At 45.5% G+C, this 71436-nt stretch overlaps 5 protein-coding genes across 6 annotated transcripts in view; 4 read left to right on the forward strand and 1 right to left on the reverse strand.

The window, feature by feature from the left end:
* Positions 1-8472: 8472 nt before the first annotated feature.
* Positions 8473-45803, reverse strand: abcc4 (ATP binding cassette subfamily C member 4 (PEL blood group)). The gene is made up of 31 exons (XM_080018536.1): positions 45682-45803; positions 44528-44638; positions 44186-44306; positions 43420-43644; positions 43243-43332; positions 42110-42273; positions 41863-41988; positions 41512-41761; positions 41052-41159; positions 40867-40956; positions 40515-40706; positions 40343-40437; positions 40108-40194; positions 39898-39994; positions 38892-39113; positions 38222-38353; positions 38061-38098; positions 37103-37197; positions 36445-36591; positions 30273-30352; positions 23966-24116; positions 23244-23363; positions 22887-22997; positions 22663-22763; positions 20336-20527; positions 17811-17966; positions 14777-14866; positions 14145-14317; positions 13442-13547; positions 11644-11778; positions 8473-9739 (listed from the first exon to the last, which is right to left on the reverse strand). The coding sequence occupies exons 1-31, from the start codon at positions 45741-45743 to the stop codon at positions 9644-9646; spliced, it is 3963 nt and encodes a 1320-aa protein (XP_079874662.1). The 5' UTR covers positions 45744-45803; the 3' UTR covers positions 8473-9643.
* Positions 45804-47391: 1588 nt separating this feature from the next.
* LOC307243824 (claudin-10-like) lies at positions 47392-52315 on the forward strand (the record flags this gene model as incomplete). The annotated part of the gene is made up of 5 exons (XM_080018785.1): positions 47392-47605; positions 51024-51185; positions 51547-51628; positions 51737-51845; positions 52169-52315. 5 exons carry the CDS (start codon positions 47392-47394, stop codon positions 52313-52315), a joined length of 714 nt encoding a protein of 237 aa, XP_079874911.1.
* A 1125-nt stretch (positions 52316-53440) lies between these two features.
* Positions 53441-55383, forward strand: LOC307244303 (claudin-10-like; the record flags this gene model as incomplete). Its single annotated transcript, XM_080019448.1, has 5 exons — positions 53441-53672; positions 54199-54360; positions 54470-54557; positions 54768-54875; positions 55179-55383. 5 exons carry the CDS (start codon positions 53441-53443, stop codon positions 55372-55374), a joined length of 786 nt encoding a protein of 261 aa, XP_079875574.1. The 3' UTR covers positions 55375-55383.
* Positions 55384-56442: 1059 nt separating this feature from the next.
* On the forward strand, positions 56443-57609 carry LOC307243883 (claudin-10-like; the record flags this gene model as incomplete). Its single annotated transcript, XM_080018853.1, has 5 exons — positions 56443-56674; positions 56754-56915; positions 57002-57083; positions 57207-57314; positions 57411-57609. The coding sequence occupies 5 exons, from the start codon at positions 56443-56445 to the stop codon at positions 57607-57609; spliced, it is 783 nt and encodes a 260-aa protein (XP_079874979.1).
* Positions 57610-59963: 2354 nt separating this feature from the next.
* The window catches only part of dnajc3a (DnaJ (Hsp40) homolog, subfamily C, member 3a), a 15501-nt gene continuing 4028 nt past the window's right edge, over positions 59964-71436 (forward strand). Inside the window, exons 1-9 of one of the 2 annotated variants that reach the window (XM_080019289.1) lie at positions 59964-60143; positions 61102-61212; positions 61312-61436; positions 61735-61809; positions 66964-67116; positions 67260-67441; positions 68494-68613; positions 70221-70326; positions 70413-70533. In XM_080019289.1, coding sequence (XP_079875415.1) covers positions 60065-60143; positions 61102-61212; positions 61312-61436; positions 61735-61809; positions 66964-67116; positions 67260-67441; positions 68494-68613; positions 70221-70326; positions 70413-70533 — 1072 coding nt within the window. In that variant the 5' untranslated portion in view covers positions 59964-60064. The remainder of the gene's footprint in view (positions 60144-61101; positions 61213-61311; positions 61437-61734; positions 61810-66963; positions 67117-67259; positions 67442-68493; positions 68614-70220; positions 70327-70412; positions 70534-71436) is intronic. The other variant, XM_080019290.1, reaches the window with a different exon arrangement.

Here is a 71436-nt window from a genome sequence, read left to right on the forward strand (position 1 = left end):
CCCTTCAGGTATCACTTGCAATCTTTTTCTCGTTCTATATACATTGTTCAACTTTAATGGGTATCTAATTTGCACTATCAGCTTACAGGGGCAGTAAGTAATAATTTGCATGACTGCCCTAAGCAAATGTGCTTCCATAAGCAGCCTTATAGTATAGACACTGGGATGGATTAACCTCCATATTGGCTATGCCCTGGTGATCAATGCTTTTTTAGAAATGAGGAGAACAGATAGTTTTGCCGTGGAAACTCACCCCCCCTCACCCCCCCCCCCCCCCCCCCTAGATTCACCACAAAAAAAAAAACCCTGTACCTTATACTGTAGATTCTGTTTTGGATAAGGTCCCAGGCCCCCCCATTGGAAAAACAGTCCAATGACACCTGCATCTGACGTGTTCCCGTATCCACGGTAAATACCGAAGATTAACCACGTAGTATTGTGGAGATTAAAAGTTAAAGGCGCCAAGCAGAACAAACCCATAATTTGAATTTGTGCCTGAATTGTTCAGCCCCGGGCTCTAATAGACGGAGAGCCACCTCTTTGTTCGCTGTTAAATTCTGCCGCCCCCCCCCCCCCCCCCCCCCACGCCGATCCCACGCGAGGAAGAGCGTCTGCCCCCCACCCCCATATTTAGTCTCGGCCGCGCCCCTATCGGTCCATCTGACTCTGCAGGTTTAGGAGGTTCACCCCCGCACCCCGCCCCCGCCCCACCCCCCCGTCTTTCTTTCTAAGCCGGCGATGAAGAGTGAAGGTCAGCGGGATTTGGGCGAAACGCGGCGGCTCTTACGCGGCGGAGTGCAGCCGGCGCCGATAACCCCCTCCCCGTTTTGCCGCGTGACCGCGACCGAGACACACGCGGCGATCCCAGCGAAAACACGCCTCAGAACCGCTTCGCCCTCCCGCCGCTCCCTTCCTCTTCCCTCTCTGGATCTTCCGGAGGGGGTGAAAGTCTCCCCCCCCCCTCACGCCGGAGCCCCATCCCGGTATTTCCAACCAGCGCCACGGCGCGGGGAATAGAGTCGCCGGGGATGGATGCGGGAGGCTCCTCTCTCCATCCTGCCGGCTTGCGTCAGGCATGTGTGTCACGCCTGTTAGTTTAGTAGACAGCTAATTGCCGTGGTGGGTGGTTGGAATGCTCTCCGAAAAAACACCATCTTAGAAACATGTCATAATTGTTAATCAAACGAGGCGATGCAAACGCCGTGCGACAGGCTGTGACCGGCGCCGCCAGAATATGAAATAATGTTAACTTTAGAAATGTTCTTGGCGCGGGAATCCGGCGTAATAAAGGCTATAAAGACAACCCACTGTTTATCTATTTATTTATTTTGTTCTAGCTATTTCTGTTCGGGGGCCAAGGAGACAAAAGGTGTTTGATAGAACACAAATCCTGCCTGTAACAGCGGTAACGCCAGAACGTTCTTTGTGTCGGGTTTCAGAGGAACTTAAACCCCCCCCCCCCCCCCCTTTTTTTTTTCAGTAATAACGATGTTACGCGAAAACAACCCACAAAGAGACGTAAGCCCGGGACCCCGCGTCGACGGAGCGACCTCATTTATATTCCGAGGGAGTGATTTGAGATTTTGCAAAACAAAATCAAACAAACACCCGACAGCGGCGGGGGGGGGCGCGGGCTCTTTAAAAACCACGCAATTCAAACTTGCATACGGGGTGAAAAGCTCGTCCATAAAGATTGATTAAAGTTCTAAAGATTTTATATCAGGACGGGGGGGGGGCTCTGATTAAAGCTGTCTGCAGAAGGCGACGATGCCCCTCTTTTGCATCCGTGCCGTAATCTCGCTCTCGCGCGGCGGGGAGCGACGCCGGCTAACGCGGAAATAATATCAATGCAAACTGTATTAATAACTACGCTTTTACAAGCCGAGGAAATGTCACTTAATCAATGGAAACAAATCATGTAAACGCTGCAGTGATTATGTGCAGGAGAGTGAATATTAATGCCCGGGTCCGAATCAATGGCGGGGGTTGCATACATTGCCTCGGCCGCTTTTTTATTTTTTTATTTTTTTTAGCGGCGTTTCTTTCTTCTGCGTTTCGCAGGGAACTGCATCCCGGCGTGATCGATACCCTGCTAAATAGAGATATGATACGAATCCCGCTGTTTACTGTCACTCGGGAACAAGGGTAACAGAACGCAAGTTGATCGCATTGTGGCGGCAACTATTAAAGTGCGCGGATGTTCAAATTTCAATTAACTTTGGTTTTGCATGCGCCGCTAATAATTAAGAGGGTTTGCAGGACACAAAGGAGAAGACGGCTTCATTGTCTCAGATTATTCTCATGAAAGCTGCATTAGTATGTGGAGGCACGGCGGCTAATTAACCGGCACGGGAGGTAAGACGAGTTGGGGGAGGGGGGGGGGGGGGTAGGGGGAGCCTTTGATTTGTGGGAGGTAATGGCAACTGGGCAGGGGGAAGAGATTCTTCATTTCATTATTTGATAAGAAGAAAAACCTTAATGGAAATATCAGCCAGGGGCAAAACAAGTCAACAGCACTTGTTTAGTTAAAAAAAAAAAAAAAGGAAAGAAAAGAAAATTAAGAGGAAGAAGAACAACCTTCTCCGAGGAGTATCGTTGCAGGCGATGGATTACCATGTGACTGTGGAGTTCATTAAATAAACAGTGAGACCCTCCTGGCGGGCTAATGGGGGTCAAATCAGTTATCAACACCGAGCGGGCGGGGGGGGGGGGGGGGGTTTTGCGGGGTTTGCGGGCGCCCCCAAAACAAAGCGCGCTCCGTCTACCGCTGCAGATCGGCGATTTTTATTGGTGATTATCGGTGGGGGGTTTTTTCCGGTTGCGGGGCGCTGCAGCCGGGATCCGCCCTTTCGTCGGGGGAAATCCAGCGACGGTGGGCGTCCCGATCCCCTTTCGGCAGCGCTCCGGGGGGGTCAGACACACCAAAATACGAACAATGACGCGCCGGAATATCAGTTACACCCCTCACCTGTAATCGCCGCCCGGCATTAGAAGATCCTTTTCTGGGGTTGAGGTCCGCGTACGTGACAGTGAATGCTTTTGAGGCGAGCATAATGCCGCCTGCGCCGCGGAGATCTGCCGCCTTTGTGCGAGCCCGCGCGGAGTGAATGGCGCGGCCGTATCGCTTTCACTCTGGAGGTGACGCTTAGAACAAAGCTATAAACAGATAGCGATGGGGACGCGGCCCGCCACCGCCGCTGTCGGTTCTCCAGGGTGGGTTTTTTTTTCTTTGTTCAAAACATTTCAACTGCGGCCAACTTTCTCCAAAAGGAGGAAAAAAAAACCCAACTGATTTGTGTTTATCTTCCTGTTTTTTTTTTTTTGTTTTTTTTTTTCAAAATTGACTCAACTTGAGACGTGAATCGCGTGTGAGCCGGGGGATGAACTGTTCAGCAACTGGCCGTCAAACCTGAGAGTCGCAGTGCAGGAGTTCAGTCGCTCCGGGGACTCGGCGGAAGTTGCCGGAGACATAATTTCCGTTTCAAGACATTTCATTTTTAACGTTTATCTTACAACAGATTTAAAGGTTTTATTCTTCGCCGGTGATTTGGTTTGTCAGATTACCCGCCCGGCTGTCTGTCTGAATTATCCTTTCATTTTCACCCGACGCTCTGGAGAATAAAGACTACAGAGTTACAAACACGTGGAACACACCTCGCCAACAGATGTGCGGGAGATAGTGTCGGTGCCAGTCAGATCTCCCGGAGAATAAACGGCGGGCGGCGTTCTGTAGATTTGAATGGAAGGATATTCAGCTGCGAGTCAAGCTCTTTTGTTTCTGGAAACTGTTACTGAAAAGTTGATGCTCATTTGCGTTTCTTTGAGAGGTGGTGCTGATCTGATTGGCTGGTACCAGAAAATAATCCAATCGTATTTGTACTTCCCCCCCCCCCCTCTGATATCCAATCCGATCTGATTTATACACAGTATAGATATATGTTTTATGTCGGTTCGATGCCGCTACTGAGTATCAGATTGGTACCATCTCCAAAATTGACGTCAATGTTGTGACATAATGTACTTAAGGGAAGTGAAATAGGCCACGTGATAACAACAGTATATCTTTTAATTTTAAATGATCAAGTTTTGTTGGTTGAGTATTTCTTCCAAGAAGGTAGTACACTGTTTGTTCGAGTGAAGTACATGAATGAAAAAAGCAAATTTAAAGCAGTTGTTAAAAATAAATGATATATCTGTGTGTATCCAGTATACTGTATATAAACGGTATATATGTAATTTATTGGAAAGTAAAGAGTGGTATTGTCCCATCTCCGGTTTCTATTGAGACTGCTCCACCTCGTGTGATCCTATCGCATGAAAAAAATGTCGCGCTGTCAGATATTTGGCATCGGAAGAAGTAAAACACGAAGAGGCTTGTCGTCTCCCAGGGATGGGAAGTCATTTGAGTAATTATAGAGCGAGATGAAGCAATGGTCCAGTTGGTTTGTCTGCTCTGTTCCACTTTATCAGGCATCTCCAGCTTTGTCCGCGGGGAGTTAACTTTTAGGCCGTTGTTTACTGGCATGCATCTGAAGCCACATAGGCAAGATAATGTATCCCAGGCCACAAAAGCGGGCAAATCACTGCGCGTTAAGACCGGACACACAATAGGTAACAATGGCTTGCATAAACACTATTTAGAACTATTCACATGGCATTGAAGAGATGGGCGTCGACTCACTTTTGCTGCAAAGCCGGCTCATTGTGTGGAGGTGAAAAGAAGTCTAACGAACAGGAAGCCTTATTTGAGAGCGCTGACAGTAACCATACAACGGCTGCATTGTGAGCTTGCCACCAACCCTGTGGGTCTCTACATTAGGGAAAATGATGAGAAAGTAACCCCAAAAGACACAGTGGGCCCTTGGACCCACGTAAATGCAGCCAGACAATGGCTGTGGGGGACAGGGGGGGACAGGCTGTCCCCACCTTTACTCCGAGCTGCACGTTTACATGCACAGAACATCAGCCGCTCTCATGGCCAAGGATAAAAGCCCCCCCGGCCAGATGGAACTTTGAAGTGCATTTGGGTGAGTTTACCGCCAAAGAGTGCAATTTCTAGTGTACCCGCAGTTAAAATACACGTCATACATTTTAAATGGTATGAAGCTCTTCTGGGGGGAAAAAGTTTGTGAAGTCCTGAGCCTGGTGTGAAAATCCCCCCCTTCACCATGCACCCCTTCATTACACACACACACACACACACACACACACACACACACACACACACACACACACACACACACACACACACACACACACACACACACACACACACACACACACACACACACACACACACACACACTGTGGCCCCTGCCTCAAGCTTCATCAATCTTCCACAAAGGGATGACATCACCAATAAGCATTCCCCTTTATAGCGTCAAGCAATAAGCCTTATTTACTGATGAGATAAGCCCACGGCCATTGTCTCGCACTCAACTTTGGTGCTTTCTCTCGCAGCTGAAGAATCAAACGGCATTTTCCTAATGTGACCGAGCGTGGGGCCGAGGGTTTTAGGGGCCTAAAGGTTTAGGGACCAGGGGGTTCCCTATTCGGTGGCCCATCAAAGACCCACGGTTCAAAATGGCAGCAGCAGGTACACGGTCTCAGCTCCAGTGTCTTCATGCAACATTTGTTTGTCTGGTGCATTTTAAGAGAGAGTGAGGTTCATGTAGTGGGGGATTTTTCTGCTCTCCACCTCCGAATAATTTAACGAAGGCTCTTTCGCTGGCCGAGTTTAACGTGCGCAGCCATCAATTACATCTGTAAAGCTTTAATTACTGTTTGTTAGCAGTATCGGCCGTCCAGTCTGTAAGGGTCAGTCTCCAAACTGCTGATGCACTGTGATACAGCGTGGCAGATTAAACCTTAAATGTGTGTTTGGGTCATGACTCGTGCGTGTGCGTGTGCGTGCGTTTCTAGAACTCTTCTTGCAGTCTCAGTCGCTGCTGCTTATTAGCAGCGAGAAATACCAGTTTCTAGTAATGAATCCTTTAGAAAGTCGTAAACAAACCACCCGGTTCTTCTCCTTTTCCCCAGGTCCCACAGTGTCTGTCAGGAGGTAAAAAAATGTATTAAATAAAATCTCAGTCGGGCAAGATTGTTGTGACAATCATAAAATACACAGTGTCAACAAATTCCAAATTGAGATGGAAAAAAAAAAGAAAAAAAAGCCCCCCTATTTTTAACAATATAGAAACCAAATCACACAGTGCATCCAGTGTGGGGAGACGGCGCTATTTGTTGTGGAGCTCCACGCAGGGACTCACGTCAGGCCTTGGGAACTTGTCAGATATTGGGTTTGCAGTCACTTTAGAAAGGCTGAGCGCGGCGTCTCTCGGGACCCCCCCCGCATGTCAGCAGCCAGGAACAAAGCTGCCACAGTCAATTCTCCTAATTTCACTGCAGCCTGTCGAAATCCCGTTCTCCTTTTCTCCTTCTCTTCAACAAGTACTTTATGCCGGGATCAGTCAGGTCTGAGTTGCCCACACACACAAAAAAAAAAAAAAAACAGAAAAAAACGGGAGGCTCTGGCTCCGTCTCCGTCTTTCAGCGCCGGGGTTTGACACTCGCCGGCTCCCTGTCATTCACACACCCGCGCCACGCAATTTGTAGGCATTTGTCAAACAGCGGAATCCGACACAAAGGAAAACGCAAGCGCGACAAGAAGTTTAAAAAAAAAAAAAAAAACATCTGCGTCTTCACCCCCACCCAAAAATAAAATGCCGGTGTATCTTACTTCATTATTAGGGCCCACAACTAAACAAATACTTTTCACTTTTTGAGACGTTTACTTGTCACATTGTTGCCTCCGCTGAGAACAATACCTTTCGGACCAAATGCATGGTATCCTGACATCGGCAGGCGTCGTATCACTTGTCTTTAAGTGCGGAAGGGTTCGCCGCCATTGCAATTCATCCGTCATTTCATTCACCGCCTTCTTCATTGTGCTGACTCTCATTTTGTATTTTATTTCTTTGGGATTACCTTCATTGTGCAGCCATCCAGGTCTCCCTCTCCCTCTCTCTATTGCTCAGACATCTATTTATTAAAGCCACATCAGCACTACGTACACCGCATTGCTATATGAACACACCTATTGAGATAGGCCTTAAAATGGCCCTATTATGAGCGGCGTAAGGGAGGTATCAGGTTAATAATACTTATTGTGAAAAACTTTGTTGTCGCCATTCTTGCACCGGCTGTTATCGAGGGGGAAGCAGAGAGAATATATGCTGACTCTGATGTAGATAGGGCCCTAAGTATTGCCATTGTGGCGCGGTGCAGCACCCTGATAGGCTGTCGGGCTGCTGTCGATGCTGTGTCAGGTGCATTAGCACCTCGGAGACCACGCGGCGCTCCAGCTGCTCTGCGCCGGGTCTCGCCGGGCTCTGGCCGACAGCCCGACGCACGGCACAAAGTAATCACAGATCACAGCGTTTAATCACTGAAACAAGCACTCCAGAGGACCCCACTGTCAATATCCCACTCTCTCATTATCTGTTTGGATTGCACATCCACACTGTCAGATAAACAGAGTGGAAAATTAAGATTAAAAATATGGTAATTTCATTTCAGGCAGCCGGCTCACTCTCACTGGCCCATTATGCTATTGATTACCTCTGAATTCAATTTCTCTTTTCAATGTAAACTTTAATCTATTCGCAACCCAACAATTCGACTCCCCGGGGGCTATTTGAGAGTAAGTAACCATTTAATACGACGCTGGCTGAAGATTCACTGGCTTTAATGAATTGTGTAAATCACTCAGCATTAAAAGGAGCTGATGGCCCCCAGTTCACGACCCAAATCTGAGCTCCAGTTAAATACTGTCATTTCTACCCTGCTAAATGTTCACTGACAGCGCCGCTGAATGGGGATCACTGGCTCTAATTGTCGTCTGTTTGAAGCGGTGCGGAGCAGCTCTGCTCCTAATTGAACTGTTGACGACAGCATTATGTTATAATTACTTATTGTCATTCTACAAATTGTACTTCAAACATAATATTTCGAATATGAGGTTGCGGGGTTGAATAAACAACCAAACTGTTTTCACAAGACCAATTTTTAAATCCCTTCCCTGCCAGCTGGTGCTATTGAGGCTTTTGCCCTTAGAAATGAACAATATATAGACTTGTAATTTAGAGTGATTTAACCAGAGGCAAGAAAGAAGGCAATTTGAAGAACTCAATATAAGCAGGAGCCAGGGTGAAGGGTACACTTCTATAATATATATACACAACATAATGCTGGAATATCTAAGCGATCATTGTTAGTGATTTATTCATTCAGCTTAAAAATGTTAAATGTAAAATTTCCTATTGCACCTTAAAAAATAAATTGAAACAATAATTTACGTACTACATACATAATAACATACTCAAAAAGACACAGAAAACAAAGGTATTCACATACCTTGAAACTATATATACAATCACATATGCTTAAACTCCATTTTCTTAACATGAAGATTTAAAGTGATAATAATTCTGGTGTTCTCCAAAAACGATCAGTGCCACGTTTAGCAAATCTTTTTTTTTTTTTTTTCAAATATAAAACAGCTCTTTGGAGACTTTCTTTTCACAGCATACGTTGCATCTTTGTTGCTACGCTTTCCTATTGTCCGGTTCTTATTATAAATGAATAGACCGAGCCCCGAGGTACAGACGTTTTTACAGACGTTACAATCGAGTGCAAGAAGATCACGCAGCTTCTGAAGCCATCAATGGATACAGTGCAATTACAAAAAGATCAATAGTCTGATCAAGGCACTATAATTTGTTGAAAACGTCAGTGTCTAATTAAAGTTTTTCCTCAACTTCAGGCGTCTTCTTGAGCCAAGATAGCATGTAGTCAATTTAATCAATCAATTTATTGTACCAGGATGAACACATCCAGTGTCTCAAATCTCTCAAGTGTCAGTGCAGGATCGAAGCTCCCCCAATAAAGGTATAACACACTTAAAAAAAAACAGCAGATTGTGGGTTAAAGTGGCAATCCATAAGAGTGTTTGTGTTGGCTGGATTACACTACAGATCCCAGAATTGCATTCACAAAATTGCAACGTTTTTATTTTTTTTCAACATCCAGGTTTTCCCTCCTCTTTGCTCGAAAGACGGTGAAATTCTTTCCTCCAAAGTACGCCTTCTTCTCATCGATGGAGAAGTTTTTTTTCTTGGTCAGTTGAGGTGGTTGAGATATGACAGGGAGCTGTTCTTTTTTTGTGAATATTCCGCCATACTGACTATGTAGTGTTGAGTATGCTAGTCTGGTTTATCAAAATCATCCGATCTCTATATTCTTGGGTTCGGTGGGGGGACCCTGCCACCCCACAATGGAAACAACATATAGAGGAGCACATGTATAACAAACACACATATTGAATGGCAGTTTCTTATAAAGTGCCGGCAAACATGGGATTTTATTTTCAACAAAATAAAAGCACACTTACAGATTACCACTTTAATCCATACAGTGCGATGCCAAAGACAGACCGCTACACCAAGTCTGCAGGGTGTCCAAAAGAGGTTTCTTTATAAACGAGCCACAATATATTGGGTCACCTCCGATGGCGAAGGGATTTGGATCAACAACGAAGGTACTACAAAGTCACAGTGCAGGTCATACCGACTCTCCAAAAGCATCACAGAGACGTCTCGAAGAAGACCGCGCCCTTCCCGGCCCGGCGCACGTCCGTCACTCCGTTAGGCAGACGGGGACGTCTTTTGTCGGCGTGGACCTGGGAGGGTGTGAGTGAAAGGGGGTGTGACAGATAATACACAAACACAGGAACCATCTCAACTCAGATCTGTTTTCCAGGTCTGATTTATGAGTCACCCTGATCCGGGATGAAGGATTTGTCGCCCAGCGGGAGCGTGCTAAAGTGGCTTATTTGCCGTTGAAACCACTGTAAAATTTGCTGAGGGAACGTTTCGAGATAATCAGGCAAAATTATCTACGGGGACGCATTTTCTCTGGCAAGTCGGGCTTTTAACCCGGCATAATGTGATGCAATTTGCGATCGGCCTCAAAAGGATCTAAAATGTTTGAAACATCTGTGAGACCCTTGTTTTCCACGTACAAAGCGGCAACGTCGAGCCAACTGTTTTATTAGTCTAAAATCTAATCTGACTATAAAGGGAGGAATCTCTAGTCTGTGTGTATGTCCTCCGATTATCTCGACAACCGTTCATCCGAACTACTTCACACTTTGCGGGTGTGTCACTGGGGACACGAGGACGTGCAGTGTCGGACTTGGCGCAATTTGGACACGCGACACGTGTCATATTGATGAACTTTTAATAAACAACGAACGACAAGGCAGCGGGGGGGCGGGGCTTCAGGGCTCTGCGACTGAATCACAAAAACTGTCTTTCAGGTGTAGGACTTTAACCGGCAGTTTCATCTTCCACAGGACTGAATCGTTGACATTTTGTTCAACTGTGGCATTGAAATGTGTCAGAAAGTCTTCCATTTTCGAACGGGCGTGCCAAGGACTGAATCATTGACATTTTTTTAGCCCTGTGCCGTTCAAATGTCTTAGAAAGTCTTAAAATTATGACCGGGCATGCGGTCGTCAATTCAAATGGGGGAACAAGTTGCCCCACAACATTAGATAGACTCCCAGTGCTAGAATTCCTCATTTAGCGTGGACAATGGAGCCAGGGGTTGGTATCAGATGATTTAATGTATTTAAACCTTGACTGACAACTATAGAAACTTCACACTCAGCCGCTGGAGCGCCTCAGTATTTAATAAGTGGTGCCAGACAGTTATGGATGTTGCAGTAATCTGATCTGAGGACAGCCAACCTACAATAAAGAAAGGAAACGTAAGGGCTTTGGACAATGTCACTTGCAATCCGCCAGTGTGCAGGGTAAGACGATACCAAATAATACCACAGTGTGCCGAGTCTTTGAAATCAGTATTTTGCCCATTTCACTCTCCGGCTGAGGAGATACAGTTTTACAGATAAATTTGTGCGGGGGACAGAGAGAAAATGAAATGATGCCTACTTTTTCTTATTTCACAAAGACCTGTTTGAAGTTGCAATACGGTATCTGTAGTCCCAGACAGATGCACATAAAAATGGAATTGAACAATGAATAGCCGCCCCTTATCTGCAGAGTGTCTGAAGGGGAAATACATCACAAATGAATTTCACAGGGAAAAAATATGGACATTCTCTACTGCAGTAATCCCCACAGAAAGTTACCCCCAATCGCGATGGAGTTAAACCCAATATTTGAAAATAGATATAGTGCAAAGAAAGCTGCTTTTCGGGAATCATCTCCAAAATGATCTCAAAATTACACTTTGGGAAAAAAAAGATTATACGGGGGACTTCCTTGATAGCATCGAGAGGATGTGAATCTACAAAGAGACAATTTCTCTTGTGAAATTAATGTTACGGCGCTGGCGAACACTCCCAAGTACGCACTTTAAATTAAAATGGTAATCAAGCTTCTTTGCATTGTCAGAGCTATGCACATTTTTTTTCCCCCGTCCCTCCACTGTATCATTTTCGGAGGTGTGCGACGCACTCTGCAGTTTAGAGGGAGAGTCTGGGATTAGCGTGCCAAGGCCCGGATAAGTTCCCTGACAGCTCACCGCTCGGGACCCGGCACTCGAGGGGGTGTTTACCTGTTTGGCGGCGTGGTGCAGGGAGGCAGCCTCGGCGCTGCCTGTCTGCTGGACCATCTGGTAGAAAGCTCCATCCTGGTTCTGGAGCAACGCGTGTGGCTCATCAAACTCCCGGATCCTGCCGCCGTCCAGAACCTGTAATCACGCGCACACGCAGAGGGCTTTGGGCGTGTTCGCCGCCATGTGTATACTTTACTCGTTGAAAACTAGCGTTTCAGCTTGTTTGGCTGCTGAGTGATGCACATGCACACGGGTAAGGTGGGAGGGTAGTTCTCCACACCTCGGAACCATCCATTTTTTATGTGACTCATCCGACAACAAACAAACCGGGTGCTGCTTCTGCTCGGTGGGGCCGGGGACAATGAGCGTAACCTGTCTGCAGTGTGGAAGTCTAGCCCGCTGACACCGGCAGACTGTGATCTGTCATGTAGCTATGCATTTATCCCGCCGTTTCGGCAGCTCAAGGGTGGTCCTCGGTGAAAGCCCACAATCACACACTAGTATGCACTCTAGAAAATGACTACTATTTCTCCGTCGTTGCATACCATGTCAACCGCACAAAAGAGTAGTGCCGATTAAGGAGTAAGGACTGCCATTATATTACAGACAAATTTAAACAAAGGAAGATCTCTTCACAATGAGTGGCGGGTGCTTTGTAAAAGAAACTTGTGGCTCATTACAACGAGTCTCCGGCATGAAAGGGTGAATTCAGCGGCTGCTGTCATAATCCACAGTTGCATTAGTGTGGACAGCCGGCTGTGGAGTTTCTCATTTCGAGAACTATGTCATTAAAAAACGGTGGCACAATTAACTGTGGCACAGCTTAAGATTTAGACAAGGCAATTCAGGTGAGTCCTGTGTCAGTTCTCCCAGACAGCTTGGCAATCTGGGGGCGTTTGACACGGGTTTAGGTGTGGAACGGTCCCTGCTGTGTGATATTTGGCCTTTCTCTGCAGCCATAGCGGTGACCAAACGGCCATCAGGTCATGGCCTGTCCTCGTGGACAGCAAACAAATGTTGCCATAAATTGAACTAATTGGCACCTCTGTGGGCAGCAGCAGAGAGGGGCCAAACATCAAGTGGCATGGGATGGGGGGGGCATTAAAAAGAAAAAAAGCAGGGAATTTGGTAACATTTGATTTGGATAGTCCAAAGTTAACTCCCAACTCAGTTTCAACTGAATATAAGGTAAGCCTTTGAGTGGATACTTAAGTCAGCTGTACTCAAATGCCTAACAGGTATTAAGTGGTGTGCAAATCGGGGATTCCCTAAATCTTTGGCATTTGGATGGATGTTGCTTTTGTAACTGTGCTTCCATATGCTAACCCTTACTCTGAGCATACCCAAGCCTATACCTAAACCTAACCATTTCTAAATATTATACCTTCTAAGTCTTATCATCTTTAACCAAACACCAACAGAAACCTTTTAGAAACCTTATTTTTAACCTTTTAGAAAGGTTAAAAATACAGGATATTTATGGGGGGGGACAAAACGGTGGGACAGCGCGAAAGAAGGGTGAAATACAGGAGAGTTGACATCTATGGTCGATGCTAAGTTTATAAATCACATTAACTGGAGTATGGAGTATGAACTTTAGACTATCCATCTAAAGTGTAACCAGAGAACCAGGAGAAATTTAAAAAGGTGGTTAGCCACACCTATGAGGCATTTGCCACACTCTCATACCACCAACGATTGAACTGGTAAATACTGTATATTGTGTACATTTTGTTTGCTTATCTCGTCTACTATATATTTTACTTGAAGTAACATTTAGTTCTGCGTTCCTTCTTACCAGTATTCTATCACAGTCGATGATAGTGTTGAGCCTGTGAGCGATGGTCAGGACGGTACAATCACAAAACTTGTCCCGGATAGTCTGCTGGATGAGGCCGTCGGTTCTAAAGCAACAGGGGAACACAACACCTTAGAAGAAACACAAACTCTCTTCCTATAACCCCTTGGGCAGAGATTTTTAGTTGACACTAAACAATGGCTAATCCCCACTAAGGTATGTGCAGCTGTATGGACATTTGTTCCAGAGGACCAAAAGACACTGATTTCACCAAGGTGGAGGTGCAGCGTGTGAAAGAATACACACAAAGGCATAGTACGAGATTTAAAATATGTTATATATGTAATGGTAATATATCTATTAATATTCATTTACCATGCTGAGTAAACTATACCGACTGAGAGATACTGAGAATGGGAAGTCGCTGAATGACTGGGCCAATGTTGATCAGTTTTAAAATGCACTCGTAACTTATAATATTTTAAATGCTGACGGCTTTACTGGGCAAGCAGCCTATTACAAAAAAAAAAGTATGTATTGCACTAATATTAGATATTCTTAATAAAATGTTTAAGGCTACAATCAACTCACAGTCCCAATTAGAACGTTACTACTTTACATCAAGATGAAGATATGAAACCAAGGTGAGATATGACACGGGCAGGTCACCGCAACAGTAACATCACACAATCTAGTGGACGACCTTGGGTCCACGTTGGCCGTGGCCTCGTCAATGATGAGGATGCGGTTCTTCCGGAGGACGGCCCTGGCCAGACACACCAGCTGCCTCTGGCCCATGCTAAAGTTGGAGCCTGCCTCGGCCAGCACCGTCTCCAACTTATTGGGCAGCTCCTCCACCGCACCCCTCAGCTGCACCTGCAGAGAGAGAGAGCGGAGCCCCAACCCTTCATTACTCCTGCATAAAGGCCTCCTGTGGGGATGTCTTTAAAGAGCCATCCAAACACACCCATTAACCGCATCGTACAATGCAGGGCCAGGTCCACTGGTGACCTTGGCCAGTGCTTCCTTGAGGCCAGCCTCTAGCTTTAATCCAGGCCACCAAACCCATTCAGAGCCAGGACCAGGAGCTGGAGCCCTTCACTGTGGGGAGAGCCTTCATCCCTGTTGGCCTGACTGCCCAAACACATCTCCCCCAGTACTTTCAATGGCTCCCAGTTACAAGCCGCACATTGAGCTGGGCCCCACGGCCCTAATGGGATTTCCCCCCATGACTTGTGGCGAGCAGGGAGGCTGAATGGCAGCATTGTGCAGAGGGACAGAGGGATCCCCCCCTGGGCCGGCAAGGGGGAATCATTCAGAGCCATGCTGAAGTACCTCTTGGAGTGCATTCCACAGGTCCTCGTCTGTGTGCTGGCTGAAAGGGTCCAGATTCTTCCTCATGGTGCCCGTGAAGAGAACCGGGTCCTGGGGATGGATGGATATAGAAAGAGAAGGCCGTGGCCGGTAAAGATAATGACGAGGGGGAAGATGTTTGAAAGGGTTAAGACAGGCTTTATAGAGCACTGCTAGGCTATGTGTGAGGGTGAGGTGCTCACAAAAGGTTCGCTACACTCAGGAGACCCATTCACTGCCCGAGCCCACTATGCTTCAATAAGTTGATCTTTTTACTTGAAAAACGAGGCCTTGTGCAACGGTGTTGGTTGGAAAGAAAAAAAAAAAAAAAAAAAAAAAAAAAACTGTGCGGAGGTCGTCTAAATTTGGAATGTGAATATGTAACACAAAACATGCCATTTGGTTACTGGTTCTTTACAAAGCACATTCATGTTTGCATTGAAAGCATGTTCAAATGTCTGCCAAAAGTCACAGCTGTAGCCAGTCAAATACAGCAGTCAAGAGGGGTTATCCAATCAGTTCACTGCCTTTATGAAAGGATAGTCTCAGATCTTAGGCAGCAAGGATCCCATGGATATGTATTTATGGCGAGCCACACACCTGTATCAAGGTGTAGCCATGCAGCCATCTTTACCGGAGTAAATAAAGCTCCTTATTACGGAGGAGTGGAAACGCTGTAGTGGCACTGTTCCAGCATGCCCTTCTGTTTGCCGTTAACCTGATAAACTAGAGCGGGTTTGCATTTTCTCACGTTAGGTAATATATTTAGTCATACATATAAGCATATGAAACACTTCCGCAGGAAAGCCTTCCGTGCTGGCCATAAACAGAACATTTACAACCCTAAGAGAACAATATAACTTCAGATAAGAATTTCATAGCATCGTTTTCGTGTCGTTTTATCAATGGGCAAATAGGGCATGGCTCTCTCCTTGCGAAAACTCACCGAATTTATGGCACTTTAATGGGTATAATGATAATTTGCAATAACATTGACAAGTGCGGACGGGCCTGTGCGGGTAATAGAGATAAAGCAAGACAATCCACATCCACAACTCGCGGGGATCCATTGTCTCCTTAATACAATTCGGGTTATGTGATAAATCATGCTTAGCCAAGACACTAATCTGACCTCAGATCAAGATAAGAACGCTGCCCTGTCAACTGTGAGATTAGACCAGGAACAACAGTAATGTACACAGTGACTGTAAAAAGATTGGGTGCCCTGTCTTTAGAGAAATGCACACCGTGTAAAAAATGACTCACTGTCTGTGCCGTGACCGCCCGTAAGTCCATAACAGCACCGCAGCACTAAAATACAACGCTGTGCGATGACCTGCACTTTGCAAAACCTTTAAATACACATTCCTCGGCCGACCTTCACACGAGCCCTGAAACAGGAGTAATGGTAACTATAACCATAATTTTCCAACAAATTACAAAGGCAAAAGAATTAAGCTTTCGGGAGTTCATTCTCATTTCCTCCGCCTTAGCAAATGTTCCAGCTCTTTACCCCGTATGAGCTTTCCCCCTATGTCACCAGAAGACTGCCTTGTCATTAAGCCAGCGGAAGTCCCAATTCAAACTAGTTTTGTGACACATTTTAATTGAGGATTCAATGTTAGGTGGGGAAAAACCGCTTTCAAGCACGGCTTTCCATAGACCGATTATGTGCTTCAACAAGTCTAAGCCCTCTGTTTGCCACAGAATTCATATTTTGTACTAAGAAGTCATCCCTGAGATTTCAATAGAATCTGAAATGGATCCTTTTTAATGCCACATGCTAATACAGGTTTATCATAATAAAATCTTTGGGTGGGAGGCAAGAAAGAAAAAAAACGGAATCCCCTCAGTGAAAATGTATAGAATACATATTGGAATCCGAATATTCCACACCACAAGTTAAAGCAACAAGCATCTTATGTCAAGATGTTTTCCATTTGAAAGGATAACTGAATATTACCTTAACTCTGGGATGACGAGAGAATAAAAAAAACGCGGCTTTTTCAGATTCACAAAATCCAATAGACATCTCTCTTCCTGCAAGGAAGCTTTTAAAAAAAAACAAAAAAACAGCAAAGATAGTAATAATGGCACCTCACCTTCGTCTCAATACCCGACCCCGTGTCATACAGCTGCTAAAGTGGTTTAAGTTACACTAACTTTTAACCTGTCAGCCCCCACCCCCCCAGAGAAAGAAGGAGTAAACAAAATCCCATCAAACATCACATCCACATCCATCTCAAACTAGTTTTGGAAAAGAAGTGGAAACTTTATCTCAAGTGGTGGCGATGCCAGAAACCAATCAAAGACACATATAAAAGCATTAATGAACCTGTTTCTGGGCATCTTGGCTGCGCCCTACAAAGTGTTTTGAGACTTGGGCGAGTGACGGTGTACAGAGGGACTGTGCGAGCTGGATGGGGAGGGTGGGGGGCGGGGGGGACGTCTCCTAAGCAGCTTTCCCATGTTTGGGGGGTAGAGGGCTAATCCTCTGTCAGGGATGGGGAGCTGCTCTCTTCACAGCGCAGGCCGTGGGAGTCTTCTCCCCTCCCTCTACTCACCCGCAGGCTGGCATTTTCTTAATGCCGTATCACTTTCAACAAGCGGAAATAAAGTTAAACTGTCTCAAGGCATCCGTTTGTCTCACTTTCAGAAATCCCCTGACTGACGACTGTAATTCTCCTCATCCGTTTTAGCTTTTTAAAAAGACAGGCGTAGGGGAAAAAAAAAAAAGACAGCTCCGGCGCGGAGGTTTCTGTTACTAGTGTTCGTCTGACGTGTCGACTGTGCGGCGCGACTCCGGCAAAGGCGCGAGGTGTCAGCGCGGGGCTCGAACCGGGAGGAGACGCAGCGCGGCGCTCGAAAGTAGCGTCGGCTTTATTTACCACTGCGTGCGTCTGCAACACGAAATGTTTTCTTTGTTTTATCAGGCTCCACCACCTAGCGACTGCGTACGGTTTCACCCCAAGGTGCAGCCGTTGCTACGACGTCGTGGGCCGCACAAAAAGGATACCTGCGGGATAATGGACATTTTCTGACGAAGGGTGTGGAGGCCGATCTCGGACGTCAGAATCCCATCGATTGTTATTCTTCCCTCCGGCTCAGCCAGTCGGAACAAGGCAGAGATGAGGGAACTTTTCCCGGCGCCGGTGCGTCCCACGATGCCAACCTGTGGTGGAGAGACGACACTTTTATTTTTTTGGACATTCCAAGTTCTGTGACAGGCACTCAGATATAACCCAGATATAGCAGGGCCGACTGTGGAGGTTCCCCCGTCGTGGTGGGCGGGGTGGCTGCGGTGTCATTAAGACTAATTGTAATCGAAGCGTGTTAGTTGCAGACTCTGATTGGCAGCAATATAGATTAATAGATAGATTACACAACAAAGTAGTTTCAATAAAACTGTAATTATTAGTCTCCACAAATTAATTCCTCAAGCTTTACAGTGCAGCGCTATCCGATGGGTTGGAGAAACAGGGAAATCGGCCCGAATGTATGAAATGCCTCATCATGCAACATGTACAGTATTCAGTCATTTTCAAAACTAAATCCAATAATGTAACACAGACTGCCTTTCCCTTTTCCTAAACTCCTCACATCGTTCCCGTCTTCCTGCCGTGTTTCCCCCTGTGCTATATCCGTATTCCTACATTTAGACACAAAAAAAAACAAACCCCGATTCACTTTGTCACTTCACCCTGGATCCTGACTTGGGTGCGAAACTCGTACAAGGTCTCCGCCGTGAAAGGTTGAAGGCGCTCTTCACCGGCTCCACCTGACGCGGACGCGGCCCTTCCTTGAGGTCGCGGCTTTCGCCCTCGCTCTAGTTTCGCTTGGGATTCAGCGGCGGAGTCGTGCTCTTTCCCCAACGGCGAGAAAAAGACCCCCCCCCCCCCCCCCCCCCGCTTGTTAACGAGGGCGCCGGCGAGCGCGGTGACATTAGAAAAGGAGATGCGCACATCTAAAGGTTTTGCGCGGCGGAATTAGATGCTATCATAATATATGCAACGCGTTCCCGGGCAGCGGCTGCTTCCGCTTATCGACGTTGTTAGACATGGATCAATCGCGCTTGCTTCGAGTCCGGGTTGGGGAAAAAAAAAAAAAAAAAAAAAGACAAAACTGCAAAAGGTTGATTGGAAATAACACGTTGCCCTCTCGAGTCAGACAACGAACACAAAGGGGAGTCTGACTTCAATTTGAGAAGCACATTGTACGATCGCTGTTCATCTATATTGAAATGCGCGAGCAGCGGCTCTGCATTATTCATCCTGGTTATGAAGATCTCCAGCTTCGTTCATGTGTTTTGTACCTGGGCCAAGGCCGAGGGTAAGTGACTATGGTCTAGTGCTACAGCAACACAAACTACAGGATTTAGATAAACAATAGATTCATCATCGTGTCATAAATACTTGGTAATCACACTGATTTCAGCGGTTTGATTAAAATCTACTTCTACAGTACTTGACAATCAATTCACTTTGTGTTAATCATTTTCCATCAACGACTGTCAGCGGAGAACTATTCTTTTAAAGTGGAAATCCATAAGATCGTCCGTGTCGGGTGGATCACGCGACATGTCCCAGACTTCCACTCCATTCTGACGTTTCACCATTATTGTCAACGTTCGTTCATGTCGAAAGTTTACTGAACACAAGTAGCTGGTGACGGGCGGGTGTGAATGAGAACACACTGGGAACCTTGACCCACACACACCAAGAGACACACTGGGTCTATGGAGCTTTACTGGTTGCGGGGTTAATTATCAACCATACATTTTATTTATTTATTTGGAGGATCGCCTCCAGATTGTCATCAAATTAACAAGCTGAGGAAATGGAGCAACTGTGTGCTGGTGTACTTTTCAACATTTATCTAAAAGGTGTTTCTGCAATGTTAGTTAATATTAATATTTGCATACCTGCTAGGCGGTAGGTGCGGGTTTCGTTGCCCTGTGTACGGGTCTCATGGGGGGCGGCGGGAGGGGGTGTCAGGATCAACAAAGCCTCTCAGCCTCCAGCCCACCTGCCCCACCCGCCCCACGCCGCCCACCACAATCACCACAGAGCGCGGTGAGGATTCCTCCTGTGGGCTGTCAGTGCCAGGGCCTCTCCACTTATCAACCCATCCATTGTGAAATCAGCCGCCCTGGCCAACCGTAGCCATGCAAAATACACCCCCTGCATTAAACACAATTTCAATCATCCTCAACCATCTCCCTCCGTCTGCCTGCCTCTCGCCCCCCCCCGCCTCCCCGCCTCCCCTCTGTCTCTCTTTTATAGTGAATAAACAGTTGTCACCGTCAGGTAAGTCAGAATGCAAATGGGAACAAATGGATCCACTTGAACAGTCTTAATTACATGATATGTATTCCATGAATCACAAATGCTATAGTCCCGGAGATTCGGCAGCACAATATGGTGTCCCTTAAATAATTGATGTGAAAAAATAATGCCACATAAGAAAGAACAGCACCGCACCCCACCACGCGGGCTGCATATCAAACAGTCAGACAAAAAAACGGCAGAAATATGGAGGCACCTTTTCCCTGGGTCTGAAGGTGGCGGCCAGGTTCTTCAGGATTAGGGGCTCGTCAGCGCTGTAGGAGAAACTGACGCGGTCGAAGGTGATGCCGCCGTTCGCCGGCCAATCGGGCGGAGGTTGTTTGGCCGTTTCCCAGGGTGCTTCACTCTCCAGCTCCGTGTATTCCACAACCCTCTCCACTGATGTCATCTACAAAAATAAAAAAAAACACTTTCGTCAAGATCACTGTAAATGTCGTAAAAAGATGTCAAATTTATATTTGTGGGATCATATATAAATTAAGGGGACATTTATTAGGAGTTCGGTGAAAGCACATAACATATTCAACAACCGCTTATTTTTATAATCTACACTAAGTTTATTTATGTTTTCCGATGGAAACACTGTTGTCTCCACCTTTGCATTAATTAAAGGGGTATTGGAAAATTTCAACAACAAACGCTCATGCAAAATAGGAACCAAGGTAGAAGTCCAGTAGGGCCGAGCTCGGGAAGCGACCAACGACGTGCATCGCGACCTAAGTTGCTTTGGCCGCTGTGTTGGTCGCTTGGCTGGCTGCTTTTGGTCGCTATGTTGGTCACTTGCCTGGCTGCTTTTGGTCGCTATGTTGGTCACTTGCCTGGCTGCTTTTAGTCGCTGTGTTGGTGGCTTGGCTGGCTGCTTTTGGTCGCTGTGCTGGCTGTGGCTGTGGTTGAGTCACAGCCAGCCATGGCTGTGGCTACGGCTGGCGTGGCAGCGGAGTCAATGGTCATCATAACATCCTATAATTATCATAACCTGTACTAAATCGTACTCAAATGTGGAAATGAAAGAGAGCGATTCCATCAATAAATAATAATAAACTATAATAGCCAAAATCAAACACATCTGAACATAAAAGGTTATCAGGACCTCTTAGTTGAGGGGCAGCCTCACTACCGCTTACGCCATGCCACCATGTTGATACATACAGTGATACTAAGACCTAGTATATCAAAAAGATGCTTTTTCCGCCTACAATAGGCTATGTTCTGGGTGAGAAGACACCACTGTGTCTACTCAGACAAATCAAATATAACACAACCCAGCATTCCAAATCAACAACACAAGCGTTATGAATATTAAAATAATACTAGGTTTCGCCAGAGCCCAGGGCTTTCTGGTAATTTAACTGTCGCAAACACTTGAGCGTGGGCATAACATATTTTAGAGATGCAAATTCACTGATTAAGCACCACCCACAGACTTTGAGTGACCCTAACCACGGCCAACACAGCGACCAAAAGCAGCCAGCCAAGTGACCAAAAGCAGCCAGCCAAGCGACCAAGAACAGCCAACCAAGCGACCAAGAGCAGCCAGCCAAGCGACCAAAGCGCCGTACGTCACGACGCACGCTCACGGAGCTCGACCTTCCTCACCACGTCTGTTCCTCACTGATGTCATTTTTCCAAATTATACAAAACTGCGGCGTTATGTCTTCCAACGTCCTACTGTTTTAGCGTACTGGTGCTAAATTAAAGTAAATCACAGGAAAGGATTTGGCGAGCCGCTTGGATGGGGACAGTAGCGGGTTTTCACAGCGGTGGGAGAGGAGACTGATGAACATCACAATTTCACACCTTCCTCGTCCTGCAGGGGAGGCTGTTTGAGGTGGTGAAACAAATTAGTCGTGCTGCCGTCGTCGGTGGCTATCTTCCTCGAGCACAACTTACAAAAGGTGCTGGTTCTTGATGTATCCCGGCTTTTGAAGTCAAACCATCTACATATCATAGGGTGTGCTTTCTTTTGTGTGTGACTAAATCGTTGCCCACCTCTGCCACTCAGTCACCGGCTCCTCTCCGTGTTAACTCCACCAAATCTCTCACTATTGCAATCAGCCCGGTCTGAGGGAAAGTCAAATCTCAACTCAAACGGCCACAGAAAAGAAGATCAGCATCACTTCTATATTAGCGATGCTGCCTTCTTCTGTATCTCTGAAAGAAACATCATGAATACGGTACATCTTCAATATTCAACATATTGTACAGCCAAAGGTATAAAGGTATACAAGGAAAATTCTGTATTTTTAGATTATTGCGAGTCACCATGAATCATGGTGCAATCACCATGATTGGGGCCAGAATCTTTTTAATGGATCCAGGTTCGAGGGAATAGCTTCAGTGGACAGCCGCAGGCGGTCGTCGAAGAACGTGGTCGCAAAATACTGTTTAAGAAATGCCTGAGTTTTGGCCCGAGGTTCTTCACGAACATAACGTTGAAACAGAGAAGAAAGAAAAAATGATACAAACCCAACTCAAACTCCTTCAGAAAACACTTATGCCAAAGTATCACTAAGTACTTCTCACCATGTTCTCCACCTCTGCACTCTGCCGGACGCCCCACTGGAACATGCCGATGAGGGTCAGTGCGTAGGACAGAACAAGACCCACAGAACCCGACTCAATATCTGCCATTTCAGGAGTGACATGAACATGTTTATATATTTATATATATATATATATATATATTATATGCACAGGCTCAGAAAATAAATGTAACGGAATCTTAATTCACAGGCTGTATGTCTTACCGTTCCTGACGTAGAGGCAGCCAAAGGCAATAATCATGACAAATACTGAGCAGATTCCGTCGAGACGCACAGCAAACCAGCGGGAGGTCGTCAGGAATAAGAACCAGGCCTCTGACAATAAACAATCCACACGACAGAAGAGTTAAGAGCATTATCCAGTATTATCCTTACAGTAGCTGTTTAATGTTCAGAATTGTTAATGACTCTCTTATGCCCTTTTGGTGTTGATGGTTGTAGTGTAGGTTATGCGCATAAGTATTATTGTTGCGTTATGTTGTTTTTTTTAGATATCGCACAGTGGATACACTGCAATTGTTTTGAAATGCTTTTTGGAAAATGCCACAACTGGACTCAAACCTGTGTGGAGATCTTGACATGCGTCGAACATTTTCTGAAACCTCCGCTGAGCTCTGGCCGCTCGGATGGTGGTCAGGCCTTGCAGAGAGCAGAAAAGATGGGAGAACACAGGACTCCGAGCTGCGAGAAATACAATAAATCACTTATGACCAATTCAGTGTCCACAAAAATGCTTCTAGAGCCTAATTATTACCCAGCAAATATTTATTCATTTCAGACTCTATTTTAATCTAACAGATGGATGAAGTTTCTAAAAAATAAGTTACCATTATGGTGTTAAATATGTCTGTGAACAACTTTGATTGAGAAACCATCGAGCACCGGGGGCTCTTTTGTCCGGATTTGTTGGGTTTACAAAACCAAAGCCAAAGCCTGAATGTTCCCTAGGAGCCTTTTAATCAAACTTTTGTTCTTTAAGAAGACAGAACCTGTCCTCCGCTGTGCATTTGGGCTATCAGCCCAGAAAAGGGAAGGTGAACTGAGGCCTGCGATGGCCTAGTCATGCCCACTTGGCATTTTCTCCCATTGTATGTGATGTCATGAACTCCCGGCTCTTGAGGAAACTGTGTGTGGGCAGGCCATGGGCCGCTACAACCTTTAGCCTTTATGCTAATGACCAGAGCTTTTCTCAATGGTCTATTAGCATTCCCGTGCCCTGTCTTTGTCTCCCGCCACAAATGGACATGTCCTCAGAAATAAAAAAAAATAAAAAGAAAACCTACTGGTGGACTCCAGGCGCTTGATGTCCCTGGAGGTCTGCAGGAAGTAGCACCGCAGGAACAGGAAAGCAATGAACAGAGGCACGACGGGGATAAGGATCCAGGGAATGGCAACAGCTGCTACTGCAATTACCCCAAGGACCTGGAGCAACACCTGGGACACAAACGAGATGGGCGGAGGGGGGGAGATGTGACATCAACAGCAACCTAATTGAAAACGCTTTAATGTCCCGCTTGTGCCAACGGGTGGGGAGACATATTCCTTCCATCGGGTCATGAGAAAGTGACGCTATTTTGCCCGTTCGTCCCCTCCGTCGACAGCGTAACAGTAGGCTGTGGGACAGCGGTTGTGTGACTCACACTGTGAAAGGAAAGAGGTTGTGGCGCTAATTCTCACTTAGTAGCAGGTGAGAATTTACCACTTGGCCACTGCGGCTTGTATCCCTATCCCCCCCTTGGGCTTTCCCTTCAACACTTCTGGCCTTTAAGCCCGCCTGGCAGTGCCGCCGGCCAACGGCCAACGGGCTCGGTCACAGTGACTGGCACAGCACTCTGGGAACCACACCGTGGGTGTCTGCTACAGCTCACCCAAACCGCACCTCCCTCCCTCGACAACACAGTAACTCGGCGCCCGTGTTAATGGCTACCTGACACATCTAGACCACTAGCCACATGAAATCAGACGCCTAAACGGGGCTCGAGGCAACGCCGCAACGCTGTCACACCTGCACCATTAAGATCGAAGAGCGTGAATATGGCCGACCAACAAAAACAACACGGGGATGTCTGCGTAGTTGGTAGTTGTATATTTGAAACCGATTGCTACTTCTTTCAACTTATCTGAAGTGGCCAACTGATACGATAGATCTGTGGGACTTTTTTTTTTTTCCCTAAATGAAAGGTATACAGTGTTGCATATTTCATATTGGATTGATGGATGATAAAATTGAAACCTCCCACCCTGAAATTAGACACGACCTGACAGATGACTCTTAAGAGGGGGAGATTAGGATCACACTGTTACCTTCAATGGTCTCCAACTAGCCCACAGAGATGAAAATTTAATTTAGCACCTTAATTACGGATGTTATCGGGCGCTTAAGCGCACATTTAAAGCATGATCACTTTCGACGTAGTTTTATGATGAAAAGCCAGTCAATTCCATTTACAGTTCAGATAAGAGGGTATTACTAGTCTAACTATCACCGTGGTGGAGCCCACACAATCAAGCAGTAAGTGGAAGCTACTGAGCACAACTGATCCCAAGAATTTCACAGTACATAAGTTTCAATCTTAGCTTTGATGGAAGGCTACCGGACTGCAAAGTGAGATGGGCGCTCTCAGGCTATCGCTCTCACATGTTATCCCACCTCACCCAGTGGGGGAGATGGGGGAGTCAAATATTAACTGTGGAAATGTATGTTTTTTTTTTTTTTTTTCATTAGATATAAAAATGTTTTCAATCTTGTGTGGCTAAGTGATGATGGGGTAACATTGCATGTTTATGTGCGATGCTGGGTTGATTGTCCCACCCCCCTGACGGACAGAGCCAGATCCAGGGTCAGGGCAGCGTATCTGACGGGGGTGGGGTGGGGTCCTGGTGGGGGGCGTCATCCGAGGAGAGGGAACAGGAACCATTAGATAGGAGTCTTGCTTCCTCCGACTCCCCAGGGCCCACCGTCGCCAGGGCCCCCGTTTGATGTGCTACATTTGCGTTGGTCTGCCGCTTATCGTGTCAGCATCACGCAGGGGCCGCGGCCCCCACCCACAGTACACACAGATGAGTCCGATAAGTCCCAGTCCCCCCACCACCACCGCCTCGACCCCTCAGACCACATCCATATCACTTACCAAAACCCACACAGGAACGGAAACTCCCCGAGCCACAGCCCGCTGCACATAAAAGTGGATAAAAGCCTTTGTGAACAAACAGTTTAAATAAAGAATTAGCTCTAATTGCTCTTTAGCGAGGAAAGAAAGCTATTGCACGCAGGCGGTTCGACCATTCAGGCGAACGGGAGCACACGGCTGTGTCCAATGACAGAGTCTGTGTCTCAGATCTCTGCCGACCCTATCCCGCTTTCTTTTCTTAACGATTCTATCGGGTTTTTTTTTTTTTTTTTTTTGATGTACAAATAAATGTCGAAAATTGAAGTTAATTGCCATATTTGTGTTGGCCGCAGATAGCGACTGTTGTTCCGCGGCGAAAAATAAACACTTCCCTTTAATTAAACATCCCTTGGGTCACAGCGAATCAGTACACTCCTTTACAAGTCCTTTTTCATCCTCCCTTTATTTACTGACAGTGTGCAATATTTCTGAGAGAGGTTCGCCGCTGGGAAAAAAGCGCAAACAAAACGGGAAGCGGAGGGAGGACAGCGCAAAGAACATTCCTCCAAAGAAGCCCTCTGTCATCACTGTTGTTTTTTCACCCCACACTTTCTCTGACAGAGCGGCACAATGCGTCGTAGGGGTCAGTGGTACTGAAACAAAACGGGGCCGTTCCACTCGGGCACTGGAACAATGGGACTGACCCAATCCATTCTGATCTGCCATTGGGCTTTATTTTAGCAATAAATGCCCAGATGCTGTGGCCTTTCTTTGAGAGAAATGACTGTGGACACCTCCTTCACATTTTCCCTTTCTGGGCTATTTTCACTTCATAAAGCTGCAGTCAATGTGTTTTGTGTGCGGTGAGGAGGGTCTGACACATACTGTGGTGGTCTCAGTCGCTGTCTACATTGGTGGCTCAAGTAGTCCCAGGATTAGGCCTTTGTGTGCCGTGAAAAGGTAAAAGAAGTCACTTATTTGGGCTCACTCAAGCTGCTGATTTCCACCCCCATTTTGGAAATAAGAGAAAGGCTTTGAAATGCAGTCTCTCTCTCTCTCTCTCTCTCTTTCTGCCTCTCTCTCTCTCTCACTCTCTCTCTTCCTCTCCCTCTATAAATCACTTGTGTCCAAAGAAAGCAACTCTCTAGCACCCGCCGTGCCCTCACATACATGCATGAAATCACCCTTCCTCCCCTATACTTTTCCACTTAACCACAAAAACAACATTTTGCCCAAAAAAAAAACCATCTTGCAAAAAGTGTCACTCACACAAAAGACGCATTTCATTATTTATCATCACCGTATTGACGAAGAGTGAGAATGGAGATGACTGAGGTCCTTTCACGGGTCCTGCACAGCTGAGTCAGGACAGGTGAGGCGTCAGACCACAACATGATGTGAGACCACACACACGCGCACGCACACACACACATACATACACACACACACACACACACACACACACACACACACACACACTCTGCAGGCTTTAGCTGGGCGATGCTCGCCATCAAATGACCACCTGTGGTATTGCTGAGGGCTGAGCCGCCACAATCCCTGTTAGGGCTCATAACTCACGCTCATAAGCAAACGCCAGGTCATAATTTATTATGAATGTGATTTACTACTGAAACAGGGATATAAAAGGTGAAGGCTGACTCATATTTTGCTCTCTTCACTTTTCTTTTGGTATTCCTCTTGTGTTTTTCCACCTTCAGCATGAAGACAATGGCTCCATTCCCCAACAATGACCAGTGGCACTTTGTGGCAGATATGTTTTCACACCGGTCCATCTCTATCTCACCGTGTTCCTCTGCCCCATGACCTGGTATGCATATAACGCCTGGAGCCGGTGCATTCTTCCCCGCGACCGTCACCCGCTCGCTACAGAAACAAGCCGATGAAATCCCATCCAGCAGCGCTGGTGGTTACGTCAGCAGTTCTCATATCCCACAAAGCCACACAAGAGGCCTGACACACAATGTGCCACAATGTACAGAGTCACACGGCGATCTATCCGCCAGTGTTTTGCAACAATACCTATCCTTTCTGTGTGTGTGTGTGTGTGTGTGTGTGTGCGTGTGTGCGCGCGCGCGCGCGTGTGTGTGTGTGTGTGTGTGTGTGTGTGTGTGTGTGTGTGTGTGTGTGTATCTTCATTGCTTCACTGGGTTAATGTCTTCAAACACAGACACCAGCAAAACACTGGGTTTACTGCCGTAATTTATGATGACACAGAGCCAACATTTCTGTAGTTTACAGCCCACTAAACACTGATGAGACCGAGGTTAGTCAGGTCCAATCAAAGTCACAGTGGTGCAGTTTCAACGATTTTGCATCCTGATAAATTCCCCTGAAAAAAAGCCAGTGGTTGTCCAGATGCAGCCAGTGTCTAAGGACAACTACAATTTGAACGCATGGTTAAAAAGGCCAATGAATGGAGCCATGGACCCCGGTCAGTGATTTGACTCAGTCAAGAGGCTTCACAAGGAATCCGCTATTGAAAGGCCCCGGGGCTCACCCCGCATTGTCTCGCCCTCCTCCTCTGCCCCCTCTGTGAAAATAGAGGCAACCGAGGATTTAAAGGTCAAGTCCACACAAAGGCCCACCGTCCCCAAAGCCTGAGGTATTTTTAATTGACATTTCTGTCTTTGTCCCCCAAAACCATAAGCAGGGGGAGAGAACGAGCACTTTTTTTCAATATACTAAATTACTACTAAATGAGACCTGTGTTTAAAAAAAAAAAAAAAAAAAAGGAAAGGAAAATGGTGGTGTGTGATGTAGCCAGGTTCCCCCGGCTCCAGGGAATCCCCTTGTTAGGCGTGTATGGGTGGGGGTGCGTGGTGCTGAGGGGCTGGGAAGTGCTTACTACACCATAAAGGGCTTGGCTCTGCCGCAAATCCCTACAGAGGAGCGGCCTCTCCCCATAGAGGGAGATAAACCATTTAGGGCATTGTTTATGAAGTTTCACTTTATTCCCCTCTGACAACCATTTAAACAATGACTGTGGGGAAATGTCGCTCCGCAAATGAGCAACAATGGCCCGGGATCAGCATCTCCTCTGTGCCGCTAATGCTGTCTAATGCGATGACGGAAAGAGTGAAAATCTTCCTTCCTGAAAGAATTAAAGGCTGCTCTGTCAGAGACACCTGCAAACAAGGGCAGAAAGGAGCGAAACACAAAAGTACTTCGTCCAAACGATGCCACCTTTATCCACCCCTCACAATCGTCTGCTTTTTCACTGTTTGCGCCGAATTACATTGCTTCGGCAGCACGCGCAACGTGCCCATCGGGCGCGTATGTCATTCTTTAGCGCTTTTTGTACTTTATCCTACTAATATTATTGTGCAAGTATTGATCAGATGTCGTGAATATTCTTAAAAAAATATGATGGAATGAATAAGCGAAGGTAAACAGCACAGCGTGTGCAACACAAGCCTGTTCTCTGGCATGACCTGGTCTGCATTCACTGGTTCTCAGTTGGAATTACAGGTTTTCCCTCAACATTATTATTTTTCCCCGGCCATTATTCATCTTATTATCAAAATGGAGAGGGAACTATAGCGGACAAAAAGCTTTTGTGGGTATGATCTTTTGAGCTTTCAGCATTTAAGATGGCTTTTGTCTCCCGTGAGATGGGTATCTGCCACAAACATCACTCAGGCATTGTGGAGAGGGGATTCGCTTTCACCGCTTCTTTGTTCTATTCTTCGGCCCTGACCAAGGAGCCACGCCTGCCCCTCTACCTTGAATTGAGCGCCAAACATTCCCCTCTTTGTGGCGCTAGGTGCATGAGCCGGTTCATCTCCGCAGGCTTTTCGTGGGGAGATGATTGTCGCCGCGGAGCGGTTGGCGTTGGGTAACCCGACCTGAGTGTACGTCAGGGTGGCCCTGGGCGACCGGGCCGCTGATACCGTGAAGCGCCGGGTGGGTGGATGGTGCCGAGAGGGGGGGGGGGGGGAGTCCCCTTCCTTCTCCCTGTATCTGTTTCAGCTGACCTCCCCCCTTCCCTCCTTCCACCCCTTCCATCACCTCTCAGTATGCCCGCCGCTCACACTTCTTCCCTTCGCCACTCCAGGAGATCATCCTCATCGCCCCCACCCTCGCTCTTTCACTGTTTCTCTCAACATCCCCGCGTTGGACTCCACATCTTCTCCTGGCCATTATTTTCGTTCTGTGGCACCTTTTCCTCTCTCTCTCTCTCTCTCTCTCTCTCTCTCTCTGGCAATCGGTCGCTTAGCCCCCGACACACATTCTCAAGAGATGCCTCCTCTGTTGTGGCACACTGAGGGGCCACACCCCTCAGCCTGTGTGCAGACACTTTTATTAAATCTGTGCAGGCGCTGGGCCGCGCTGCCGGGTAATCCTACAGTAATTGTTTCCAGATTAGGGGACCCGGACCACAAAGCAGGCTTAGCCAGGCATGAAATGGCCTCCCCCGCGCCGCGGCACTAGCGACCGAACCTGCCGAGGTGAGACTCACCTGGATAAAGTCCACAAACGTCCACGGGAGCAGGGAGTCCAGGTGACCGATGTCTTTGGAAAACCTGTTCAGAATCCTTCCTGGTGAACAGAGCAGAGAATGGGTCAGATTAGATTCATTTAGATACATTAGATATGCATTATACTGTATATACATACATACATCATATTATATATATATATATACATAGTAATTTTTAATTTATTTTTGAGTGATTCCTATTTTGAGCAAAAATATTTTTTAAAGTTGTGAAATTGAATGCCAATATTTAATGCTTTGAATAAATTAACATAGAAATCCGTGGGGAATAAATGTAAATCCCACTCTCATTCTAAACCGCTCGCATTTTAACTACTACTCGCTAAATGAGGGACACGTAATTAAATACAAACACTGTTTAGTTTATGGGCTTATCTGGCTCCAGATAAAATGTGATATTTCTTTCTTCAGATTTCAATGCCACAGTCAGAGCTCTTTATTGAGTAACTGTAACCCAAGTCTTCTCTTTATTAATAGCGCAGAGTCTATGTTGAGTGTGATACCGGGCAGAGGGAACATGGAGGCTTATCTAGATTAAACAATTAATCATGATTCGGTCTGCGTTTCATAAAGGCCGCTGTACTCCAGAGTGAATGCGTCGGGGAGGCTTTTGTTTGGGGAACAAAGCGGCAACAGAAGCTGTGTACCTGCCTTTCTGCCCTGACTGGCAGCGTCAGTGACGTTAATTGAGTTGCTTCCAATCTGCTCAGGTGTTCATTATTCGTCACCGAATCTCTACAGGTGCTTCGCCGGCCCTGTTTTTCGCGGCTCCTTTAGAAAACTTTGCCTCCCCCCACCCCCGGTGTGATCCCCCGGCAACGTAAGATTACACAGCAGCTGCGCCCGCACACTGTTTACCGCTGTTCTCCACGATAGCCAATCCCTACACGCCCGGAGTGGCCGGTGGCAGGGAGGACAGGAGCGCTCCCTCTATCTATCTCACTCTCACTCTCTCTCCGCCTGAAAGAAGACTGGAGACCCTCGGCTGTGAACGCCACCGCAACCACTGGAGAACGGAGCCGACGAGTAGTACGCTCAATTGAAAGGACACAAACAAGCTTTGGATCTGTACGGCTCTGTACCTCCATCCCCCACCCCCACCCATACACACTACCCCCACCTCCCTGTGTCTTTGGGGTATTCTGGATGGTGTCATAATGTTTCATATTTGAGCGGCCCACTATCTCCTGGCGTGACACATCGCTAGGCACACAGCGCTATCTGTCTGGGGAGAGAATGTAAACAGTGTGGCTCGCGTACGTTTAGCGTTCAACCTTTTGATACAGTGCAGCTAACTCTATAAGCATGCAAATATGTTTATACAGGCCCGAGGCCCGAGGACCAGGACCCTCCCCGACGCACGCCGGGGCCAGGGAGTACAGGGCGTGCGAGGCGCTGCGCGGGCGGATCCGCGTTCCGGAGGCGTGGCGGCGCCCGGGCAGCTCTGACCTGGAAGTTGCCTCGGCGGCTCCCGGCGAGCGCTGCACGGAGGTGGGCCCTGTAATCACCTCTCTCCACGGCCGTAAGCAGCTTACAGCTTTATCCAAAATGCCGTTCCCCGCCTAAAAACATGCATGCAGACGAGGCTGGGCTCCACCATAACAGCCATTGCATAAACCCAGCCGGAGCATTATTCCCCTGCAACAACCCGGCGATGCCCAAATCAGCACTGATTCAAAGTCAAGTGGCGTAAGCATGTTGTACACTTGGAGGCAGACTAATCTTATTCACAGTGAGTGGCCCTTTAGCATGCAGACGTCCTGAGGGGAGGGTTCAGGAAACAGGGGAGAGCTGCTACTGTACTGTTGTTATTTTTCCACCAGTATCTCCCTGTTGCATTTTTTTTTTCTTTCCTTCTAAAAAACGGAGGGGGTTGATGTGTGTGTGTGTGTGTGTGTGTGTGTGTGTGTGTGTGTGTGTGTGTGTGTGTGTGTGTGTGTGTGTGTGCGTGCCTGTGCGTGCGTGCGTGCGTGCGCGCGTATGTGTGTGTGTGGGTGTGTGTGTGTGTGTGTGTGTGGGGGGTAGATTTGCCAAACTGTTTGTTTGTGGAAGATCCTATAATATTTTAAATTTTATGTAATGCAACTATCTTAAGCCATAGATGACCTAAATCCATGCGTATCTGACAAACAAAGCCAATCTGAAAAGGGAAAGGTTTCTGCGAATTACATCATGCGCTGGTTGGAGGCTATTCGAACAGAAAACATCAGTCAACTATCAGCTGTTTGACAGGCGGCTCGGTTCACACACAGTTTCAGCGGGGATGAAGTAAAGACCCTTCTCCATCTCTGGCAGACTATAGAGGGAGATACATTACACAAAGACCGTCACTGCGTGGAGATGCCTATGAGGTAAGGCAGGCGTCGGACAATGACTTCACCCGCTGCGGGAGGCTGTCAACAATATCACCTATTGTGTGAAGAGGGGGATAGACATTTCCACATATTACCTGCATTAGTGTTGAATAATACCTTGTTGGTTTCAGACTCCAGTGGTGATTTGCACCACTTTTCCAGACGAGGATGTATCTAACCTTGCCATCCGAGGTGGGGCCCTCGGGTGGAGGCCTTTAATCACAGTTAAAAAAGTGGAACAGTGGGGTCCGTCTCGAGCGGGGCATGTTGCAAATCGCTGTTCCCTGTAAACATCTAGATAAGAGCGGGACGCAGAGACGCGCCATGTGTGGGCCCCGGCACCGGTTGGTGGGGCCTTTCAGTGAGGCCAGAGTGATAATGGGGGAGAATTTGGGGGGGGGGGGGGGCTGCCAAGGCTGGAGGTGGCGCGGCTCACCTGCACTTCCAATGACGAGCCCGGCAGCCCGGGGCAGCCTCCCACCGCCGGCGCCTTGCTGCCAATACTAATACATTCTTAATCCATTCTCTCCGCACACACCACCAGGCCCCTGCAATCTCCTCTCCTTCCCTTTCATGCAATTAAATAGTGGAAGTGCCTGGCGAGGGGGAGCACTATCAGCCACACTGCACACACACACACACGGCTCAATCTCCACATTCAATTTACACACCTCGATATCATCATCCTCTCTGCAGTACTTCCACCACTCTGCTCTTAACACTCTCGCATCCCGGAGCTGGAATATAGACATTAAAAACATTGCCTCTCTAGACACAATTAGAATCTGACATCATTGACTACGGAAGATCTAATGCCCCCCTACGTCAACGGCGACTGAGTGACACTCGGCACAGAGGTGGCCCACTGTGCCGAGAAGAAGTTAAAAGTGTGTGTGTGTGTGTGTGTGTGTGTGTGTGTGTGTGTGTGTGTGTGTGTGTGTGTGTGTGTGTGTGTGTGTGTGTGTGTGTGTGTGTGTGTGTGATGCCTGGGACCCCACTCCCTTCTTACTGTGCCGATGAGCTGCAGCCCCGGCCTGCAGTCTCTGAGGGGATTAGCCCACTCAATGACACTAAATTACAGGGATCAACATCAGCTCGCCACATCCAGAGCAGTGTGCACTGCTCCGCGTGGAGCCTATTTAAATAAGCACGTCGTAATGAGACCCCCTTCTTCAAACCGCTAAAAATTGATAATCTGAGCTAATAATGACTTACTTGAATTTATTTAATAGAAGATTAAAAATAAAAAAATAAATAAAAGAAAGAAAAATCACCCACACCGACGTAGATTCAATATTGTTCCATGTTGGGGTTTTTTTTTGGCTCCATAGATTTGTTAACACGAGTGTTGAACAAAATCATGGAATAGCCATTCATGGTCTGATACGGAACTACAATACCCGTCTGTCAATCAAAATTCAGTGTCGTATTGTTACAAGCCACTTGCAGAGAACGGCAAATAGGACCTTTGTGCGGTGATGCTTGAAACGGCAACCTTTAACTCAGAGGTAAGACGGGAGCAGACGGCCGTCAAACACCGATCACTTACAATTGTAAACAGATGTCAAATCCTTAACACACACAGGCGGACAATCGTGACGGCGTTACTCACACTTGCGCTGGCAACAAACGGCGGCAGTTATTTTAAATAGGGGGAAAAAAAACTGAAAAGACGGATGGAGGCAATAGGAAACAGGAACACCAGGAGAGCTCCTTTTCTCTCTGTATATATTGTTATTGGAGGTGTGATTTCAGTAAAAAAAAAAAAAATTGGCAAATGAGAAAAGATATGCAAAAAAATAATCCCAAATTACAGATGAATACCGTTTTTTTTTTTTGTTTTTTTTATTATAAACACAAAATAATAAAGGTAATATTCTTGCCTCATGTCCCGCTGACTGGACAAAAGAGGGAGAGTCTCTCAGACCGTTGTCTATAAATCCAGGGTTGTTTGCCCGCCCGGAGGCCGATCTGTAATAACTGAACTGGTCACACAATGGTTCCTGATAGCAGCACAACAGCAATCAGATAGCAGCGTCTGTTAAGCCGCTCCTTTACTGCACTATTAAACAGATTATTACATTATTCAAAGTGTTTGTTCTCCTCCTGTGTGTAGATTAGCGAGGACGGCGACGCCCAGATAAGCCGGTCAGGTAGGCCAGCCAGCCAGCCAGCCAGCCAGCCAGCGCGCGGCACAAGAGAGTCAGTAAAAACAAACCCAGAAATAAAAAAAGATTAAAAAAAAAAAAAAGAAACAAAGATTACGACCGGTGGTGTTTGCTCCACACACAGCTTTGCAAAGGAGAAGCTTTGTCACTGCGCCCACACACCGATAGCACCAGAAACCACAAGCGACTCAACACCCTCAAAATCATATTTAGACTTGTGTTAGCAGCTTATTATGACTCATTATACAGATACAAGTTTTCCCCTCGCGCTGAGAATTCCCATCCGCGCTGATTGTGTTGTACATGCGTGTCAATACGCAGAGATTAGCCTGAGTAATTATCTGCTGACAGCCGAACAATGCTCTAGACAAAATTAAAGTTATCAAAGTGGGCCACTTGACAGTTGACTTTAGACATGATTGACAGCTGGCAGTGGCATGATCTCAACCAAAACTGATGATGTCATCCCTCCGAATAAAAAGAATAGTGTTTGTGAGGAAACAAAAAATTATGGTGATTTACTTTTGGGTTTTTTTGTTTGAAAGATATATCGCAGCTGATTTTGGGGCATTGAAATATTATAAGGATACACACTGTGTTTAAAATGGTCTTGTGAAATACTGCTAGGGATAAGCCAGCATCTCTCTCGCTCTATCTCTCCCTCTCCCTCTCTATCTCTGTCTCTCATTAAAGGTGATCCTGCTAGTTTGCCCAGTTTTGAGATTATATCCATCTGCCGCATCCGTTGACTACGACATTCAGAGCTAATGAAATTATCTAAAGATTTGTGATAGGACGCCCAGTGCAAATCAGCCATTATTTACCCAGTTCCTTCATCCAAACATAACAATGTCCAAGATCTGGTGCAAACACCGTTCATTCAATACCGCTGTTTGCTTTTTGTGTCGGGGGCTCGCAGTTGATAGATAACGCTCTCTTTATTCACAGCTAAATATAAAGTAATTTCTCATAATTCTTTCTTCTTTTTTTTTCCTGCCTGGATACCCAGCAGTGGCTTCACAGTCTTGCTTTTCAACCTCAATAAACTCAAGGGGCAGGGGCAAACAAATACAGTTGGAATCCGTCTGCAAACTTTGAGTGCAATATCTAAAACCCTTCAACTGCTACATCATTCTGCATCTTATACTTCTTGATATAATTTCTGAATTTTCATGAAATTTTCATGAAATTTTTTCTTAATTGTATCCAACAGTTATCGTGTTACCAAGCTAATAAAATGCCAAATCTGAACTTTTTTACAATATAATAAAATACATTTATATGGCAATTTAATATTGCAAAAAAAAAAATGTTTTCATTGTCATTTAAAATACCTTATTGGTTGAAGGACATCACAAAATTCTAAGAGTAATTGTCATCCTCCACTTAATTGAAGTGCATTGGTGGAAAAGGGGTAAAATGTCTGCAGCGCAGGCAGGGGATGGTATACCTAAGTAGCAGTCTGCTCTCTAGTGGAGAGAGGCTATAACAGTGAGAGGGAGAATCTCGACATGAAACTTAGAAGAAGAGACGACTTATAACCTGACGCCATAACGGCTGAATGTTCACTCTCTCTAATCCACGGGTCCAGGACGCCCGGCCCCCCCTTACCAATGGGATTAACATCGAAGAAGCGCACGGGGGTCCGCAGGACGGCGTTGAACATGCTATTGTGCAGCGTCCGGGCAGCGCTCACCAGTACGTTGAAGAAGACCAGGCTGCGCAGGAACCCAAAGAGCACGGAGGCAGCTGTCAAGCCTGACCAAGACACAGGGCGAAAAAAATCCCATCAGGCGGCTACAATGCCTTCCCTAGCGCCCCACTCCCAGAAGGTCAGCTGTGCACTTACAGGGGCCATTGTTGAGCAGGAATAAGGGAAGAAGAAAAAAGAACAGATATATTCCACTTCAATATCTATCCCCGCAGCGGTTGTCTTGTTTGTTTATTTTATTTATTTTTTCCCGGAACTATCACTGTGGATACAGATCTTGGAACGGTGAAGAGGTGAGAAGTTACGGCGAGACAATCAAGTCAATCCAACAGTGAAGAACAAGAAAAGCACCACTATCTCCCTGTACAGCTGAGGCCCCCACACGCGCGCGCGCACACACACACACACACACACACACCCACACCCTCACAAAGACACACTCGGGCCTTGAAGGCCTTGGGCCACAGCCAAAGAACTGTGGATGTGTTCAGTGAATGGCGGTGGCATTCAGAGCCTCAATGGCACAGGGAATAGCGATGTTGCCGCTGCGAGCCTCACCTGCGTAAACACCTAGGTGCAGGTCAAGGTCCAGCTGCCGAGCGGCGCCGCCACCGAGGGGCTCCGTCGCGTCGGCGCGCTCCTGCTCAGAGGCCCTGCCAGACGGCCACAAAGGAATCAAAAGGCACAAGGACAAACAAACACAACAGCCATCAAATGGGGAGAAAACAACAAGATAGAAGGAACCGCACAAAAACACTTTAATCCTTGTCGAAAGTGCAAGGTCAGTCTCAACAAGCAACAGATATTGCCCACGTTCTCGGTTGGCGTTGCCATTTTTTTTTCTTTTTAACTCGTCGATCAATACTTTTTCCAACTGTTTAAAGGACAATATGTAACTTTTCCACATAAAATTTCTAAAAACGACTAGACCTATATGTGGAACTTGAGTGCGTGTGATATGCCCGGGCAGCGGCATTTAAAGTACGATTTGGTTATTTAAGAACATGATTAACGGTTTCAAATGACTCCTATAATATACGCAATATTTTTTAGAATATACACAATACTTTTCCGGACTTTTAGACTAGTCGACCAGTCTAAGTTTAAACTTCCGTTTAAACATCAGGGAAATTATTCGTTAGGAAGATCTCTCGTACTTACATTATCTGAAATGTTTCCAACAATTTTCAAACCCACAGAAATCCGTAATTTTAATATAGCTAACAGTCCGTTCCATTAGGTCGCCTGTCAATGGCGTCATAGCCCCTTGCCGTTTGCTGCACGTTATGTCACCGAAGCTGTCCCCCCGTAAAGCACGAACGTACGGGTGAAGACAACAACTCCGATGATCCCACACTACTTCATAATGTCATCAAACTCCATCTTTTGTCATTGTTTTGATTGAGTGACCCCTTGCGGCAGATATAACATATTGTACCTTTAATTTGGAAAAAAAAAAAAAAAAGTCTGACCGTATAGTTATGAAAATATCAAATTAAAAACGAGAAAATCTTACCAGTGAGCAAGCCACCAGTCCTGCAAAATATATGTGATCTAGACACAAAAAAAACACACAAAAAATGACATCATATTCAGGAGTTAATAATGCCATTCGAAATGACTGACACGTTTGTTTAAAAGCTCTGGTCAGACTGGTAAGGAAGCAGCGTGACTCACATGAGCGAGGAGGTTGAACAGGATCAAGGCCACGAGCACCGCCAGGTCGGCTCCCGCGCGGAAGTACTTGATGTACAGACGCAGACCGATGGTTCCCTCCGAGCGAGTCTCCTCCGCCACGGGTTTCGCCGCCTGGAGGGACAGGCGGCCGGCCATCAATGCAAATCACCCGCCCTGATGAGGCTCTAACAAGCAGCAAGACAGGAAGTGAATCTGCTGCCCTCTTGTGACTGCAAAGCACGACTACCGTTTATAAGGAATACAACGTGGACAACTGTGAGGGTTTCATCTCAAGAGTTCCCAAAATGTTTCTTGTAAGGAAAAAAAAAAAAAAATGAGATGAATAGACATGAACTTCCTGTCTGGGGCTTGTCCGTAAATGCTTTGTTTAAAGTGGAGTTCATTTGATATCCTGTGTTGGTTGAATTATACCACAGGTCCCAGAGCTTGTTTTTCCCTAAATATCAAATATAGTTTTTTTTTATATAAAATAAACCTGCGGATTACCACTTTAAAGAAGGCATACAGACCAAACTACAATCATGTTTACTGTCTATATGATGACAGCAGAATACAGGTTTGCAGTCCCAGTTAAACAGAGCATATAACCCAATGCCTGGGTTTAGGACCTTGACCTACAATGGAATGTGTTGTGTTTGGATTTCCCTACCACCGTAAGCTGCTCTGTTCCCTCCATCAAAGAGAGGAGAGAGGAGGAGGGGGAGGGCATGGAGCCCTCCGAGAGGCTGTGCGGGGAGCAGGACAGGACGCCTGGCAGGGGGCTCAGATCCCGCCTGTCGTCATCCTGGGTGTCCCTGTCCTTCAGCAAGGACAGGAAGTCTATCCCCAAGCCCAGGAGCTCACTGTACAATCCCCGTGCCACCATGTGACCCTGAGGACAAGGGGGGATAGATAAAAATATATAATACTGTATTTATTTACCTATTTATTTAAGATATGAAAAGAGAGGTTGGCTATTTTTCTACCCACTGTACACCTCTTGCTGAGCGCTTTAATATTGAGAAACCTACCACTCTGCTGCTGCTTCTCACTGTGCTTAAATGCAGCGAATACAAATAAGCCATAAAGAAAATCTTAAACATATTTTGGAACAAAAGCGGGAAAGTGTAACAGTAATATCAGATTTTTTGTTTAAAACTACTTTTTGCAACTGCCGTGGTACACCTTACCCAAAGTGTAATGGCGGCTACATTAGGCTCTTACTGTATGTTAGCACAGATGTCGCCAAAAGAGCTTGTGGCGAACCAAGGGCCGTGGTCAAGCACCCGAGGCAGTTCGAGGAAGCTTGGCTGCCGTGGGAAAGGGAACCGTGCTGGCGTCCGCAGCTGGTGCTTGACCACGCACCTTGGTCCACCACAGAGCTATTTTGTTGGAGTGCAAAAGAGAAGAAAACTTAAAAACTGATAAAAATGAATGCTTTCTAAAAGCTTTAAATGTTTGCCGCATTGGACTGCATGTAAGCACAGTGAGAAGCTGCAGCAGAGTGGTAAGTTTCTCAATAGCAAGTGTAGCTAAGTGAGGTTGTGCCATGAACAAAGCCCGGGTTGAAAAATAGCGAACTGACCCTTTATATCTCATAGAGTCACCATTAAGTTAAGGTACCATTAAGTTCTGAAGCACCTAAACACCACAGAACCACACCTATAAACACACACCTCCTTCAAGACAATAATCTGGTCCGCTGCCTTCAAATACTGCAACTGGTGAGTGACCAGGATGCGAGGCTTCTTCTTCAAGAGGCCACAGATGCACCTAACGAAACAAGCTCGTCAAAATCGTCCCCATAACGTTCCCGGTATCGCAGAGAAGGTACGACAGCTCGTTAAAAGGAACGCAGACCGTCGAGCGGCAGTTCGTGGACTTACTCCTCGAACAGATGCCGGCCCACCTCAGCGTCTACAGCGCTGAGAGGGTCGTCCAGCAGGTAGATATCCGCATCCTGATACACTGCTCTGATAAGGGTTAGAAGACACACACACACACACACACACACACACACACACACACATTGAGGTCGGGTTATCATTTCTCACGTATTGGGAGAGCACAGTTAACAGGGTACAAACGCAAGGTCCATGACTGCAGTAGCATCCTGTGCACCTGGCTAGGTTGACCCGAGCCTTCTGTCCCCCGCTGAGGTTGGACCCTCGGTCCCCGATAAGGGCCAAGTCCCCATCTGGCAGCAGATCCAAGTCCTATACAGGACCAAGACCAAGCATTAGGAGTCCTTCGAGATGAGTGAACAGTACGTTCGCTTTACTTTATATCTCACCCGCTTCAGCGCGCAGGCTTGAAGAACCCTCTCGTACTTCTTCGGGTTGAGCTCCTTGCCAAAGAGGATGTTGCTGCGGATGGTGCCGGGGAAGATCCAGGGCTGCTGGGAGGTGTACGCCAGCTGCCCTTTGATCTTGACCAAACCCTGCTCGGGGCTCAGCTCTCCCAGGATGGTGCTGAGGAGAGAAGACTGGAGCAACCCCGTAAACAAAACCATAATCGAAACAGAATAGAGAGGAACACGGGTGGAACGGAGAAAAAAAACCAAAACATTTAATAGCTGTTTCTTCCAAAGAGTAAGCAAAAAAAATAATTACCGCCTTAATGTATGATTCAAAAGAAAATCTCACCTTCCCAGCTCCGACAGTTCCAACGACAGCCAGGAGCTGCTCTGACCTCACGGTGAAAGATATGTTCTGAAGAGTCGGAGAATCAAGAGCCTGGGAGAAAACAAACTTCCATGACCAACCTCTCCTTCATGAAGTGAGTCGACGGACCAGTTAGTGGACACTTTATAATTATCATTTACGCCAACCTTATCCCAGTAGCATATCAAATCCTGAATCTTCACTATACAGTCCTTTGTCTCTGTCACGGGAGGCCCCAGATGTCGAGGAGCAACTTCATCCAGGAGGAGAAAATTCTGAGAAGAAGCATCGCATTCCCACAATGACCATAATTTAGCGACGGTTAAATACCGAATCTGATACCGCTCCAACATCACCGTGAAATAAGGTATCCTATCAGAGAATATGGCTTGCCGCCTGAATGTTACATGTCAGATATCGAAGAAAAGTAAATTGATTTCCAGATTGTTTTGACACATAGAAGCATGATAGATGTCCCCAATGGAGGAAAAAATGGATTTGATGTCAACCTTTATGTTCTCACGACGCCCAAACTAAATCTCTACCGTGAGTAACACATCAGATCAGTACTCGATATTGGCCCCAGTAGGATCAACGCGAGGTGACCGTGAATGGTCGTTCATTTACTTTGATTCTTTGGATGCTGATGAGGGACTCGGAGACCTTCTCGATGGCCGACGGAAAGAAGAGCGTGATGGTGAGTCTCACCGCCCCGTACAGAGACACGGCCACAAACACCGTGCTGGCGGACATCTTGTTTCCCGTCAGAGTGTAGGTGCTGAGGGTGATGAAGACGATGATCTTGCTGGCCACGAAGAACGACGCCATGTTCAGCCCGCGAAGGTAAGAGCTCTTCATTATCTTCGAACTCTCCTTTCTGTACAGAAATAAAATAGCGAAATGTTTTCTCTGTGAAGCCCTTTCGGATTTAACTGCGAGAGAGTGCTACATAAACCAGGTGAACTTTACTTGACTAACCTTCGGACCTCATCAACCAGTTCAGAGAAAGGCTTCTCCCATGCGTACATCTTTATAATACGGATTCCAGAGACTACCTCACTCATCGTGCGCAGTCTGTCATCTGTTAAGGTCGATGTTTGGCCCCTGAAGACAGGGTGGTAAAACGTATGACAGTGTGACGGCGCAGGTTAGAAACATGTGAATCACAAACAGGTTCGTCTCAGTAACGGCAGTGGTATTACATATTCCCAATACGGCGAAATACCTTAGAGTGGAGAAAAGGCGTCCGAACATAGTTTGTACTGGAAGCAGGACGACCAAGACGGCCAGCCCCGCAAGGCATGATGGACCGATCAGATACAGCAACAACACAACCACAGCTGTGGCTTGTAGAGGACCGACCCACAAAAAGTGCAGGAATAAGGTTAGCTGTAAAGAAATAGAAAAAAAAAAATGCAGTGAGGTGCTGAGATATGACTCGAGTGCAGGGATTAAATTGGGGGTGGAAGCAGGTGGTCCGCTCACCCTGGGATAAATAAATAGGAAAGACCTTGAAGGGGTTCCCTTGCCGATGTTGCCAAATTCTTCTTATTAGGTCTCCCAGAAGGGATCAATTTCACGAATAACTTTGAAAACTAACACAAAATTCTCATTGGTCGAGCAGACAAGCGTTGAGCTTGCGGTGCAAAGCTGTACTGCGGCCAAGTGAGCCGTACTTAGTGAAACCCAAGTTCCACCCGCCATGTTTTTTTTGTTGTGCAACTGCTAGTGTATTTGCAGTACTATTAATATCACTGGCTCTAGAGTGAGACAGATAGATAGATAGACAGACAGACAGACAGACAGACAGACAGATAGATAGATAGATACATAGATAGATAGACAGATAGATAGACAGACAGACAGACAGATAAATATAGATAGATAGATAGATAGATAGATAGATAGATGGAGAGACAGACAGACAGACATATAGACAGATAAAGATAGATAGACAGACAGACAGAGACAGACAGAAAGACAAACAGACAGACGGATAAATAGATATATATAGATAGATAGATAGACAGATAGACAGATAAATATAGATAGATAGATAGACAGACAGACAGATAGACAGATGAAGATAGATAGACAGACAGACAGACAGACAGAAAGACAAACAGACAGACAGACAGACAGACAGATAAATATATATATATATATAGATAGATAGATAGACAGATAGACATATAGGCATGGTGGATTTGCAAGAGAGATTTTTCCAAATGTTTGACCTCACACGAAAAATGACTTAAACCGGGTCCACGCACCTCCCAAAATCCCAACGTTCCCGCTTCCGTGATCCCTGAACCAAATGCATGAACAACCAATGTGGCAACTTTGATGCTTTCATACCTCGTCAAATTTGTTGACGTCGTTGGATAAGAGGTTGACGACCTGCCCCGTGGTGGTTTTTGCCAGCGCTGTGTTGTTGAGGCAGAGGGCCTGGCCGGGCAGAAACAAACGTTCAGTTCCACGGACCAAAAGCCACCGTATTCTATAACCACTCGTCGTTTTAACGACAGCGCCAACCTTGCGATAGATCATGTGGCACATGGCCACTCGGATCCTCATGCCGGCTCTCTGAACGTGGAAGAAATAGAGGTGGTGAAGGACCGCCAGAGCCACGGCCGACAGGCAGACGGCCGCGGCGTAGCCGTAGGCCTCGCGCAGAGCGGCCCCGTCGGCCAAGCCGCGGCTCTCGAAGAACTGGATCAGCTTCCCGAGCAGCAGAGGCTGGACCACCTTCACGGCTTCCTGGTGGACAGCAGGAGGCAAGGGGGCACATTAGTGGATGTGAAAAAACACTGTAACAAATAAGGCCATCCATTTGGATTTTGGATTGGAGATGGCATCGATCCGATACTGGCTCCTGTTATCTGAATCGCATTTCGGAGGAGAAAGAAGTCGGAATCTGTTCCGCAACAGCACAGAAACACTTTTGTGACGTGACGATAACACCAGGCCAAGTGAAAACAATAGTCCATATATTTTTGTTTTAAATGCTAACATTTTGCAGAAATTTGCACTCTAAGTGATATTTCCGTTTTTAACTGATTATAACAAAGCGGCCTTTTTGCACAAGTCATGATGTATTTCTTCCTGTAAGGTAGAAAAGGTGTTGTGACGGCCATCTTTAACAAAATGTATCAATAAAAATAGCTCATTTGAAGGTGAGTAGTTAAAGAAAAATAATCTCGGACTGTATGGGCGTCAGCATTCTGGATTTCGGTGTCGGTTATTGGAAGAGAACAAAGTGTCCGGGCGTCTCTACGTTGAGTTGCTCGAGGCACTGTACCTCTATCAGGGTGTATATCCCAATGAGGGAGTAGGACTTCCAGTAGCACTGGATCAGAACTCTGGTCAGCTTGGGTGTACGAAGGTCTTTGGCTGCACTCAGAACCTCCTTATCCCAGTAGCTAGGAGGAACGGTAAGAAAGCCAGAAAGGCGTCACTCCAGATCACTATGTAGTTATCGTTATCATGGCGATGGGGTCATTCCTTTACATCGCCTCTACTTGTTCTCCAACTACAACTATTTGAAGACGAAATTTGCTCTATTAGCTAACATGATTATCTCGATTCAGAATCCATGAAACAAAGATCATCAATGGAGAAATACAAACATTTGTCGTCCTACCGCTGAAGTTCCTCTCCCAGTCGCTCGGAGCCGTCCTCTGGGAGGACGTTGTACATGTCGTCCTCCTCTAGCCTCCTCTCGTAGCCCTTTCTGAACAGGGGGTTCAGCCAACTACACATGAGAGGTAAATATGACATAAATATGTTATGATTTTATTGAATAATGAATCACATTAAATTTGGTTGATCAATAAAATGTTGTATACATATATACAACATTATCCCTTATCCCGTACTTATTAACCTATGTAACTGCTATGTAATTATCCCTTGTTCCGTAACAAGCAGTTACTTAGTTACTGTACTTAAGTATATTTTTCTAGTAATTGTGTTTACTTTAACTATATTCCGTTTCGGAGACATTCAACTTTTGCAGCCCTGCGTTTCAACGCCAATATCCACACTTTTTCACTCTACTACATTTCTGACACGATCTCGTTATTTGTTTGTTTTTTTACAGCAAAGCAAAAAAATAAAATCAAAAAAATCGGGGACTGGATCTATCAATGATGCGTTAGGTCCATATCCTCGTAAATGACTATGGCACCAACTGCTCTATTTTCTTTTTCTAAATTGTAATCGGGATATGTAGGCAGGGGGGAAAAAAGGTGCAGTGGGCACTCCATGACTCTGGATCAGACAAGTCCTTTTACTTTTAATACTTAAAGCACATTTAAGAGCTTACACACTTTCACTCTGGGGTCAGCGCGGTACCTTCCCTTTTACTGGGGTCATTTTGTGTTTCGGGGCGTTGGTACTTTCGCATAAGTACTTCTTCCACCACCGCTTCCAAGCACTGTTCATTATAAACGCGGCGATAGCGCACTGTGGCTCTTATTTCTGACTGGAACACATGCTTTGGCCGAACGCAATTGTCCGTGATGCCTGCCAGAGTGGGGTAAACCAATAAGACCTGGTCTAATTCCCGATAAACACAGTCTGGTGCCTGGATGTTTATGTGCCTCCTGCACGCCCAGAGGCACCGTGCACTTAACGTGACCATAGAGGAGAGGAGGAGGTGGAGGAGGAGGAGGAGGGGGAGGAGGAGGAGGAGGAGACGAGAGGAAGAGCAGAGGAGAGGAGGGCGGGGGAGAGGGGAGCGCCGCCAGTAAAGTGTCGGGAGCTGCTGTCACCGTCCCAACGGCGTTTTCTTACCAGAAGAACATCTTGGAGAGCAGATTAGCTGAGGAGGACGGATTATCCCTCGCACGCTCCATGCCCCGACTCTTACAACAACACCGCAAAACACCACTGTGGAATAGAAGGCGCAGGGGGTATCTCCAAGAACTGTATCTTAAGAATGAAAAAAATGTTATATATATAAATACATATATATATATATATAGATAGATATGTATCGATATCTATGCACACACACATGAATTCTGTGGTGTTTTCATACCTGCAGACATCCACATGGAGCGCTCAGCTGCTTTCTGCTGCTGCCGTCCGTCAGTGGCGCACAAACCCCGCCCCCCGCTTCTGGATTGGCTGACAGAGATGTCAGTCACTGCCCTGACCAGCGTCTTTGACGTGTTTATTTCCTTGAAGTTCTAAGGTTCTGCAGCTTTGTAATGCAAAAAAATCATTTGTAATAATAATAATAATAATAATAATAATACTGCAAAACACATTTAATAAAAATAAGTAAATATTTTACTCAATTTCAGTTTTGGGTCATCAATGTATTGAACGCCATTGAAGGACCCCCCCAAAAAAATTGTCAGCAAATGGTTTTTTAATCGTTATTCCTCTTGAATTATTTGTCTTGATTAATTATTCCCAAACTACTCCGAGTAATTCTCAAAATAATCCTCGTAATAGTTTAGGATAAGGAGCAATATGTGGTAAAGTCCAATTACCGGTTCAGCTATTTCTGCAGAAAACATGGATGAGCTGTGTATACAGTACTATTTTCTCTCTGGTTGTTTTCAAGACCATTTCAACAAAGTGTTTCTCTCTTCTTCAGCGTGACAACGTATGGTTTTCCTTTCAAATCCTATTGGACATTGATTGACTGACATGTCATTTTGAGACCTGTCCAATGTTCATATCTCAACTGTGTGATCCATAGACATGTCCAGTCAATAAAGGTTGTGTTACCAAAGCAATGCTTGTAGAGAGCAATTTAAATCAAAATGCTATTTTATCAATTGTCTAAGCATAGGGTATAACCATCAACAACTTATGTTGAAAATCTTAATGTTAACATTTGGCAAAGCGTTCCATTGTCCTTGACTTTTGTTCAGCCCCTTATAATATCTAAAGGACATAACAATTTGTATTAAAAATGTATTTTGGCAGGCAACAAGTTTTCTTAACCTTTGTTTTGTCACAAAGGAGAGGAGAAAAAGGCCTAGACTCCCAGTAAAATAAACAAAAGAACATACATGTCATAGGATGATTTTAGGGTTAACTGACAATCATTCCTCATTCCCTGTTAATACATTTTTATGTGCAGAAATAGCTGAACAAGTAATTGGACTTTGCCACATCGCCCGGCTGTCTCAGGATTACTGATTATTCCTTTATTATTATTTTTGCTGTTAATGTGATACCTGACCTTCCCCCCTCTGACAAAACCATGAGCGCACTGAAAGACAAAATAAGCAAAAATGGGCCATTTCTGAAGACACTCGGCCACAATGTAATATCTAACTTTGGGCTCGGGCGTCAGGTACTCTTTGACTATATGACCTATGACTCGGACGCTCCTTTGCCCTAAACAGAACAAGGTGAGGTTCCCTCTGTGTAAATCATCTCAGCCAAAACACATGTCCACAGTGTAATTTGAATTGCCCGGGGGCCATTCCATTGTATCGAAGCCTCTCAAAGACTGTATACCATACATCGGTACACCACTAAATGTCAGGGGTGCAGATCCTGGCCTTCCTGGGGGGCCTGGCGGGGCTAGGGGCCACCATCGCCGCCACGGTGTCCAACGAGTGGAGGGCCACGAGCCGCGCGTCCTCAGTGATCACTGCCACCTGGGTTCTGCAGGGGCTGTGGAACAACTGTGCGGGCAACGCCATCGGAGCCTTGCACTGCAGACCCCACCACACCGTCTTCAAGCTGGAAGGTAGGCTTCAGGGTGCTTTTTTTAAATTTTATTTATATGATATCATCTTTCTGCAATCTTTATGTTTTGATATGCATAAACTAAGATATGAGGATGCTGCGTGTATTTATTATCATGTTGTCAATTAAATATTTAAAATGTTTTTTTCCCCTCTATTCTTTACAAAGTTTGTGATTTTTTTTTAAATTTTGAACAATGATGATTTGATTAATTGAATATTTTCAACATGTTTTTTAAGTTGTTAAAATGATACATGCTTAATTATGTCCATTTTTTGAAAGCCTCTTTCCAAACTGTACCGGCTTTTCCATTGCAATCAAACATTTATCATTTTATAAAACTCTTATCTTTGATGGTGTCATCAATCCCCTGTATTAGCCTAAATTGTTATGATAAAAGCATCGCTTCTCTGAAGAGAGGTTTTAAACAATTGAAAATCTGGTGGCGTTAGATGGATTTATCAGCTGGTGTTGCATGAAAATGCAATATAAGCGTTTAAGAAGTCACATTTTTTGGAGGTTTACACTTTGGAATAAATTATGATAATTAACAAGACATTTATATTGACTGTTTTCTTGTTTTCTTTGATGATTTTGGAATGGGTTATTTACTTTTTGCAATGTTGAAATTCTATGTAATCATTTGTCAAGAACCAATGTCCAGACCAGAAATTGACACAACAAAAGATTGAATTGATTGTTGTTGTTTTTTTTTTTTTAATGAATAGTTGTGTAGTTTTGTATTATTAAACTACAAGTTATTTGTGATGTAGATAGAGAGAGAAAATATTTGGAAATGTTTTGTGTTGTTGTTTTAGCTGATGACACGGACGTAGGGCTGGGCTGAATGTGTAATCCTTTAACACAGATATCAAACAGAAAGCAGCCCAGAGAAGTTCTATTACAAAGAAGCAAAATACATGTTACAAATACTGTGTTGTAAATTATAAACAAATCACACAGAACCAAGGAGTACATAATATCTAGTGCCACAAACACATGAAATGTGACATTAAGTGAAAACTCCTGTAGCTTTCTAGTTTAATGAAAGTGTACACCTCAAATTGTGTTATGATAATCTTTGATATCTAGTACTGATTCTGATTCTGATGACTGATTATCTAAAAAATAGTAGTTGTCTGCTGCCTTCTTTGTAGTGATAAATCATGACCGGCCACCAGGTGTCGCTCTTTCTCAGCTTAAAGGAACATCCAACACTCCCAACACTTTGTGTCCTTCCCAAACCTCCAACTGTGATGTCATGACTGTGTGGTCATCCATAACTTTATTAACACATTGCTCACCAGCGTATCAAATGGCTGGCGTGCAGTTAATAAGTCATCTGTGTTGTAGGCTACTGCTTTGGGTCTGTGGTAAAGTTCTGGTCCACAAGGAGTCTATGGACCCCCCCTTGGATTTGTGTGTGTGTATAGTTGACTGGATGTCGCCTTCTAAAAATAGTTACACACAGGCCTGAATCCTGAAGGCATCGGTCGGACCAAGGGTCAAACTCAGGAACCAATGGTAATGTGCAAACGTGATGATGCACCTTTTTACGCCTATAACCTTGTCTATTTTGGCCTGACCACCCCCCTTCACACTTCCCAGTCATCGTCCGTCACAGTGAGTCAGCTTGACGCATATCATTTAAGGGCGTGGAGTTGGAGGAGGATGGGGGGTACACCCCATCTACCTGTTGACCCCTCCCCAACCGGATATAACAGTCCACAATACATTAACTATCAATCCCAGCACATCCACCTAAGTTAGGAGTGTGAAGCCCCGTCTTGCTTCTCCAGTGATCCGGAGAAACCATTAATTGATTTTTTTTTTTTTTCGAGATCCCCACCAAGTGAAGCGTAGAAGGGTCACACTCTGTCCAGTATGAGCAGTATGATCACTGAGATCCTGGCCTTCGTCCTGAGCACCTCGGGCTGGGTGCTGACGTCGTCCACCTTGCCCACGGACTACTGGAAGGTGTCGTCCCTGGATGGGACGGTCATCACCACGGCCACCTTCTGGTCCAACTTGTGGAAGACCTGCGTGACCGACTCCACGGGAGTGTCCAACTGCAAAGACTTTCCCTCCATGCTGGCTCTGGACGGTCAGCTCCCTCTCTCCTTTCTTTCTTGTCAGCAAATGAGGGGAAACTGTCTCATGCATCAAGCGAAATAAATGGTGTTGGTAGTTTTTTTGTTCTCCAAGGTAGGTTTTTGGATATTTTACCGGTTCAGGTCCATTCGAGAGGCACCTGTTTGAAAGTTTGTAAACATTTTTTTTTATTTTATTTTTTTTTTTTTTATGTAATTTTTGGACTGGGATACACAGCAGCATCCCTCACTACCATCTCTGTTCAAACCATTCGGCAGAAAGAAAATATTTTTATTTTTATTTGAATTCAAATTTCAAGGAAACATATTGCTTTACAAATCGAGTTAAACGTCTTTGAGTTATTGCACTGGGACTGTTTGAAAGCCAAGTTGAAATTAATTAAGTAAAAATCTATATATAAAGTTTGGGAAAACCAATTACCGTACCTAACAAACACTTTATTTTCTGCTCATCTTTTATGAGCTGACTCAGCGTCTCTTTTTACCATTGATTCATCCAATCTTCTTGAGTTACTGTGAGGAGTTTCCAAATATCCTTTTTGTTAATTCACGAAATCAAATAATATAAACCCTACCACACACGATGTGATCATATGCTAAAAGTCGTCAGACCTTCAAGGTCTGTGTTTCATATTGTCTATATTGTCTTTATTGCTTTCTATTCATTAAAAAACCTACATATGGGAAACAGCATATCGGTCAACTTTGAATCGTTGGAAATTTGTACATTCACACATTGTTTGTGTGATCAACATTTTCACGTCATTTTTTTCTCAGTTTGAGAAGAACCAACAAATCCGCTGTTGCAGTTGGCAAACCTGCAAAAATGTAATTATTTCCAAATAAAGCAAATTCCTTACGCTTAGCCCAATAGATAAATTGCCATTAAATAAAACTAGTTGCATCCCTGCGGTCAGTGCTTTCAACAAAATATGTCCGATCTCGCCCCCCTCGGAAAAATTCATTTACTTCTAAATGTGTCAATGTTTAGCCTCGGTTCTCACGAGTTAAAGGCCATAAATGAGATTTACGGAGCGCCGCGAGCTGTTTCTAGCATGGTTGGCCAGTTTCAGGGGTTAAACCACCAAGGTAATATTTGCCTCTAAATCACATCTGAAGACAAGGTTAAATGTCAGAGCTGTGGAGCGTCATGGCGTGACCAGCTCAGAACCAATTACGCGTTTCGCGAAAAAATTGTCCTTTGTGCTTTATATGTAAATGTGTCGCCTGCTGAGTTGGCAAAAAATGTCTGGCGCTCATATCATATATTCATCCCGATAAATTCTGCTCCGATTTCTCTCCCCACAGGTTACATCCAGGCCTGCAGGGGACTGATGATCGCAGCCGTCTGTCTGGGGTTTTTCGGGGCCATATTCTCTCTGGTCGGGATGAAATGCACCAAAATTGGAGGAAGTGACGAAAGCAAAGCCAAGGTGGCCTGCTTTGCTGGCGTGAATTTCATCCTCAGTGGTAGGTGGAGTTTGAGACCAGGCACAGAGTGAGTTTCATTGTGCTAATGATCTATTGAAAAGGGCCAATAATTCAAGGGAAATAATAGGGTAACCCTTACCCTCACCCATGTGCTGAGGAATGATCATTATAAATGTATATCCCAAAACTGAAATTAAGTATAATATTTACTTATTTTTAAGAAATACATTTTGCTTGTTTGCTTTTTTCTTCATGACTAAGTTTACTATTATTCATGTTATTATCTGATTGCCTTCTATTAGTGTAAAGTTTGGCTTGCATGTTGCGTATGAAAGGTGCTTTGGAAAGATGATTTTTACTATTATTAACATTATTATTATCTCTGACCTCCTCCTCGCAGGCCTCTCCTCGCTGTCAGCGTGTTCCTTGTATGCTCATCGGATCACCTCAGAGTTTTTTGACCCCATGTTTGTGGCTCAGAAGTAAGTTCCCGGTGTGAGCCACAGTCCTAACTCCCTTTTAATGTTTGTTAACTAATTAGTTCACTGATGAATCGATGTTGCCCTAATGAATACATCCTCTTCCTCCAGGTATGAACTGGGGGCCGCACTCTTCATCGGCTGGGCTGGCTCCGTGCTGGGCATCCTGGGAGGCATCATGCTGTGCTTCTCCGTCGCAGACACTTGCACCAAAAGGTGTGTAGATAAGATAAGATAACACTTTATTAATCCCCCGGGGGGGAGATACAGGAGCAGTAATGCATTACACATCACATTTCTTTACTGTAAACCATGTTTGTGCAGCATAGATTTGGTCAGGGCTTCAAATTTCCATTTTACATAAACTGTAACAGGAGGAAGTCTCTTCTCTGGCATCTTAAACAGTTCATAGCAGATGGAAAGTGGGGCTCCAAGTGGGGAAAGCGGGAACAATTGTAAACCGAACCTCAGTTCCGTTCGTCCTTGAAAGGCTTTTGATTTGTGAAGGTGAATCCACATTGTGTCTCTTGCAGCAAAGGCCAGACTAGATATTCCTACAGAGGAGCTGCGTCACACTCCCACATCTCCAACTACGGAAGAGGGCGCGTCAAGTCCACGAACCAGGGGCCTGGCCCAGACTACAGCGCCTCCACCAGGGTGCAGCACTTTGATAAGAACGCATATGTGTGACGGGTGGAAAGATACAATTATTTTGACGTGTGTTTGAAACGTTAAAACTAAAACAAATTAAATTTTGTTTAAAGTGTAAAAAAACGTACTGTACATCCGTAGCTTATCTTGACTAGTAGTGGTGCAGGCTTCATTTGCGTTCACATATGCACAATTTTATTACAAGTGTATGTTTATTACAAGCTTACTCTCTGAATTTATGGGCTTTTTGGTGTTAGCGTTGACCAATATAGGCTGTATCATGTCCAACAACTTCCTTTTTAACAAAGTAACTTTTAAAGGGGTTTTAAGACCTGACGTTTCATTTAAATATATATTTTGTTTATTTTTCTATGTTCATATAATTGAGTGTTTATATTGTAATTTTTAACATTTGCGATTTGTGAAATCCCGTTCTTCGTCGTCTACAGTGCCTCTGTTAATCTGTAATAGCGGTATTTAAAACTGTGTCCGACACTTATATACTTGTTTTAATGTTCCTCTCCACGGCATAACCATTAACCATCCCTTTATAATCTACTTACACTAGAAAGGACCCCAAAAAAAACTTTTTGTATTGTAAATATTTGCTTTTTTGGTAAACGGTCATACAGTGTGAGTAGAGAAATAAAACGGCACATATTAACTTGCAGTGTTAATTATTGTGGCTCTTTTTTTTTTTTTTTTGGTGGAACATGATGTCAATATTGGGTGAGTAAATAACTGACGAGAATATTCCACTGGAGAGGAAAGCAGTTTCACAGGGTGTTTCAATGTCGTCGTGCGAGGGGGATCACTTCACATCCTTCCTCAATACCATGTTAAAGACAAACATTAAACCTTGGTGGTTGGTGTGCATTATTTGTTGTTATGGACGACACACTGCGAACGGGCATTTCGTTTCGAGAGACAGGGAAAAGCAAACAAAAAGGGAGAGCGTCCGAGTATCTGGACGCCACGCTTTTAGGGAGTTTACAGTCAACACCCTCGCCGCTGACGCGCCGCCCGCATCAACACTGACACGAGCCTGCCATGAAACAAAAAGTGTCACCATCCTTCTCTCCACTGTCCTAAAATCCTTCCGCCTGTTCGCCCACCTCGCTCGGATCCTTAGAAGACCTTCCAGTTTCGCCGACGACTCTTAAAATGAGGAAGCGTCTGATCCAGGTGTTTGGCTTCCTCATCTCCACGCTGGGCTGGGTCTTCGTGCTGTGCACCATGGCCATGGACTTCTGGAGGATCACGCAGCTGGGGGGCCAGGGCGGCTCCTTCATCATCAAGGTGGCCTGGTACTGGTCCAACCTGTGGAAGGACTGCTTCACCGACTCCACGGCCATCACCAACTGCAGGGACTTCCCCGTTCTCTGGTCCGTCACCGGTAAGTTCTCCTTTACTGTAAACGCTTTGTCCACAATGGATGTAAGAACTTTGTGTATAAACGTGTCCAGCTGTAACACAATGAGTGGTGGATCAATTAACAAATACCCCCCTGAGGCCTACCTGGTTTATCTACTTTTTTTTTTATCTGGATCTATGTTTTTATTATTTCTTTATTTATGCTTAAATTTTATCATTTCTGATCTGCAAGAAAACTCACTTGCAGATTTTTTTTTTTTTTTTACTGTAGCATTTTATTCTATATTATAGGCCCTATATCAGGACACTGGCTATGACAAGCATTTTTACTTTAATACCTTACAGTGTAAGTACATTAAGCACTTATATAAAATACTTACTTAAGTAGAAATATCTATATGTGTTGCTTTACTATAGTCACTCTGTGTTACGGAATTTGTACTTCTCTTTTACTTAAGTAAAAGGTCTTTGTACTTTTTCCAACACTCCCTAGAGAGAATAGTCCGCCCCGCCAACAGAAAATTTATGATATTTCTGTTTTCCCCCAGCGTACGTCCAGGGGGTGCGAGGCCTGCTGATGTGCGGGATGGGTCTGGGCTTCTTCGCTTTCATATTCTGTTTCCTGGGGATGGAGTGCACTTACATCGGGGGAGCGGAAAAGATGAAGGACAAGCTTTTACTGGCCGGATCGGTGTTTCATTTTGTCGGAGGTGAGCGTAACGCAGATTGTCGCCGGATTTATTTATTTTATTTTCTTTCACCAAAAGTTTTTTTGGGTCACCAAAAGTCCTGACCCAAGAAAACCCCCCTCCCTCGCAGGGGTGACCGACATCGCCGGCTACTGCTTGTACATCAACAGGATCGCCAGGACGACTTTTGCCGACAGCCTACAGCCCGGAGTGTTGCGGTTAGATAATATGATATAAGAAGAGATAAGATAAGATAAGATAAGATTATCATTTATCATAAAAAAATCATTTGATAGTGATTTGGAGCCAATACAGTAACTGTTGATGTCACAGGATATGAAAGTTTATATTTTTATGAAAACTTTGAGTGTATTGAAAGGCTAGGATGTTTTGTTTTTTTCCATGACTTAACTCAAGCCATTTTGCAGATATGACATTGGGACTCCCATATTCCTTGGCTTGGTGGGCAGTTTCTTCATCCTCCTGGGGGCCATTCTTTACGCTGTCACTGTCTACCGCCTTATCATTCCAAAAAGGTAACAAAAATGTTTGTTTTTATCTTCTCTCGTCGTTTTGTGAGTTTGTGTTATTTTGTTAACTTTATCAGTGGTTGTTTTTTAGGCTGAAATTTTTCAGAATACATTGAGAGATAAATATGTCAATGGACTCCCTGCACTTGACGGCCCTGTTTAATGGGGGGGGGGGTTTGGTTTCTGTAAACACCCAAATTTTCCTCCGGGGATTAATAAAGTCTTGTCTTATTTTATCTTGTATAGATAAATATAACACGTTTGCGGGATAAACAGCTTCTTATTCCCCATTCGGGCTCCTCTTCACAGCAGAGAAATCTACGTCTACGGAAACCGGACGTACAGGGACCCTCGGTCTGGACGACAGACCCTCTACACCGGGTACTACAGACCATCCAGACAGTACGGATCGTACGTGGGATCAGGAAGGTCCAGCAGCTCCAGAATCTCCCAACTCTCCCGGACGACTCCGGAGAGAATGTCGGACAGAAATGCATTTGTTTAGTCGCTATGCAGAGCCGCTGGAGCAATGAGCTGAGAGAAACAAGGTCAAAGGGAAGGCCTCGTATTGTATAATTGTAAAGAGAACGTTTTTCATGCCGTTGAAAATCAATGATATTGGAAATATATCGGAATATTTCTGTTTACTTTTCTTGTTACCTTTGTGTACTGTATATAATATTGTTTTAATCATGAATTATAATTTTGGATCATGGTCATTTAAATGCTGTACCTTCTTGATGGACACAGTAAAAACACACATTTCACACAGAATGGTTCTTGCCAATTTCATTTTTTTCTATCCGCCAGCATGTGACTCACAGGATTTTTCAGTGAAAGGAATGATGCTAGTCAAGGTGAGTCTGTACGAAGGGTCATCCTCAATTTATTATTATTTTACCCACAGAATGAGAAAAACATCATATCTTTCCAACTTACTCCTCCAGCTGGAGTAGCACAGTTCTCCCTGTTAACCAATTCTCGGATGATCACAAGGCTATTCCACCTAAACATATGTGTAGAAAATCCACTGCAAACACCTGTGTGTAACATTAACATTAACCAATTTTATATGACGTGGCATATGGAATCTATAACCACCATGAAGAAAATACGAACTCTACCACAAATCACTATTTTTCCACCTAAACAGGATCTGAATGATCATCACAATCAAATTGGGCACTACATTTCCAAATCCATACTATAACATTTAAAAAAATCTTTTTCAAAAGCCATCTGAAATAAGATTCCAGGTGCCCCACCACGATAAACACGGCCTCATGCCGGTCGGCTCGTCGGGTTTGTAGCAATGACAAACACAGCGGCACGCCGGCAGAGTGACCTTCAGTGATGTCTGCGGGTCTGTCCGTGTGTTTGTCAAGGTGACTGGTTGTTTTGGGAGGGTGCGGTCGGCAGGTGGGAGGGTACGGGGCTAGGCAACACCCTCTCCCTTACGCGCCTGCAGGTTCCCACTTCATTGTTAGCTAAGGTTGCGGCGGAAGCCTGGGGCAGCCCTCTCGCCTTCCCTCGGCTCTAGGTTCCAATCGGTTGTCGCGACGCCGGAGCAGCCATGAACTACAGGACGGTGGTGATGTACATGGAGATCGGCTGCTTCACGGTCTGCGTGTGCGGGTGGATACTGGTGTGCTCCACCATGCCCACGGAGATCTGGACCTGGTCGGAGGTGGACAGCATCGTCCTGACCACCTCCAATTACTTCTCTAACCTGTGGAAGGACTGCATCTCCGACTCAACGGGCGTGTCCGACTGCAAGGGCATCCCGTCCATGCTGGCGTTGAACTGTAAGTCGGTGAACGTGTAGGGAAGTGTCACGATAGCCCTGAATGGCGAGTTGTTTTATCGCGCTATCCTCCCGGACAGGGGACATTCACATGTGCCGGGCGCTCATCATCACCTCCATTATCCTGGCGTTCTTCGGGTCGATTCTGGTCTTGGTGGGAATGAAATGCACGAAGATCGGAGGGTCGGAGCTGGCTAACGCCCGGGTGACGTTCGCTGGAGGAATGAATTACCTCATCTCAGGTAAACACCCCTGCGCTTCATTTTGATTCCATTCATGTTGATTGTTGTCTCTATTTGGATATTATGTAATATTCACTCTGCTTTAGGGATGTGCTCCATGATCGCTTTCTCTTACTACGGAAACAAAATCAGGGCGGAATTTCACGACCCAAACTTCCGAGCCCAAAAGTAGGTAGACGTTGTTATCATTGTCGTGGTTCAGGGAAAACACGACATTTTACACATCGAAAGGCGCCGCGTGTTGAGTGCTGAAGCTCTCATACTGCGAGCGCACCTTCTATTCTCCTGCAGGTTTGAAATAGGGGTTGGAGTCTTCATCGGCTGGGGAGGTTCCACGCTGCTTGTTGTCGGAGGTCTTATTTGCAGTATCTTCGCGGGGAGGGAAGGCTGCCGCTCGAGGTACGGCAGTCCTGCTTTGGTTTGCGCCGTGGGGCGATCGCATTTTTCTTTTATTCGACCCGCGACGTGACATTTTCTCCAATTTAACCCACACAGCTCCAAGAGAAAAGGCCTCCCCGTCTACAGAGCCCCTGATGAATATAAGTCGATTCCGGCCAAACCGACCTCTGTGTCCACGGTGGGCTCAGAAGGGGGGCAGAGTGGAAAGTCCCAGTCCCGCAGCGGCAGCAGAGGCAGCAGCGTGTCGGGGATCACCAGGAGCAGCAAGACCTACACCACTAATGCCTATGTGTGATTTTTGCCAATTATGATGTTTGATCAACTGTTTATTCAAATAAGGAGGCACTCACTCATTTAATACACTTGTGTCAAGTGTTGTGTGTGCCATTTTGCCGTATGTATGTGTGTGTGTGTGTGTGTGTGTGTGTGTGTGTACAGTATGTATGTATGTATGTTTGTATGTGAATAACATAGACTTGGGGTCATTTCAACATTGTTAAATTAATTTGGGACCATGCTCCTAAATGTCCAAAACTACAAAAATAAAGTCTGAAATACTTCTGTTAGATGTCTTTTTGTTTTGGGGATATGCTCAGATATTGACTCTAGCATATCCAATACAATTCGTGCATCCAGGGGCGGTCTTAGTGATTTGGAGGCCCCAGGCAGGACCAATATGAGGCCCGTTCACCACCTCACCTAATGCAAGCTTAGGGCTAGTAAACAAAAACTATTTAGAGAGAGTTATCAGTGAGCAACGCTAAATAAAAATTCTAACTAAAACATTCAAACGCTCTTCACTCCGTTAGAAGAAGACGTTGGGTATTTGGTAAGTTCTGTTCCTCCAAATTTGTGACGTCACAGTGCTTTGACATTCCAATCGGCTTTATGACATCACAAATGGGCTGCAACATTGTGACATCCAAATCGACCAGTCGGACTAACGCTACATTTGGGAAGGCGGAGGATTGCTGCGTCTCTTTCCATCCACCTTGTTATCGCCCTTGAGGAAGCAGAATCTTTTCACTCTTCCGCCCTCACCACGCATGTGCGTACGTAGCCGCGTGCTAAACACTCTCCCAAAAAGCACCCAAGACAGGAGCTGACTGCAGGTGTCTTTAAGGGCAGCTGTGAGAAAGGATTCCGAGGTGGTGTGATGGGTTGAGACGCTGCCTTTCGGCGCTTCGGTCACAAATCCAATCAAGTCGTGTTGGAATTCAGATGACTGGAGGAGACGCCAGTCGTTAAGTCTCCCGCTCAAAGAGTTGAGTGCTGTAGCTGCACTGTAGGAGTATTTCGGGGGATGAACGCCGAGAGAGCTTTCGAAAGGCAGCGCCCCAAAAAAATGTGTTTAAAAGCACCAGGGGCCGGGCGTGAAGGGCTCGACTCCCGCTCCGCCCGGGTAGCCGGATCCCAACAACAACAACAACAACAACATCCCGCCGCGGTGGGTCCGGGCGGCGGCCCCGGCCTCCGGGAACGGCGCTCGGTGTGCTTTCCGAGAGAGAGCGCGGCCGAGGCTTTGAAGCTCTGACGCACCTCAGAACTGGCTGTTATCGTTGAAGTGTGTCTCGAAGATGAAAGAAATGCCTGACATCTGTCTTACAGCTGATGTATGTCTGCACCGACGCTGCCGATCTCGTGACAGAGTAACAGACGCCGCACTGTTCTTGTCAGCAATTTGTCTCAAAACGAAGGCGTACGACATGGGTAGAAGATCACAAGGGTTGCTCCGGCTCTTAGTCAAAACAGTCCAAGCTGCGGAGAAACATCTTTATTTCTACAACAGTTATAGAGCCTTATAGATGATCAGATATGAGACTAGGTTTTGTACCGATGATAATCCTTGTAGTGGCGAGTAGTTTGTTGTTATTTTACTTACTCACCTGGTTGATTTATCTTATGTAATGAATTCAGACAACGTACGTATATTTGCTCTGTTGCGTTATTGGCATGGACTAAAATAAAAAATTGGAGCCCAACACTACGAGTGTGTGCTTCAGGTCCGTGTCCACTTTATACGTCCTCTAAGAGCCTCGATTTCTAATTGTCATTATTGGGATATTTAAGGGAACTGAACTGTGAACTGTGTCAATCGATGGCGTGTCAAAGGAAAACTCGAGTTTTTATTAAAACAAAAGAAAAATACACATCCACACAAATCCAAGAGGCGCACGAGGCCCCAGGCACGTGCCCAACCGTGCCGTATGGAAAGACTGTGAGTACATCTCTACTTTTATTAGATTCAATTTGATATCCTCTGCACAACAAGGAGTCAGTGAACGCATACGTTCAGATGTCATAATTACTAGTACCTCTATACCTAGAACTATTGCTGATATTGGCATATTGGACATTTATTCCTGGCGATGACTATTTGAACGATGTGTTTTATCCGGTGAGACATGCATCCTATATCACCCAATGATAATACATCTTTAACAGATAAAGAATAATGATAATTATCCCCTGATGTCATGTGCTGCGTGGCTCCTCTCAGTTGAGCCAGTCGGGGTGGGCGGAGTTTCCAGCCGGCCCAGCCAATCGGCGGCCCCCACGACCGGCTCCCGCTCTCCGGTTGGCTTATGCGCCGAGCTGGAACCGGAAGTGGCGCTGGTCCACATCGGGGGCGCTGTCACCACATGGAGCCGTCGGGAAGAAACCAGCTCCGCGTCGCACAGAGTTAAGACTTAAATATCACGCTAGACCACCATTTTTTTATATATTGTTTTTTTTTTATTTTTATAATCATGGTTTCAGCCAACCACGCGTACAAAATCCTCAAGTACGTCCCCTACGTCCTGGTTCTGATCGACCTGCGGTATGAAGGTAAACGCGTTAACGTTGCTTCGCGGTCCCGCTCCCAGCTTGGGGAGCTGCGCTCGTTCTGCGCTTTGTGTTGTTTGTTTAAACGAAGGATGTGTTTGCTCTCCGCTTCGTGTTTGTTTATTTCGCGTGTTGTGTCCCTTGAATGCACCTTTGGCAAACGTGCCAGAGCGACGGGATTCTCTAAGCTGCGTCGCAAAGCTAGCTTGCAGGGTTGTTGTTTTTTTTTTTTTGTTTTTTTTTGTTTTGTTTTCCTCTGAGATCGAAACTTTACCGAAAAAAAGTTTTGACTGGGAAACGAATGCACTTCCTGATGCTTTAGGGCCATTTCGTTTGATTACTTTAGCTGTCTCACTTATATTGCAACCATGTGTCATACTGGAAGGGAATGGAACCAGCTGTTACCCAACTTTTGTTAGCTTGCAGGATTTTGTTGTTTTGTTTTTTTCCTCCGAGATCCAACTTCACCAAAATAGTTTCTGACTAGGAAGCTAACGCATTTCCTCGTGCTTTAGGGCCATTTTGTTAGATTTCTTTCGCTGTCTCACTTATAATGCAACCATGTGTCATGCTGCAAGGGAATGGAACCTGCTTGTACCCAACTTTTATTATTGATCGCGATGGCGAACGGTTATGTAACAACTCACAGCTGTGGGGATCCTCCCGTCTCGATAATTATAATATTAATATGAACCTTTATTTCTAGAGCACCTGTCATACACAATAGACTTTAGTGTTTTAGATTAATAGAAGGCAATCTAGTGGTTTTAGTAAAGGATAAAAGCTAAATGCATTTAAAAACAAGTAAATATTGTACGCAAAATCACTTATCAGTCATCCATTTAGACTTTTTAATAATGGTCGATAGAATGATGATGGAAAATTAGTCTTGAACTACTCCGAGCAGTTCTCAAATTAATCTAAGACAATCTTCACAACAGCATTTGTGATTATTTTCCAGGAGTGAGCTGTGGACGAGATGGGAGTGTGGAAAGCCACCTTGAGATGGGGAAGAAGCTCCTCGCTGCCGGCCAGTTAGCGGACGCTCTCTCTCACTTCCATGCTGCTGTTGGTAAGCGGGGTGGGAGGGGCTGTCCTCTGTTATATTCATGCTTTTTCCACAGCATTTTACTTGTATTGTTATTATGATTATTATTGTATTTCTGCATAGATGGCGATCCCAAAAACTACATCGCCTTCTACAGGAGAGCTACAGTATACCTCGCCATGGGGAAGTCAAAGTCTGCGCTGCCAGATCTCAGTAAAGTTATCGAACTCAAACCAGACTTTACTTCTGTGAGTTTGACTTTGTAGGTCAATTGTTATTGGTGAGGGGGCAGTGGCATCAACATTTAACAAAATCAGTCTTGTTTTAGACTGAAAATACACATTAATCACATTTGCTAATGGTATTTGGTCCCCATGTTAATCTGTGTTTATACCTGGTTCTGACTTAAGTCTAACCAGATTTAATTTCAGGAAACCATTCCATGTTATTATATATATTTGGGGAAAATAGTTGGTGATGTAGGATGAGTTGATTAAAACCAGAACATGTTTTCAAATGTCATCATTTGTTTTTCTCCTCACCTAGGCCAGACTTCAGAGAGGAAACCTCCTCCTGAAACAAGGGAAGCTGGATGAAGCAGAGAGTGACTTTAAGAAAGTGGTGAGTTCTGCCATATCTTATCCATATCTACCCATCATAACATCATAACATTTAACAAGATAAATGAGCCTCCTCCATAAAAGGAGGATGGTGGAGGAGGAGGATGGTGAGGATCACCACCAGGTGTCACTGTTGATCTGTAGGGTCCACCTGGTTCAAGATTCCAGAGGTTTATTCGTCACATGCATATACATACTTTCATACATATATGCAGTGACATGTAATGCAACGCTCCCGGTGATTGCACACAATATGTCCTCGGAAAATTTCCTTCTACTAGACCAACTAACTGATTCCTAAAACATAATACAGTTAGTCGAATACTTATAGAATAAAGTAAAAATATATAGAATTAAATTAAATGGAATAGATAAAGGGAATAGGCTTATGTATATGGGATAGACTTATGTATATGGGATAGGCAATTTTGTATATACAGATGTGTGCATTAAAGTGGCATGTGAATAAAGTGAGGTAGCGTTTGTGGGATAATACAGCACAGTATACAACAGTACGGCGCAGCAATACGGTAACACCGAACAACCCAGAACAGTGACACAGTATGCGGTGCAGTATGCTACATACAGTACAGTGAGGTAGTGGAGCCTAGTGCATGGCTCAATGTGGACCCCTGGTGAGGTCAGCATTGACAGTTCTTATGGCTTGCGGGGAAAAACTCAGTCTCAGTCTCTCTGTTCTCCCTGTGTGACTGCGGAGGCACTTGCCCGACCGCAGCAGCTGGAACAGTGCGTTGTTGGGGTGATGAGGATCCTTCATGATCCTGTGGGCTCTGCTATTACACCTCCTGGTGTACAAGTCCTGCAGGGAGGGGAGGGTAGTTGGTGGTACGTTCAGCTGAACGCACCATCCTCTGCAGGGCCCGCCTGTCCTGAGCAGTACAGTTCCAAAACCAGACAGTGATGTTGCCTGTCAGGATGCTCTCCATCGCTCCACAGTAGAAGGACTTGAGGCTCCTCACCGAGACCCGGAATTTCCTCAGCTGCCTGAGGTGGTAAAGACGCTGCCTCGCCTTTCTCACCAGAGTGTCTGTTTGTACAGTCCATGTTAAGTCCTCTGTGATGTGGACTCCCAGGTACTTGAAGCTGCTCACCCTGTCAACAGAAGTCCCATTAATCACCAAGGGCGTGTGCGTCCTCGATTGTAATCCTCGCCTAAAGTCCACAATCAGCTCCTTAGTTTTGCTGACGTTCAGGTGGAGGCTGTTGTCCTGGCACCAGAGTGACAGGTCAGCCACCTCCTCGCGGTAGGCCTTCTCGTCACAGTCGGTGATCAGGCCCACGACAACAATTTATCAACCCACGCATTCTGGTTTGGAAATATTCGAACTTTCACCGTGGGAACGATGCTATCTGCTACCGTAGCCACAAAGCTCACCGCTACGTCTGTAAACCCGCCGACGTCACTTGAACATGATTGGAACATGTTCCAGTCTACGTCAGCGAGTGCGTCCGAAAGCCCAGCCTCTGATTGGTCCGTCCACCGCTTCACTTCCCTCGTCACCACAAGTTCTCGCGTGATCAGGGGCCTGTTAACAGGAACCAGCGAGATCGTGGCGTGGTCAGATTTCCCGAAAGCAGGGAGCGAGACGGCCTTGTATCCCTTCTTGTAAGGTGTGTAGCAGTGGTCCAAAGTTCTATCTCCCCTGGTGGCATGCGTGATGTGTTGGTGGAAATTAGGCAGAACTCGCAGTCCCCAGTCACCACCACAGCCGCGTCAGGATGTTTGTTTTGAAATCCGCACAACACATCATACAGGTCGGACAGTGCTGTGTCAGTATCCGCTTGTGGTGGAATATAAACTGCTGTAATGATGACCGTGCTGAATTCCCAGGGGAGATAAAATGGACGGCATAAGATGGTCAGCTGTTCCAGGTTGGGCGAGCGGGAGAGAGGCGCGGTATTGTTGGGGTTACACCAGCGGTTGTTTACCCTTAGGCAGACGCCTCAACGTTTGGTTTTCCCCGATCTGTTGCCGCGGACTACGGAGAAGGACTCGGCTGGACGGATGGTTTCATCCGGCACCAGTGGGTTCAACCATGTTTTCGTCAGGCAGAGGACGCAACAGTTCCTCATGTCTGGTTGGAATTTAATCCTCGCTCGAAGTTCATCCATCTTGTTCTCCAGGGACTGAACGTTGGCAAGAAGGATGCTTAGAAGAGGTGGACGGTAAGGGCGCGTCCTCATTCAGACCCGAATGCCGCCTCGTTTACCACGGTGCTTCCTCCGTGGGCCCGCTCATGAAACAGCGGCTCCATTTTTATTATTGTTGTTGTTGTTGTTGAGCGTCTTCCCGCATAGAATTTCAGCCCGCCCTTTGCTTCCACGGATAAAAAGTCCCAAAGTTGTTAGTTTAGGGAAGTTTTTATGTCCATGAGTGCATCGCGGCCGTAAGAGGTAACTGCCGATGCTTTTTTGGCGGTCATTATGATTTAAAAAAAAAACGGGGGGGGGGGGACACTAAAATGTTCAAAAGTCGACCAGCGCGCCGGCGCAGGCGACCGGAAGGGGCGGCGCCACTATCGCCAATGGTGTGCGGGAGATTTAGCTGTAGTCTTTTTAGACTGAAGTGTGCACGGCATCTTCAGGTTCAAGTATGGGGATGAAAACCCAACTGCCTATCTTGTCAAATGCAAGATTAAAAAATATGTTCTTACATTCAGATGGATTTAGCTAATTTAAACATGAAATAACCTGCATCTATAAGTAGGGATGCACCGATTTATGCCTTGTGGGGCATTCAGGGGCATTCTTCTGTAATGACCAGCTGACAACTACGTTCTCTCTTTCTTTTTTTGTATTCCTTTGTAAAGCACATTGTGTTGCCCTGGTATGAAATGCGCTTTATAAATAAAGTGTGACTTGACATGGACTTGACTTGTTGACTGCCATGGGCCTATTGGCAGATAAGATGACATTCACTGACGGCAGTGACCGATGTTTATCCAGTGTTTGCCACACATGAACTTTACTTTGGCAGGCCGCCCGGGTATATTAACGGCCGCCAATGTATATTTACCCGTTTTAACTTATTTTTTTAATCCACCTGAGAGAACGACGCCGTATGCGCTCGATTTTTAGAAGACGCCGACACGGCTCTCTGCAGTTCTCCAAGCAGGAAGTGATGCTGCGTTCATGGGAACTTGGAAAACTGTAACTGATGCTGCGCTGCGAACTCGGAAAACATCGGCATCGACTATCTGCCGAAGCTGGTTTTTAAACATCGGTATCGGCCCACAATTTTGCATCGGTGCATCCCTATCTGTAAGTGATTTTCTAATGACGCCCTACAGTTTTGGTGATCTGGTATTATTTCCAGGTTCTCGTGAATATTGATAGCTTTTTATTACTGCTACCACTGAGGTTTTAGAACATTGCCAGAGGGCGTAAATGATAAATATAACGTTGATTTACTTTTAATGATTTGATTACATTTTAAGCTGTTGTTTTTCCTCAAATGGTATTATTATGAAGGGAAACATAACCTTCTTTGTGGAGAACCCTGGTGAATGCCACTTGTCACAGGGAGCCCTAAGCACACTCTGAGCATTTTAGGTGAGGAGCCGCATGGCCTTTCGTAATTTCATTTATTTCTAACGAATACACAGGGAGCCTGTGAGAATTTGATTTGCTTGGTGTGTCTTGTAGAAATACAACATTCCCTCTTGAGTACCACCATTTTAAAACTGACTTGAATTCCAAGTGGTTTAACTAGGAGGAAGTATCTAGCTTTTAAGCCTTATTACTGGTTGGCTTTTTCTTTAATACACTTAAAACGCATGGAAAGTTTTCTAACTGAATTCAACTGTCATGACTACTGCACCAAGTAGGCACAGAGCCATTACCCTAATAGAGGCCAGTAGGCGTCGGTAGTCGTACAATTTTATGTGCCCCATATTTTCTTGGTATAGTGTCTCCTGATCTGGCCGGAGGTGTGCAAGGACTTGCTGTTTCAGCAGTCTAGTGCATCGCCGTGGCGTAATGCATCACATTTATTCATTACTCTTCTCCTCGGGCTGAGCTAGCAGGAAACACTTAAAGGATTGCCAGGTCTATTTGTAAAAGATGCCATTAGCAGAGATTGCTCTTGTGAAGATGATGACCGGCATGATGAGGATGATTACGGTGTAATGGGTTTGTGGGGTGTAAGTAAGCACACGGCTGTGATTGGCGGTGCTTTCAGGAGTCAAAGTTGGCACAAGAATCCTTATGGAAGATCTTACCCTTATTGAAAAGAACAAGTGATGGATAATATTAAAACTTCCTTAGCATGGGTACTCTCCTAGTATCGTCTACTCTATGAATTAGGGCTGCCCCCTGAAAGTCTGAGGAGTCATTTTGTCAGTCGGAAACCCATCAGTCGTCAGATTCCTTAAGTTGAGCAGTCTTTTTAAAAAATGTTATTGTCAGTCAGTGTGCATTACAATAACGGGATAAAACAGAAGCTTCCAAAATTCACAGGGATAACATTTCAATTGGGTATTGTAAATATTTTCTGGCTTGCTGTTGGACAATATTTAATTTTTTTTTAATTCAAAATTATATCGGCCCCAAGGTGCGTCGGCCCACCCGGAAAACAGGAAGAGCCGGCTCTTCATTTAAGTAACCTATTTTACGAATATTGTAGAAAATATTGTAAATCATTACATTAAAATATATGAAAAATGATGTGTTTTATTGTGGTTCCACCTACCACACGCCACCCAAGTGGCCTTTTCAGGGCCCTCCGGCACAGACAACGATGGGTCTGTACACATCAGTTTAATGGAGAGAGCAGGCTAGGTGGAATTGCCAGGAGCAGATAGAACATGTGTCATGACAAGGCTCCTCTCCTGATTGTGTGTGGGAATCGGGGTTTTAACCTGTTGCTCGTTAGACCAACCAACAGCTATGCAGCCACCCTGATCCCAATCACCTAGATCCAGGTCAGGTGTGGCTGCTCACCACACCATCCCCACACCACATGTATATATTAAGGAAAATGTACATATTGTCTTTTTTTATTTTTTCCCTCGATTTGAATTCATCTTAATTTCTTCAACAACGGCCATCGTCGGGAGTGGGGAGTCTAGTGGCTCAGGTTGGCCACCACTGCTCTGTTATGCCTGGTGTAAAGCCTCTTCTTGTTGTGCTGCAGCTCAAGTCCAGCCCCAGCAATAAAGAGGAGAAGGAGGCCCACACTCAGTTGGCCAAATCAGATGAAATTCAGCGGCTTGTGGCTCAGGCACACAGCAACTTTAACAACAAGGATTATGTGGCAGCTGCTACCCTGCTAGACACCATTATTGAGGTGAGCAGCCTACTGTGCATCCCCATGCCGCTGTTATCGTTTTTTTTTCATCTCCATCTCCTATGGCATATTATGGGTGTTGGGCGCCAGAACATGTGTTGATGAATGTGAGATTGAACTTCAGACGTGGCCTTTTCTCCCAGACGTGCGTATGGGATGTGACCTCCCGTGAGCTACGAGCAGAGTGTTTCATTCAAATAGGAGAGATGGGGAAAGCCATCAGTGACCTCAAAGCTACTTCCAAACTGAAGAGCGACAACACCCGGGCCTTCCTTGAACTCAGCACCATCTACTACAGCCTGGGAGACCACGAGATGTCACTCAAGTAAGATCCAACTACTGCACTGCTCTGCACTGTGCTGTACTTAAAGATGGACCTTGGACCTTAGTATAATCCCCTCCCCTTAGTATAGAGAGGGGGGGGCCTTCAGTATTGTAGTGGCGAGTGCGCTTTGCCACCAGGTGATGGGTAGGCTTCTTCTCGAACACCCTGACCCTAGAAGATCTTGTCAGATCTTGTAATGGCACCATCTGGGATCGATTAACTAGTGGACTCGTAATCGTACATTAGGTTAGACGCGGACACCATCCGGGTCCACTCCGATTGCGTTCACGGGCTCTGAAAACTGTGATGTGTGTCAGAAGTGATGTGTTCAATGAACCTGGAAAACTGTCGGCTACTGTGCCAACATAAGCATATTTCATTTTCACCATACATGTGTTTGCATCCCTGTACAGTTAAATACAACTAAACTTAAAACTAGATCTGAATTTTTTTTTAAGATAAAACTAGACAATAAAAAAAGAAAACTAACAAAATGTATTGTGTACTTAGAAAACTAATAAAATAAAAAATATACGTTTTTAGTTTGTCGTTTTTCTATAAAACTTGGTCAAATTTATCAACATATAGCCATGGCAATACAATAACAACATATCTGTGTAGACAGACCACATTAGTAGGCGTAGACCTCATCTGGTGGAGCGCTGCTTTTAAATGGAAAGATGGAGTATATTAATTACTCAAAATATAAGGTGACCAAAAATGGCAACCTTTTCCATTTCGGCAACCAAAAGCTGTTGCCTGGTTGCCAGCCTGGCAGACACTTTTTAAAAGTTAAGTGTTGAGCGCTGCATTAAGCAGACTGTTTTGTCCAAAGGGACTTATGAGAGGCTAGAAACCATCAAAGCATACATCGACTATTCGAGGAACCTCAAATTGAAGTGCCTGAGCACCTGTGTCTCAGTTCAACTAGATACAAGTACAAGATAGCCGTGAGGAATCGAAAAAAAAAAAAATTGTTGGTTTTTCTAGCATTAAGACTATTCAGACTTTAATGAAGTATTCCTGGCTGTTTCCTTCCCTCTAATTGACAGTGAGGTGCGAGAATGTCTGAAGCTGGACCCCGATCACAAGCAGTGTTACAGCCACTACAAGCAGGTCAAGAAGCTCAACAAGCAGATCCAGTCAGCAGAGCAGCTCATCCAGGAGCAAAGGTGTGTGTGTGTGTGTGTGTGTGTGTGTGTGTGTGTGTGTGTGTGTGTGTGTGTGTGTGTGTGTGTGTGTGCGTGTGCGTGTGTGCGCGCGCGCGCGTGTGTGTCAAAACTAGACTTTTGCTCTGATGACTTTCCATTTGGGTCTTACATTTCCATTATATATATATTTTTTTACATCTGATTCCCTGTGATTATTGCGATAATGAATTCCTCCATATCGCCTGGACGCCTTGATCGACAACCGCAGACAGACACCCTCTCACCTGCTGCTCCCAGAAACAGCGGTGTGATTCACATTCTTCCATGAGGATGTGGATATTATACAGTACAGTGTTCCTGTTCCACTGCCATTTGTGGGCGGTGAACGTCACCAGCGAAGCTTGACACTTCATGTTGAAAAGTCTGTCTTACTGTAGCATACATGCTTTACAAGAGAATAATCTATAGCTCCCTTTCCTTCTTGTTTGGCCAAGAAATGTGACGTTCTGTCTTGACAAATCCATCCAGAGTCAGTTGGTTTGTTAGTTAATAAAGTTAACTTTATTGTCCTGGATGGGAAACTTGATTTGCAGCCTGGAGTTTACATTTCTGCTGTAATCATAGAAAAATTAAGAACTGATTCAACAACAGCATTTTACTGCAGTTGACGTCTTTATAACACTTATTAGGACCACGACATGTGATTGAAAAGCAGTATTGGTTTTCTCTGGCGATTTGCATTCCCAGCGGTCAGTCGGTGACTCATCGCAGGTCTAGATGACTGTTCATTTAATTTCTGTAAAACAGAGCGCTCTTTTAATGAACAAAATCACCACAGGCTACTGAGGACGGTCGCATACTGTGAAACATTTTTAACCATATGGAGTTGGACCCAGGTGGGAAAATAATCCGTTCTTACTTTCCTCCCGTTGCGTTGTCAAGCTTCTTACACCTCCCCCTCTCATTAATAGGGCAATTCTAGGAAACACTATTATATTCAGTAACATTTTTTTTTTTTTATGTATTTTTCAGTCAGTGTGTTTTACAATAACATGATAAAACAGAAGCTTACAAAATGCACAGGGATAACATTTCAATGGGGAACCGTAAATATATTTTTATGTGTGAATCGTCTGGACGGGGACGCGAACACGGCTCTCCGTGCGCCCTGATTGCCGTGCCCCCGTTCCTCTAAATAAAACCACTAAAGATGGTGTGGGGACGGGGCACGGAGGAACAGGGCACGACTCGGTAAGATTATATTCTGCACACAGCGCATGGCGAGGGGGTGATCGGGGAAAGGGTCACGGAGAAAGTGTCCCCATCACGCGGGGTTTCGTTCCATAAGCAGACGTGTAATAAACAAACCTACATCCGCAATTGAAACAAACCGTTTCTGCGCGCCCATCGCAAGCAGCCCATCGCTGGCCCACGCGTCGTTGGGACCGTCGGAGAGGGCGACAGGTGCGCGTAACGCGCCCCAGTCGCTCCCCCTCAGTGCCCCCCTCCTCCTTAACCTGCCTATAAGAAGAGCCAAGCAGACCCCCTTGATCGAGCAGGTCCATTAGAAGGGCCAGAACAGTCTATGAAGTTCAGTAAATTACATTACACTGCAATGTTGCTCCCAGGTACGAGGACGCGGTGAGCAAGTATGAGGCGGTGATGAAAACCGAACCCAACGTGCACCAGTACACTCACCACGCCAAGGAGCGCATGTGTCACGCCTTGGCTCAGGTGAGACTTCACCACTTCGCTTCTGTGGCTTCTCGAACAGCTTGCGTTTCGAATGTTCTGAGCGTGTGTCTTGTGTCTTGGAGCAGGGCCAGCAGGCTGACAGGGCCATCCCGGTGTGCAGTCAGGTCCTCCAGTCAGACCCGGAGAACGTGAACGCCCTGAAGGACCGAGCCGAGGCCTACATCCAGGACGAGCAGTACGAGGAAGGTGAGCAGCTGGTCCGTGGTGTGGATGCAGGTCAGATGCATTCTCTGCTTTACCACGGCAGGAGCCATTTTAGGAACTAGGAACGAAAGTTCTTAGGAATTTCGGGCTTTCTCCACAGGAGGAATCTATTCCACTTGGATCAGTCCCAAAGAAGTGAGTTGGTAAAGCAGTCTACTTGGTAGATTGATAGTTGCCTATATAATTATGCGGGCAGTCACCAAGGTTGCCAAATAGACTGGCGGTAACCAAGGGAGTCTAGACTGGCCTGTAGTTGCCTCCTTTAGCAACCACTTTTCAACAGCAACCCGCAAGTCCAACACACCAAAATAAATACATTTTTTGCATTAGTGATAGTTAAATATTGCTGTTACAATCAGAACCAGAACCCTGCACATGTGTCGGTCGTTTTATTGCCGTGCACACGGGTGTCCACAGGCACCAGTGGACCGCAGTAGAGCAAGGTTATTACAGTCGGGGATGGAAAACAACTCTGTTTTTGGCGAATGCCGTTTTGTCAATTTAGGTGACTTGTACGAATCACCCGTGATTGATTCACAAGCGGACTCGTAATCTGATATAACGTTAGACACGGACAGCGATGCTGTGTTCACCGGCTCGGAAAACTTTGATTCGTGTCGGAAAGATGCGTCCAAGGAACCTGGAAAACTGTCGGCTACCGTCACAAGTATATTTCAGACCTTTTTTCACCATACATCTGTTTGCATCCCTGTACGGTCTTTTGTTCTAGTCAATTTGGTCAAATTTGTCAACATATAACATTCTTAAAAAAAAAAAAACAACCAAAACAACACAATAACCAGTTGCTATCTTTGTAGCCGGAAAGCATTAATAACTCATTTGATGGAGCGCTACTTTTAAATGGGGAAAAATGCAAATGCATCA

This window comes from Zeus faber (genome assembly GCF_960531495.2).
Source record: "Zeus faber genome assembly, chromosome: 18".
NCBI classification, from domain to species: Eukaryota; Metazoa; Chordata; class Actinopteri; order Zeiformes; family Zeidae; genus Zeus; species Zeus faber.

Bases quoted from the DNA above. Each gene is read 5' to 3' on its own strand.
- abcc4 (XM_080018536.1), bottom strand. From the start codon at position 45,743: ATGGAGCGTGCGAGGGATAATCCGTCCTCCTCAGCTAATCTGCTCTCC. The intron at 44,639-45,681 runs GTAAGAAAACGC...TCTCATGTGTAG, and splicing joins CTCTCCAAGATGTTCTTCTG to TTGGCTGAACCCCCTGTTCA. The intron at 24,117-30,272 runs GTGAGTCTCACC...TTTGTGTCCCAG, and splicing joins CGTTTGTGGACTTTATCCAG to GTGTTGCTCCAGGTCCTTGG.